This window comes from Anomaloglossus baeobatrachus, chromosome 9, assembly GCF_048569485.1.
Source record: "Anomaloglossus baeobatrachus isolate aAnoBae1 chromosome 9, aAnoBae1.hap1, whole genome shotgun sequence".
In the NCBI taxonomy this organism is placed as follows: Eukaryota; Metazoa; Chordata; class Amphibia; order Anura; family Aromobatidae; genus Anomaloglossus; species Anomaloglossus baeobatrachus.
The window spans coordinates 227683837-227755925 of record NC_134361.1 but is presented as its reverse complement, the minus strand read 5'-3'; the positions used below and the strand labels follow the sequence as shown (position 1 = coordinate 227755925).

At 49.4% G+C, this 72089-nt stretch overlaps 1 protein-coding gene across 1 annotated transcript; it reads right to left on the bottom strand.

Moving 5' to 3' along the window:
• Positions 1-21946: 21946 nt before the first annotated feature.
• Positions 21947-62067, bottom strand: ZER1 (zyg-11 related cell cycle regulator). The gene is made up of 16 exons (XM_075324689.1): positions 61875-62067; positions 53936-54196; positions 52244-52394; positions 49132-49571; positions 41762-41938; positions 41543-41657; positions 41174-41320; positions 39310-39483; positions 38140-38355; positions 38016-38057; positions 28097-28216; positions 27902-28017; positions 25936-26124; positions 24498-24595; positions 24291-24393; positions 21947-22779 (listed from the first exon to the last, which is right to left on the bottom strand). The coding sequence occupies exons 2-16, from the start codon at positions 54091-54093 to the stop codon at positions 22722-22724; spliced, it is 2304 nt and encodes a 767-aa protein (XP_075180804.1). The 5' UTR covers positions 54094-54196; positions 61875-62067; the 3' UTR covers positions 21947-22721.
• Positions 62068-72089: the final 10022 nt, after the last annotated feature.

Genomic DNA, 72089 nt, shown 5'->3' with positions numbered 1-72089 from the left:
CACTGCTGCAGAACCTCATAATACAAACCTCTGCTGCTGCAGAACCTCATAATACAAACCTCAGCTGCTGCAGAACCTTATAATGTAGACCTCAGCTGCTGCTGATCCTCATAATTCAAACCTCAGCTGCTGCAGAACCTCATAATACACACCTCAGCTGCTGCAGAACCTTATAATGTAGACCTCAGCTTCTGCAGAACTTTATAATACAAACCTCAGCTGCTGCAGAACCTCATAATACAAACCTCAGTTGCTGCAGAACTTTATAATACAAACCTCAGCTGCTGCAGAACCTTATAATGTAGACCTCAGCTGCTGCAGAACCTCATAATACAAACCTCAGCTGCTGCAGAACTTTATAATACAAACCTCAGCTGCTGCAGAACCTTATAATGTAGACCTCAGCTGCTGCAGAACCTTATAATGTAGACCTCAGCTGCTGCAGAACCTTATAATGTAGACCTCAGCTGCTGCAGAACCTCATCATACAAACCTCAGCTGCTGCAGAACCTTATAATGTAAACCTCAGCTGCTGCAGAACCTCATAATACAAACCTCCGCTGCTGCAGAACCTTATAACACACCTCAGCTGCTGCAGAACATCATAATACAAACCTCAGCTGCTGCAGAACCTCATAATACACACCTCAGCTGCTGCAGAACATCATAATACACACCTCAGCTGCTGCAGAACCTCATAATACAAACCTCAGCTGCTGCAGAACCTTATAATGTAGACCTCAGCTGCTGCAGAACCTCATAATTCAAACCTCAGCTGCTGCAGAACCTCATAATACAAACCTCAGCTGCTGCAGAACCTTATAATGTAGACCTCAGCTGCTGCAGAACCTCATAATACACACCTCAGCTGCTGTAGAACCTCATAATACACACCTCAGCTGCTGCAGAACCTCATAATACACACCTCAGCTGCTGCAGAACCTCATAATACAAACCTCAGCTGCTGCAGAACTTTATAATACAAACCTCAGCTGCTGAAGAACCTTATGTAGACCTCAGCTGCTGCAGAACCTCATAATACAAACCTCAGCTGCTGCAGAACCTCATAATACAAACCTCAGCTGCTGCAGAAGCTTATAATGTAGACCTCAGCTGCTGCAGAACCTCATAATACACACCTCAGCTGCTGCAGAGCCTCATAATACACACCTCAGCTGCTGCAGAAGCTTATAATGTAGACCTCAGCTGCTGCAGAGCCTCATAATACACACCTCAGCTGCTGCAGAACCTCATAATACACACCTCAGCTGCTGCAGAACCTCATAATACAAACCTCAGCTGCTGCAGAACCTCATAATACAGACCTCAGCTGCTGCAGAACTTTATAATAGAAACCTCAGCTGCTGCAGAACCTCATAATATACACCTCAGCTGCTGCAGAACCTCATAATTCAAACCTCAGCTGCTGCAGAACATCATAATATACACCTCAGCTGCTGCAGAACCTTATAATGTAAACCTCAGCTGCTGCAGAACCTCATAATACAAACCTCAGCTGCTGCAGAACTTTATAATACAAACCTCAGCTGCTGCAGAACCTTATGTAGACCTCAGCTGCTGCAGAGCCTCATAATACACACCTCAGCTGCTGCAGAACCTCATAATACACACCTCAGCTGCTGCAGAACCTCATAATACACACCTCAGCTGCTACAGAACCTCATAATACAAACCTCAGCTGCTGCAGAACCTCATAATACAAACCTCAGCTGCTGCAGAAGCTTATAATGTAGACCTCAGCTGCTGCAGAACCTCATAATACACACCTCAGCTGCTGCAGAGCCTCATAATACACACCTCAGCTGCTGCAGAACCTCATAATACACACCTCAGCTGCTGCAGAACCTCATAATACAGACCTCAGCTGCTGCAGAACTTTATAATACAAACCTCAGCTGCTGCAGAACCTCATAATACACACCTCAGCTGCTGCAGAAGCTTATAATGTAGACCTCAGCTGCTGCAGAACCTCATAATTCAAACCTCAGCTGCTGCAGAACATCATAATATACACCTCAGCTGCTGCAGAACCTTATAATGTAAACCTCAGCTGCTGCAGAACCTCATAATACAAACCTCAGCTGCTGCAGGACTTTATAATACAAACCTCAGCTGCTGCAGAACCTTATGTAGACCTCAGCTGCTGCAGAGCCTCATAATACACACCTCAGCTGCTGCAGAACCTCATAATACACACCTCAGCTGCTGCAGAACCTCATAATACAAACCTCAGCTGCTGCAGAACTTTATAATACAAACCTCAGCTGCTGCAGAACCTCATAATACACACCTCAGCTGCTGCAGAACCTCATAATACAAACCTCAGCTGCTGCAGAACTTTATAATACAAACCTCAGCTGCTGCAGAACCTCATAATACAAACCTCAGCTGCTGCAGAACCTCATAATACACACCTCAGCTGCTGCAGAACCTCATAATACAAACCTCAGCTGCTGCAGAACTTTATAATACAAACCTCAGCTGCTGCAGAACCTCATAATACAAACCTCAGCTGCTGCAGAACCTTATAATACAAACCTCAGCTGCTGCAGAACCTCATAATACAAACCTCAGCTGCTGCAGAACCTCATCATACACACCTCAGCTGCTGCAGAACCTCATAATGTAGACCTCAGCTGCTGCAGAACCTCATAATACAAACCTCAGCTGCTGCAGAACCTCACCATACACACTTCTGTGGCCTTGGTGTCTTGGAATACACAGATCATTCTGGTTCGGGGCTGGGGTGATCTGGAAGACGTGGTGCAATGTGGAGAATATTGGGCTCTCCTATGGGGCCGGTACCGGGCGGTGCGCTCTCCTATGGGGCCGGTACCGGGCGGTGCGCTCTCCTATGGGGCCGGTACCGGGCGGTGCGCTCTCCTATGGGGCTGGTACCGGGCGGTGCGCTCTCCTATGGGGCCGGTACTGGGCGGTGCGCTCTCCTATGGGGCCGGTACCGGGCGGTGCGCTCTCCTATGGGGCCGGTACCGGGCGGTGCGCTCTCCTATGGGGCCGGTACCGGGCGGTGCGCTCTCCTATGGGGCTGGTACCGGGCGGTGCGCTCTCCTATGGGGCCGGTACTGGGCGGTGCGCTCTCCTATGGGGCCGGTACCGGGCGGTGCGCTCTCCTATGGGGCCGGTACCGGGCGGTGCGCTCTCCGCACTAGGAATTTGTGGAATCCCGGACCGTGGTGAGGATGGAAGAGGAGGGGAGACGTCTCTAACCTCCCTTCGATGTGGGGAATGAAGACGTCGATCCCCTCCCTGTGGACTATACGAGAAGTGACCAAATACAGATCCAGAACAGCCGCCGACGGACCCCCGTTGTCATTGCAGGGCACAACGCGCGGTCACCTCTTCCACAATGTGCCCGGTCATGAGCGAGACGTCACGTAAGGGACATGGGGCACATCGGAGGGATCCCACAGCGAATTAAGGTCATTGTCCCCTTTCCAAAATCCTTTGGCCATAAAATGTGCTCAGCAGTGATTGGCTGCAGCGCTGCTGACGTGACTGGGACAGTGGCTGTGACTAAGCTTTTGAGCTAGGGAGTAGAAGTAACTAAGCCAATGGGAGCCAACCCCTTTTTAAATATAGGTAACAGATACTCCATTCCCCCACAGGCGCTGTTCCAGCGGTGGCACCACCGGTCTCCCGGGGCTCTCGTGACACTCTTATGCCAAGTGAGAGCTGCAGCCAATCAGAGGGAACTATCAGGCAGTGGCGCAGTCACTTCCCTCGGATGCTGACTGGCTGCAGGGCTCACGTGGCATAACACTTCAATGAGCCCTGTGAAACTTTCTGCTGACAATCACTGGATCAGACGATCCTCCCCCCCCCCCCCCCCCCGGTATTGGACAACCCCTCAATAATATCCCTTTGTAAAAATAAAAAAAAACACCAAAAAATCATTCCTCATTTCTTCCTTAAGTTTCTCATAACAGAAAGCACAAGAGAGAGGTGTTCAATGCCGCGCCAATAGATCACTTCAGAAGATGTTCAGATCAGTGTCACTTTATTGTCATTCAGGTCGACGCGTTTCTGGAGCATCTGCCCCCTTCATCAGGACCACCAGAAATAGAAATAACATCCAATCTGTCCAGGTTAGACAGTGCATACAATATATAGACATAGTGACGTCATAGGAACATCCCTCAAAAAGAAAAAATCGAGCGGGAAAAGGACGCCACGTTGCAAGTTGTGACGTCCTATATACCCTTGACATAAAAATACACAAAATCACCTATGTGAAACATATATTAGTTGATAATTGACACATATTCCCTTATAAAAAAGACAAAACTATTTTTTATTTATACAAAAAGACGAAAAAGAAAACCTAGACAGTGTGTAAAACCATTTCCCTCTATATATAATGATCACATTCTTGTAAGTGTAAACCAGCGAGTACCATACTGGTTTCATGTGCTGGACAGTATGGAATTTATCTCTAAAAATAACTATTTCATGTTCCAGGACAACATGTACCATCAGCGGTGTGGCGTTGCTATGGGTTCCAAGGCAGCACCAACCTTTGCAAATTAATCTCACCATCTCACATGCGGAGGGCTCTCTCCTCACGAAAACCTTTTTTAAAAAAGTTGACAGTAACGGGTATATCAACTTTAATAGTAACCATTACGATAAGTGGTTACTTAATGTCCCTAAAAATCAATATCAAAGGGTAAGGAGGAATTGTACGCTAGACAATGACTTTAAGGACCAAGCGAAGATCTTAAAAGAGAGGTTCTTGGACAAGAAGTATCCGCTTACGGTGGTGAAGAAGGCATATCAAGATGCTAGACTTCAGGGGCGAAATGTGAGCTCTAGTGTGGCTAATAATGGGTCTGATAGAACGGGGTCCACCACCACTAGTCGGAGTTTTTCATCCAACTTTTTAACCACTTTTAGCTGTGATGGAGAGGCCATCAAAGGGATTTTAACCCCTTCAGCCCCCGGGCACTTTCCGTTTTTGTTTTTTGCTCCCCTTCTTCCGAGAGGCGTAACTTTTTTATTTTTCCATCAATCTTGCCATATGAGGGCTTGTTTTTTGCGGGACGAGTTGTACTTTTAAATGAAACCATAAGTTTTACCATATAGTGTACTGGAAAACGGCAAAAAAATTCCAAGTGCGGAAAAATTGCAAAAAAAGTGGGATTGTACAATAGTTTTTGGGATATTTTATTCACCGTGTTCGCTATATGGTAAAACTGATGTGTGGGTATGATGCCTCAGGTCGGTGCGAGTTTATAGACACCAAACATGTATAGGTTTACTTGTATCTAAGGGGTTAAAAAAAATTCACAAGCTTGTCCGAAAAACGTGGCGCACGTTTTGCGCCATTTTCCAAAACCCGTAGCGTTCTCATTTTTCAGGATCTGAGGCTCAGTGATGGCTTAGTTTTTGCGTCTTGACCTGACGTTCTTAACGGTACCATTTTTGCGCAGATGCTACATTTTGATCGCCTGTTATTGCATTTTGCGCAAAATTTGCGGCGACCAAAAAACGTAATTTTGGCGTTTGGAATTTTTTTGCCACTACGCCATTTACTGATCAGATTCATTGATTTTATATTTTGATAGATCGGGCATTTCTGAACGCGGCGATACCAAATATGTGTGTATTTTTTATTTTTTTAACCCTTTAATTTTCAATGGAGTGAAAGGGGGGTGATTTGAACTTTTAGGTTTTTTTATTTTTTTTTAATTTTTTAAAACTTTTTTTTTTACTTTTTTTTTTTATTTTACTAGTCCCCCTAGGGGGCTATTGCGATCAGCAATCCGATCGCTTTGCACAATCTGCAGATCTCAGCTACAGAGCTGAGAACTGCAGATTTGCTGCTTCACTTTCAATCCCGGCTGTATTCTGGCATTGAGAGGAAGTGACTCATGTTAGCCACAGGCGTCATCACATGACCCTGTGCTACCATGGCAACCGCCGAAAGTCACGTGATCATGTCACGTGACTTCCGGCGGGGGCGGGGTAAGTCACTGTGATGGCGGCGCCCATATACATATCGCTGCCAAGACTTTGGCAGCGAAATGTAAGGGGTTAATGGCCGCGGGTGGAAGCGATTCCACCCGCGGCTAGCAGGCACACATATCAGCTGTTGATAACAGCTGATATGTGCGCGTCTCGCCGCCGCCTGCCGGCGGCAGGGGGCGGGGCTTACCGGAAAACGATCCATGACGTATCTAGTACGTCATGGGTCGTTAAGGGGTTAAGGAAACATTGGCCAATACTATGTAATGACCCGTACCTTAAGGGAGTGCTGCCATCCCGTCCGGGGGTCACCTTTCGCAGGGCCTTGACTATAAAAAACCAGCTGGCCCCTAGCAGGTTAAGGGGTCCACCGAGCTGTGTAGGGACCAATAAACCCATGGGGTCCTATAAGTGTTTCACCAAAAATTGCCTGTGCTGCAGGTCGATCCAGCATGGGCGGGTCAGCTTTGGAGGTAGCCCTGGAAGTATGGAATTTGTTATACGAGGTCACCTTACGTGTCAATCAGATTATGTCATCTATCTGATTGAATGTGACTGCAACAAACGGTATGTAGGGAGGACCACACAAGCCCTTCATAATCGTATTAATTCTCATAGGCACAACATTAAAGTAGGGTACATGCTCCATGGTTTGTCCCGACACACTACTATTTGTCATGATAAGAAAATCGCCTTGAAGGTTACTCCGATTGAGCATATACCTTTGTTCGTCACGAATAGGATGGAGACCCTAAACAAAAAAGAAACATACTGGATTTATAAACTTAATACTTTAAAACCCCATGGCCTTAATGAGGTCACTGACTTGTTCCACTGATATTTTTATTTTTAATTTTTAATGTATATTTATATATATATATATTTTTATTTATATTTATATATATTGGTTTTATACAATTTCGTTGTTTTATTGTTGAAATGTTTTATTTATATGTTATAATTTTATGGCTATATGCATTGGGAGTTTTAATAAGGTCACCATACCCGTACTGTATATATGTGTGTATATATATATTTTTTACATGATGGATTTTGTCCGGTCTGACAGAATTACAATATAACATGGGCTTCATGGTCTATATTTATATATTTTTGCTGGAGTTGGTGCCGTTTGTGGGGACCGATCTTTCATTATACTGGTGTGAAATGAGTTTCCCCGGTTGGTGAAATAGCGTTTTTCGCTGTTATATACTACTGATCGTCCCTTTATACCCCTGGTCTTTCCTGATTATATACACTACTTAGCGTCCCCTTTATACCCCTGGTCTTCCCCGATTATGGAATTGTCGGGTGGAGTTCAGCGGTGGTACAATTTGCTGTCTTGTTTCCTTTCTTGGTTCTGGGTTTGGGACTATTTTGACTGGGTTATTCTAATTCCTTGGTGTTTTCACTGTTTTCTTATGCACTTCTATTTGTGCATGTACTGTCCACGTGTTCACACTTAGGCTATGTTCACACTAGAAAAATGATTTTTCTTAAGAAATTTCTTAAGAAATTTCTTAAGAGTGAAGGATTAGTGCACCTGCGTTTTTGCCGCGTTTTCGGTGCGTTTTTGGTGCGTTTTTACCGCTGGTTGCTCCCTGCGTTATTGTGCCAATTATCTATGGCAAAAAACGCAGTTAGCTGCAGAAAAGAAGTGACTGCTCATTCTTTTTCTTAAGAAAATCTACTGAAAGAATTTTCTTAAGAAAAAAACGCAGTGTGCGCACAGCTATTTTTTTTTGCCATAGGTTTTGCTGGGGAATGTCTGCAGAAAGGTTACAAGAATTTCTCAAGAAATTTCTGCAGCAAAAACGGACCCAAAACGCAGGTAAAAAACGCAGTGTGTGAACATAGCCTTAGAGTCCTGAGTAGGTGTGTGGGCAATGCTCCTTTTATTTATATATAAATTTTATTTATATTTAAATACTAGGTTTGAAGTTTATACTTCTGTCCCGGTTTTTATCACACGGGTGGCCCTGAGATATGTCTTGGCTTCGGTGTGTGTCCAATCACTATTGGAATCTGCGGCTGTGATCATGACTTTACTCTGATCATTGCGTGATCAGGATTATATTCACGGTTTGTCCAAATGGTTAGGGTCATATGGGTGTATTCTGTTGGTGCTGTGTCACAGAGACTCATAGGGGCTAAGCATGCGCAGTGGGTTTGGTTCCCACGCTCTTGCCCTCCCGTGAACTTTTGCCGGCTCCTTATCTTGACTGGGTTCGGGCGCATGCTCCTTTCTCTTTTTTCCCACGGTCTTGCCCTTGGTTGAACTGCGGTCTGAGTTCACTGATCAGAAGCGGTTCTTCAAAATGTTCCAATTCTTCTTTCTTGCACATCACCTGCACTTTCATTTGTCGGGTGAAAGATAATCACTGGTGGCGGCAGGTTATAAGCCGTGTCTTCGTTCTATATGATGTGACATAAACATATAAGGTCTAGGGTTCTTCTCCCTTCTCTGGGAGATCGCTTACTTCTCCAGCACATGAAACCAGTATGGTACTCACTGGTTTACACTTACAAGAATGTGATCATTATATATAGAGGGAAATGTTTTTACACACTGTCTAGGTTTTCTTTTTCGTCTTTTTGTATAAATAAAAAATAGTTTTGTCTTTTTTATAAGGGAATATGTGTCAATTATCAACTAATATATGTTTCACATAGGTGATTTTGTGTATTTTTATGTCAAGGGTATATAGGACGTCACAACTTGCAACGTGGCATCCTTTTCCCGCTCGATTTTTTCTTTTTGAGGGATGTTCCTATGACGTCACTATGTCTATATATTGTATGCACTGTCTAACCTGGACAGATTGCATGTTATTTCTTCTTCTGGTGGTCCTGATGAAGGGGGCAGATGCTCCAGAAACGCGTCGACCTGAATGACAATAAAGTGACACTGATCTGAACATCTTCTGAAGTGATCTATTGGCGCGGCATTGAACACCTCTCTCTTGTGCTTTCTGTTATCTTCCGTTTTGGTGGCTGCAGCCCTGGATCTTTTGATATATGCGATTATAGTAGTTGTGGCTTCTCACAACTACAATTGGTGAGTAGATTTACTCCCCTATCCCCACCCCTTACATATTGGGGTAAGACCCTATTGCGCTTGTTTTTCCACAGCTGTTTTCTCTGTTAAGTTTCTCATAGACGTCTATGGATTTCATTGATGTCAAAAGGAGCCTCAAAAATATCAATCTAAGAATACGCAGAAACAAGAAGATAATATGCAGGGTATAGGGGGCCATAGGGAGCAGGCTAAGAGATGTAGGGGGCCATAGGGAGCAGGCTAAGAGATGTAGGGGGCCATAGGGAGCAGGCTAAGAGATGTAGGGGGCCATCGGGAGCAGGCTATGAGATGTAGGGGGCCATAGGGAGCAGGCTATGAGATGTAGGGGGCCATAGGGAGCAGGCTATGAGATGTAGGGGGCCATAGGGAGCAGGCTATGAGATGTAGGGGGCCATAGGGAGCAGGCTATGAGATGTAGGGGGCCATAGGGAGCAGGCTATGAGATGTAGGGGGCCATAGGGAGCAGGCTATGAGATGTAGGGGGCCATAGGGAGCAGGCTATAAGATGTAGGGGGCCATAGGGAGCAGGCTATAAGATGTAGGGGGCCATAGGGAGCAGGCTATAAGATGTAGGGGGCCATAGGGAGCAGGCTAAGAGATGTAGGGGCCATAGGGAGCAGGCTATAAGATGTAGGGGCCATAGGGAGCAGGCTATAAGATGTAGGGGGCCATAGGGAGCAGGCTATGAGATGTAGGGGGCCATAGGGAGCAGGCTATGAGATGTAGGGGGCCATAGGGAGCAGGCTATGAGATGTAGGGGGCCATAGGGAGCAGGCTATGAGATGTAGGGGGCCATAGGGAGCAGGCTATGAGATGTAGGGGGCCATAGGGAGCAGGCTATGAGATGTAGGGGGCCATAGGGAGCAGGCTGAGATGTAGGGGGCCATAGGGAGCAGGCTATGAGATGTAGGGGGCCATAGGGAGCAGGCTATGAGATGTAGGGGGCCATGGAGAGCAGTATATGAGAGGTGGGAGCCAAGTGGATCAGTCTGAGTGGTGGGGACCATTGGGAGCATTCTTTGAGAAGTGGGGATCATCGGGAGCATTCTTTGAGAAGTGGGGATCATCAGGAGCAGTCTGTGAGAGGTGGGAACCATGGGGAGCAGTCTATGAACGGTGGGGGCCATGGGGAGCAGGCTATGAAATGTAGGAGGCCATGGGGAGCAGTGTGTAAGTGGTGGGGAGCAGTGTGTGACTGGTGGGGACCATGGGGAGCAGTCTGTGAGTGGTGGGGACCATGGGGAGCAGTCTGTGAGTGGTGGGGACCATGGGGAGCAGTCTGAGTGGTGGGGGCCATGGGGAGCAGTCTGTGAGTGGTGGGGGCCATGGGGAGCAGTCTGTGAGTGGTGGGGGCCATGGGGAGCAGTCTGTGAGTGGTGGGGGCCATGGGGAGCAGTCTGTGAGTGGTGGGGGCCATGGGGAGCAGTCTGTGAGTGGTGGGGGCCATGGGGAGCAGTCTGTGAGTGGTGGGGACCATGGGGAGCAGTCTGTGAGTGGTGGGGACCATGGGGAGCAGTCTGTGAGAGGTGGGGACCATGGGGAGCAGTCTATGAGAGGTGGGGACCATGGGGAGCAGTCTATGAGAGGTGGGGGCCATGGGGAGCAGTCTATGAGAGGTGGGGGCCATGGGGAGCAGTCTATGAGAGGTGGGGGCCATGGGGAGCAGTCTATGAGAGGTGGGGGCCATGGGGAGCAGTCTGTGAGAGGTGGGGGCCATGGGGAGCAGTCTATGAGAGGTGGGGACCATGGGGAGCAGTCTATGGGATGTGGGGACAATGGGGAGCAGTCTATGAGAGGTGGGGACCATGGGGAGCAGTCTATGGGATGTGGAGACCATGGGGAGCAGTCTATGGGATGTGGAGACCATGGGGAGCAGTCTATGGGATGTGGGGACCATGGGGAGCAGTCTATGGGATGTGGGGACCATGGGGAGCAGTCTATGAGATGTGGGGACCATGGGGAGCAGTCTATGGGATGTGGGGACCATGGGGAGCAGTCTATGAGAGGTGGGGACCATGGGGAGCAGTCTATGGGATGTGGAGACCATGGGGAGCAGTCTATGGGATGTGGGGACCATGGGGAGCAGTCTATGGGATGTGGGGACCATGGGGAGCAGTCTATGGGATGTGGGGACCATGGGGAGCAGTCTATGGGATGTGGGGACCATGGGGAGCAGTCTATGGGATGTGGGGACCATGGGGAGCAGTCTATGGGATGTGGGGACCATGGGGAGCAGTCTATGGGATGTGGGGACCATGGGGAGCAGTCTATGGGATGTGGGGACCATGGGGAGCAGTCTATGGGATGTGGGGACCATGGGGAGCAGTCTATGGGATGTGGGGACCATGGGGAGCAGTCTGTGAGTGGTGGGGACTATGGGGAGCAGTCTATGGGATGTGGGGACCATGGAGAGCAGTCTATGGGATGTGGGGGCCATGGGGAGCAGTCTGTGAGAGGTGGGGGCCATGGGGAGCAGTCTATGGGATGTGGGGGCCATGGGGAGCAGTCTGTGAGAGGTGGGGACCATGGGGAGCAGTCTATGAGAGGTGGGGACCATGGGGAGCAGTCTATGAGAGGTGGGGACCATGGGGAGCAGTCTATGGGATGTGGGGGCCATGGGGAGCAGTCTGTGAGAGGTGGGGGCAATGGGGAGCAGTCTGTGAGTGGTGGGGGCCATGGGGAGCAGTCTGTGAGTGGTGGGGGCCATGGGGAGCAGTCTGTGAGAGGTGGGGACCATGGGGAGCAGTCTATGAGAGGTGGGGACCATGGGGAGCAGTCTATGAGAGGTGGGGACCATGGGGAGCAGTCTATGAGAGGTGGGGACCATGGGGAGCAGTCTATGAGAGGTGGGGACCATGGGGAGCAGTCTGTGAGAGGTGGGGACCATGGGGAGCAGTCTGTGAGAGGTGGGGACAATGGGGAGCAGTCTATGGGACGTGGGGACCATGGGGAGCAGTCCAATGAATGCTGCCACTTATTGGATAAGGGATAAGTTACGGCAGGAGGGACACCCAGTATCTTGGGGCCCGGAGTCTGCGGAGCCCCGAATGCGTGGCGCGGAGGTTGCGCATACACCACACAGGGGCCGTTCCTTTTCACATGGGACTTTTATTAATTCAGTTCATCAGTTGAGGCTTTTACAAAACACGCTGTGCAGTATCGCTGCACCCCCCTAACTTACCCCGGGCTGCACTGACCCCCATGGATCACCGAGACCCCCGCAGGAGGGGACAGCACCTAATCCAGATCGAACACCTACATAAATTACCACCACTAAGTTAATGCTCTGCTGACGAGAAACGGGGACAAGTCATCGGAATTAATGAAGAAGCTACGGAGCGGATCTGGAGCAAAAACAACAATATGGCGGAGGGATTCCCAAACCTGTCCAGACCGCCAGGAATAAGCACCGGATATCAATGGCTAAAAAAAGGCCATTAGGAATTGGTAACACAAGAGCAGGGGTGGTCCTGCCCCGCCCCCGCGGATCTGCCCCGCCCCCGCGGATCTGCCCTCGGGCCCAATAGAAAGCTGAGCGGTTTCCACATGTCCTTGGTCAGTTCTGCCGGGCGACTGCCAGTCCTCGTAGGGAAGACACAAATGTGGACTCTCTAAGGAACACTAGAGAAGATCTACAAAATAAAAAACATGGGGGAGAAGTGTTCAAAAGAGGAATTGCACCAGTATATATATTATATACTATACATTAGTATAGCACCACTTTTTCCCCTACAGGCTATTTCAGGTATCACAGCTCCGGCCCATAACCTTGACTGCTGCAATACCACACACTACCTATGGACGGAAGTGGCGCTGTTTCTCAGAGGGGATCGGTAAAGATCCAATAACATGCATTTAAAGGGACGGTACACCTCAAGACCCCAGCAGCTGGAATCTCAAGACATGATTGGTTTGGAGAGGAGATCTTGGATCATTATTGCTCTTTAAAAAACAAATTGCTACCAAATTTTTACACCCAGGAAGCTGAGATATGGGGAGCTGTTTGCAAGGATCTGCTAATGCAACACCCTGGGACACGACTGTGGTCTCTAATTTAGGGTTTTATACGCTGACCCTCCCACTTACACAAGCACGCTCCATTTGGCCGAGTGTGCATAGAAAGGCAAAAGCTGCTGCCAGAGGTCTCTGGCGGAGGCTCATCTCCCCTAACAACAAAAGGATTGGGCATCAAAATTCAATATGCCTGATCTTATCTTATCCCATAATCTGGCTGCGGGGTGGGGGTGGGGGGGGGGTCAGGACTCTTAAATAACCATCTAATTTTGGTCGCGGGGGGCAGATCGCACCCTGATATAGGAAAGAAGAAGGGAATTTTGTTTACTTACCGTAAATTCCTTTTCTTCTAGCTCCAATTGGGAGACCCAGACAATTGGGTGTATAGGCTATGCCTCCGGAGGCCACACAAAGTATTACACTTAAAAGTGTAAAGCCCCTCCCCTTCTGCCTATACACCCCCCGTGCTCCCACGGGCTCCTCAGTTTTGGTGCAAAAGCAAGAAGGAGGAAAAAAATTATAAACTGGTTTAAAGTAAATTCAATCCGAAGGAATATCGGAGAACTGAAACCATTCAACATGAACAACATGTGTACACAAAAAACAGGGGCGGGTGCTGGGTCTCCCAATTGGAGCTAGAAGAAAAGGAATTTACGGTAAGTAAACAAAATTCCCTTCTTCTTTGTCGCTCCATTGGGAGACCCAGACAATTGGGACGTCCAAAAGCAGTCCCTGGGTGGGTAAATAATACCTCATAATAGAGCCGTAACGGCTCCGTCCTACAGGTGAGCAACCGCCGCCTGAAGGACTCGCCTACCTAGGCTGGCATCCGCCGAAGCATAGGTATGCACCTGATAGTGTTTCGTGAAAGTGTGCAGGCTCGACCAGGTAGCCGCCTGACACACCTGCTGAGCCGTAGCCTGGTGCCTCAAAGCCCAGGACACACCCACGGCTCTGGTAGAATGGGCCTTCAGCCCTGAGGGAACTGGAAGCCCAGCCGAACGGTAAGCTTCGAGAATTGGTTCCTTGATCCACCGAGCCAGGGTTGATTTGGAAGCCTGTGACCCTTTACGCTGGCCAGCGACAAGGACAAAGAGTGCATCCGAGCGGCGCAGGGGCGCCGTACGAGAAATGTAAAGTCTGAGTGCTCTCACCAGATCTAACAAGTGCAAATCCTTTTCACATTGGTGAATTGGATGAGGGCAAAAAGAGGGTAAGGAGATATCCTGATTGAGATGAAAGGGGGATACCACCTTAGGGAGAAATTCCGGAACCGGACGCAGAACCACCTTGTCCTGGTGAAACACCAGGAAAGGGGCTTTGCATGACAGAGCCGCCAGCTCAGACACTCTCCGAAGGGAAGTGACTGCTACTAGGAAAACCACTTTCTGCGAAAGGCGTGCGAGAGAAATATCCCTCATTGGCTCGAACGGTGGTTTCTGAAGAACCATCAGCACCCTGTTCAGATCCCAGGGTTCCAACGGACGTTTGTAAGGAGGAACGATGTGACAAACCCCCTGCAGGAACGTGCGTACCTGTGGAAGTCTGGCCAGGCGCTTCTGAAAAAACACAGAGAGCGCAGAGACTTGTCCCTTAAGGGAGCCGAGTGACAAACCCTTTTCCAGTCCGGACTGAAGGAAGGACAGAAAAGTGGGCAAGGCAAATGGCCAGGGAGAAAAACCCCCAGCAGAGCACCACGACAGGAATATTTTCCACGTCCTGTGGTAGATCTTGGCGGACGTTGGTTTCCTAGCCTGTCTCATAGTGGCAATGACCTCTTGAGATAATCCTGAAGACGCTAGGATCCAGGACTCAATGGCCACACAGTCAGGTTGAGGGCCGCAGAATTCAGATGGAAAAACGGCCCTTGAGACAGCAAGTCTGGTCGGTCTGGCAGTGCCCACGGTTGGCCGACCGTGAGATGCCACAGATCCGGGTACCACGACCTCCTCGGCCAGTCTGGAGCAACGAGGATGGCGCGGCGGCAGTCGGACCTGATCTTGCGTAACACTCTGGGCAACAGCGCCAGAGGAGGAAACACATAAGGGAGCTGAAACTGCGACCAATCTTGAACTAAGGCGTCTGCCGCCAGAGCTCTGTGATCGTGAGAACGTGCCATGAATGCCGTGACCTTGTTGTTGTGCCGGGACGCCATTAGGTCGACGTCCGGCAACCCCCAGCGGCAACAGATCTCCTGAAACACGTCCGGGTGAAGGGACCATTCCCCTGCGTCCATGCCCTGGCGACTGAGAAAATCTGCTTCCCAGTTTTCCACGCCTGGGATGTGAACTGCGGAGATGGTGGAGGCCGTGGCTTCCACCCACATCAAAATCCGCCGGACTTCCTGAAAGGCTTGCCGACTGCGTGTCCCTCCTTGGTGGTTGATGTAAGCCACCGCGGTGGAGTTGTCCGACTGAAATCGGATCTGCTTGCCTTCCAGCCACTGCTGGAACGCTTTCAGGGCAAGATACACTGCCCGTATTTCCAGAACATTGATCTGAAGCGAGGACTCTTGCTGGGTCCACGTACCCTGAGCCCTGTGGTGGAGAAAGACTGCTCCCCACCCTGACAGACTCGCGTCCGTCGTGACCACCGCCCAGGATGGGGGTAGGAAGGATTTCCCCTTCGATAATGAAGTGGGAAGAAGCCACCACCGAAGGGAAGCTTTGGTTGCCTGAGAGAGGGAGACGGTCCTGTCGAGGGACGTCGGCTTCCTGTCCCATTTGCGTAGGATGTCCCATTGAAGAGGACGCAGGTGAAACTGCGCGAAAGGGACTGCCTCCATTGCTGCCACCATCTTCCCCAGGAAGTGCATGAGGCGCCTTAAGGGGCGTGACTGACCTTGAAGGAGAGATTGCACCCCTGTCTGTAGTGAACGCTGTTTGTCCAGCGGAAGCTTCACTATCGCTGAGAGGGTATGAAACTCCATGCCAAGATATGTCAGCGATTGTGCCGGTGTCAGATTTGACTTTGGAAAATTGATGATCCACCCGAAACTCTGGAGAGTCTCCAGAGTAGCGGTGAGGCTGTGCTGGCATGCCTCTTGAGAGGGTGCCTTGACAAGCAGATCGTCTAAGTAAGGGATCACCGAGTGACCCTGAGAGTGGAGGACCGCAACTACTGCAGCCATGACCTTGGTGAAAACCCGTGGGGCTGTCGCCAGGCCGAACGGCAGTGCCACGAACTGAAGGTGTTCGTCTCCTATGGCGAAGCGCAGGAAGCGCTGGTGCTCTGGAGCAATCGGTACGTGGAGATAAGCATCTTTGATATCGATCGATGCAAGGAAATCTCCTTGGGACATTGAGGCGATGACGGAGCGGAGGGATTCCATCCGGAACCGCCTGGTCTTTACGTGTTTGTTGAGCAGTTTTAGGTCCAGGACAGGACGGAAAGACCCGTCCTTCTTTGGAACCACAAACAGGTTGGAGTAAAAACCATGACCCTGTTGCTGAAGAGGAACAGGGACCACCACTCCTTCTGCCTTCAGAGTGCCCAGCGCCTGCAGAAGAGCATCGGCTCGCTCGGGAGGCGGAGATGTTCTGAAAAATCGAGTCGGAGGACGAGAGCTGAACTCTATCCTGTAACCGTGAGACAGAATGTCTCTAACCCAACGGTCTTTTACCTGTGGCAGCCAGGTGTCGGAAAAGCGGGAGAGCCTGCCACCGACCGAGGATGCGGTGTGAGGAGGCCGTAAGTCATGAGGAAGCCGCCTTGGTAGCGGCACCTCCGGCGGTCTTTTTAGGGCGTGACTTAGACCGCCATCGATCGGAGTTCCTCTGATCCTTCTGAGGCCTTTTGGACGAGGAGAATTGGGACCTGCCCGCACCCCGAAAGGACCGAAACCTTGACTGTCCCCTCCTCTGTTGGGGTAATTTTGGTTTGGCCTGGGGTAAGGATGTTTCCTCTCCCTTGGATTGTTTGATGATTTCATCCAGCCTCTCACCAAACAAACGGTCGCCAGAAAATGGCAAACCGGTTAAGCGCTTTTTGGAAGCCGAATCTGCCTTCCATTCCCGTAGCCACAAGGCCCTGCGGAGTACCACCGAATTGTCGGCTGCAACCGCCGTATGGCTCGCAGAGTCCAGGACAGCATTAATGGCGTAGGACGCAAACGCCGACGTTTGAGAAGTTATGGACGCCACTTGCGGCGCAGACGTACGTGTGAGTGCGTCAATTTGCGCCTGACCCGCTGAAATAGCTTGGAGTGCCCATACGGCTGCGAATGCTGGAGCAAAAGACGCGCCGATAGCTTCATAGATGGATTTCAACCAGAGCTCCATCTGTCTGTCAGTGGCATCCTTGAGTGAAGCCCCATCTTCAACTGCAACTATGGATCTAGCCGCAAGCCTGGAGATTGGAGGATCCACCTTGGGACACTGAGTCCAGCCCTTGACCACGTCAGGGGGGAAGGGATAACGTGTGTCCTTAAGGCGCTTGGAAAAACGCTTATCTGGACAAACTCGGTGTTTCTGGACTGCCTCTCTGAAATCGGAGTGATCCAGAAACATACTCGTTGTACGCTTGGGGAACTTGAAACGGAATTTCTCCTGCTGAGAGGCGGAGAAATATCCAACATTTGATTTATGGACGCGATAAGATCATTCACTATGGCATCCCCATCAGGAGTATCAAGGTTGAGAGCAGCCTCAGGATCAGAATCCTGATAAGCTACCTCCGCTTCATCATACAGAGAGTCCTCCCTCTGAGACCCTGAACAATGTGATGAGGTCGAGGGGATTTCCCAGCGAGCTCGCTTAGGCGGTCTGGGGCTGCGGTCCGTGTCAGAGACCTCACCCCGGGATCTATGAGACACCCCGGGGGAACATTGTTGTCCCAACTGAGGGGAACCAGGGGGCAATGATTCCACAGTGCCCATGGTCTGAGATACCAGTCTGGACTGCAAAGCTTCTAGTATTTTAGCCATAGTCTCAGAAAGTCTATCAGTAAAAACTGCAAACTCCGTCCCTGTCACCTGGACAGTGTCAGCAGGTGGCTCCCCCTGGGCCCTCCTTAGCAGAGGCTCCGGCTGAGTAAGTGCAGCAGGGGCCGAGCAGTGCACACAATGAGGGTCAGTGGAACCTGCCGGTAGCGAGGTCGTACATGCGGCGCAGGCAGCATAGTAAGCCTGTGTTTTGGCACCCCTGCATCTTGTGGGCGCCATGCTGTTGTCTCCCCTGAGCAACACAATAGAGTATATAGCCAGAAATCAACCGTGCACCATACAGTGTAAAATATATATACCATAAACATATAATCTATAATTACACTTCTGCACAAGTGGGGCCAGCACCTCAGGTGCTGCTTACCGCCCGCTTAAAGCGGTTGTGTGGTCACCAGAATCCCTGCCTGGGTCTCCCAGAGCTTGTCTCCCCTCTCCAGCGTCCGAGGAGCTGACAGGAATGGCTGCCGGCGTCCTGAGGAGAGGAGGGGGCCGTGGGCGTGACCCAGAAAGTGCGGGAACTGGTGCCCCACTGTGCACAGTGAGGGGGGTGGAGTATGCAAAGCATGCTCCAGCCCTCAGTGCTGCCGTCCTGCACAGCGTCCCGCCCTTCCCCTGACTGGCAGGCCTGGGGGCGGGAAGAAAAAGAGACTAGGCCGCAAAAGCCGGGGACTCGAGTTATAAGCGCGGCCGCCGTATAAGCGCGGTCGGCGCGGAAGTCCCCGGCGCACTAACAGTCCCAGCCGCGCCACAGTAAAAACAATGGTAGCGGCGGTCCGCGCGGTAGTCCCCATACACTAACACACTCAGCGACGCTGCAGTGTGTAATGGCACAAACGCGGTCAGCGCCGCGGTCCTCGGTGCACTAGCACACCCAGCAATGCTGGAGTGTTGCTGTGCGCGGTCCCCACGGGGACACAGAGTACCTCAAAGTAGCAGGGCCATGTCCCTGAACGATACTCGGCTCCTATCCAGCAGAGTCCTCAGGAGCTGTGGATGGAGCACGGTCTCAGAGCCTGGAGACCGATAGGATCCCACTTCACCAGAGCCCTGAGGGGGATGGGGAAGGAAAGCAGCATGTGGGCTCCAGCCTCCGTACCCGCAATGGATACCTCAACCTTAACAACACCGCCGACAAGAGTGGGGTGAGAAGGGAGCATGCTGGGGGCCCTGTTAAGGGCCCTCTTTTCTTCCATCCGACATAGTCAGCAGCTGCTGCTGACCAATCTGTGGAGCTATGCGTGCGTGTCTGCCTCCTTCGCACAAAGCAAAAAAACTGAGGAGCCCGTGGGAGCACGGGGGGTGTATAGGCAGAAGGGGAGGGGCTTTACACTTTTAGTGTAATACTTTGTGCGGCCTCCGGAGGCATAGCCTATACACCCAATTGTCTGGGTCTCCCAATGGAGCGACAAAGAAATGCATTTCCGAAATACAAGACCAACCCGTATATATGTCAGGGCATGCTGTTCTATGGGCGACGCATAGATCGGAGGTGTATATGTGTCATGGACGGAAGCAAAACCAAAATGTGAACAGGTCCAGGCAGCGGAGACACCGGAAGCAGCTTTAGGACACAGCAGCCTCCTTCACATATACAGTAAATTTGGACACGATCAGTTTTCAGGGGGCAACGGGCATTAAAAGGGAACCTGTCACTAGATCAGGGACCTATAAGAGGCGGCCACCACCAGTGACCCCTTATATACAGCATGTTAGAATACTATACACTGTGTCCACCCATCTCCTGTATACACCGCACCTATATACAGTGTGTCCACCCATATCCTGTATACACCGTATATATATATATATATATATATATATATATATATATATATATATATATATATATTACGGTGTATACAGGAGATGGGTGGACGCACTGTATATAGGTGCGGCGTATACAGGATACGGGTGGACACACTGTATATAGGTGCGGTGTATACAGGAGATGGGTGGACACACTGTATATAGGTGCGGTGTATACAGGATAGGGGTGGACACACTGTATATAGGTGCGGTGTATACAGGAGATGGGTGGACACACTGTATATAGGTGCGGTGTATACAGGATATGGGTGGACATACTGTATATAGGTGCGGTGTATACAGGATATGGGTGGACACACTGTATATAGGTGCGGTGCATACAGGATATGGGTGGACACACTGTATAGAGGTGCGGTGTATACAGGATAGGGGTGGACACACTATATAGGTGCGGTGTATACAGGATATGGGTGGGCACGCTGTATATAGGTGCGATGTATACAGGATATGGGTGGACACACTGTATATAGGTGCGGTGTATACAGGATATGGGTGGACACTGTATATAAATGCGGTGTATACAGGAGATGGGTGGACACACTGTATATAGGTGCGGTGTATACAGGATATGGGTGGACACACTGTATATAGGTGCGGTGTATACAGGAGATGGGTGGACACACTGTATATAGGTGTGGTGTATACAGGATATGGGTGGACACACTGTATATAGGTGCGGTGTATACAGGATATGGGTGGGCACACTGTATATAGGTGTGGTGTATACAGGAGATGGGTGGACACACTGTATATAGGTGTGGTGTATACAGGAGATGGGTGGACACACTGTATATAGGTGCGGTGTATACAGGATATGGGTGGACACACTGTATATAGGTGCGGTGTATACAGGAGATGGGTGGACACACTGTATATAGGTGTGGTGTATACAGGATATGGGTGGACACACTGTATATAGGTGCGGTGTATACAGGATATGGGTGGGCACACTGTATATAGGTGCGGTGTATACAGGAGATGGGTGGACACACTGTATATAGGTGCGGTGTATACAGGAGATGGGTGGACACACTGTATATAGGTGCGGTGTATACAGGATATGGGTGGGCACACTGTATATAGGTGCGGTGTATACAGGAGATGGGTGGACACACTGTATATAGGTGCGGTGTATACAGGATATGGGTGGACACACTGTATATAGGTGTGGTGTATACAGATATGAGTGGACACTGTATATAGGTGCGGTGTATACAGATATGGGTGGACACTGTATATAGGTGCGGTGTATACAGATATGGGTGGACACTGTATATAGGTGCGGTGTATACAGGAGATGGGTGGACACACTGTATATAGGTGTGGTGTATACAGGATATGGGTGGGCACACTGTATATAGGTGCGGTGTATACAGGAGATGGGTGGACACACTGTATATAGGTGTGGTGTATACAGGAGATGGGTGGACACGCTGTATATAGGTGCGGTGTATACAGGATATGGATGGACACACTGTATATAAGAGCCAAAGCCGCTCTGTATTGCGTAAAAACCTTTATAATACTCACCTAAGGTGCGGTGCGGTCTGATGGGTGTCGCTGCTCTCCGGTCCGGCGCCTCCTCTCTGCGGTGACCTCCGTCCTCCTCTTCTGAGGCCCGTCTGCATGACGCCTCCTACGTCATCCACACAGGCCGACATTGTATCGATCGCTGCAGAGAGCAGGCACCGGACCGGAGAGCAGCGACACCCATCGGACCGCACCGCACCTTAGGTGAGTATTATGAAGGTGTTTTTACGTTCTACACAGAGGTCTGGGCTCCTATATACAGCATTCTGGATTGCTGTATACAGTATAAGAGCCCACTGGTGGTGGCCGCAGCTTATAGTTGCCAAATCTGGTGACAGGTTCCATTTAAAGGGACAGTCCCCAATTAGGAAAAATACCGCCTGTTTTGTCTGTTTTGTGATATTACATCTGAGCATGCAATACCGCACGCAGCCTGCGGACACAAGTGGCGCTGTTTCCCACCCTGGATGTTATGTTTGCACTCATGCTCCATATAGGAGTGGGCGATCCTGATTTTGTCCCCTATAGTCACCACTCCACGCCGAAGATCATGGCAAATATGTAATGAATTAATGGGTAAAATCTCTGCCGTCTGATCACATGATTATGGCAACGTAATTACAGAAATACCGAACGGAGCGCAGCGAATGGTAATGATACAATGAGGCTCGGGCCGGTGCGGGAACGGCGCGTGGTGCCACGCGGAGGAGGCGTTGGCGGTGCCCGTGTACAATTTCTGCTCATTTGTGGTTGTCCTCAGACCTGGCGATTCCCGTGGCGCTTTCGTCACGTGGCACCCACGTGGAAGAGAGGTTCTTCCGTGCCACAAAACAGGTATTTGGCTTTCGGAAGGAAATGATTCTTCTTGAAATGTCAACTACAGAAAGCGGACGACTGAGCCCATTGGGTCCTGTAGTGTGAGCGGTGGTCCAACTCACGCGTGTCCGTGGCAGGGATGTGGTCGCACTCTGCCCGTGGTGACAACTGGAAGTACAAAGGGTGCATCAATCTATCATGTAGTATCATGGAGTGTAGCTGGTGCCGGCTGCCCGTCTTCTTGGGTGGCTTTGCGGTTTGCCCACGTTCCCTGCCCGGTGGCCAGAAGTCGGGGGTCATCCGTGGGCGCTCAGTCTTACTTACCTGGTGGCCACCACACTCCAAAAGGTTACAAATAAAAACACCAACAACAATAGTTTTTCTTGTGCAAAGTAGTTTGGGTCTGGTGGTTGGTGGTGCTGGGGGCTCACGTGGCTCACGTGGCCCTCCCTGTGATAGGGAAGTGTTCTCTGTGGAGGCGGATGCACGTGGCGGCCATCAGCTTCTTTATAGTAACGTGTCCATGCTCTCTTCATTATAACTACTACAATGTTCAATCACTTTCCTGGAAAAAGCCAAAAACAGCGATTAGGAGCTGGACGGACGGATGAGATTTACTGACCACTGCCGCCCTTACTGACAAGCACATGAGCACTTAGTACAGCCCCTCTGGCTGTTATAACCTGCGGCTTTGGGCAGAATTGTAGACCAATCATCATGAGCAATGGCCTCCAGGTCACGAATATTCTTGGTATGACCACTGGTGGCACTATCAGGACGTGACGGGAAGTGGTCACCGGCTGTCACCAGATTCATGTGGAGGCAGGGGGTCAAAAACCCTAGGCTGACTGCAAAAGACCCGCAGCAAGATCTGGTGGTAGCAGGGACGATGAGGTCTACACTGAAGCATGGCTGGGGCTCGGTGTCACCTACAGTGAAGGATGGGAAGAGCTGGGTGATACCTACAGTAAAGGATGGGAAGAGTTGGGTGATGCCAACAGTAAAAAATGGCAAGAGCTGGGTGATGCCAACAGTAAAGGATGGCAAGAGCTGGGTGATGCCAACAGTAAAGGATGGCAAGAGCTGGGTGATGCCAACAGTAAAGGATGGCAAGAGCTGGGTGATGCCAACAGTAAAGGATGGCAAGAGCTGGGTGATGCCAACAGTAAAGGATGGCAAGAGCTGGGTGATGCCAACAGTAAAGGATGGCAAGAGCTGGGTGATGCCAACAGTAAAGGATGGCAAGAGCTGGGTGATGCCAACAGTAAAGGATGGCAAGAGCTGGGTGATGCAAACAGTAAAGGATGGCAAGAGCTGGGTGATGCCAACAGTAAAGGATGGCAAGAGCTGGGTGATGCCAACAGTAAAGGATGGGAAGAGCTGGGTGATGCCAACAGTAAAGGATGGGAAGAGCTGGGTGATGCCAACAGTAAAGGATGGGAAGAGCTGGGTGATGCCTACAGTAAAGGATGGCAATAGCTGGGTGATGCCTACAGTAAAGGATGGCAAGAGCTGGGTGATTCCTACAGTAAAGGATGGCAAGAGCTGGGTGACGCCTACAATAAAGGATGGCAAGAGCTGTGATGCTTATAGTAAAGGATGGCAAGAGCTGGGTGATGCCTACAGTAAAGGATGGAGGGGGCTCAGTGATGCATATAGTGAAGGACGGAGGGGGCTCAGTGATGCATATAGTGAAGGATGGAAGGGGCTCAGTGATGCATATAGTGAAGGATGGCGGGGGCTCAGTGACACCTACAGTGAAGGATGGCTGGGGCTCAGTTATGTCAACAGTGAAGGATGGAGGGGGCTCAGTGATGCCAACAGTGAAGGATGGCTGAGGCTCATTTATTCTTATATCTATATATCTATGTATATGTTTTTTAGGCCGTGATCAAGGTCATACGACTGACACCCCGGCCCACCGTTCTGTACAGGGAAGGTGGCTGCAGTGGCCAAGCCGAGAATATTGGTGGCCTGGAGGCCAGTGTCCGGCTATGCACCATGTGGCCGCCATGCTTTACTAATCCTGAACAAGCCCTTTAAATTGTATACATGTGGAAAGTGTGGGGTCAATACCTGGCCATATCCTTGGTTTCTTGTCTTGTAGTGGTCATCTGGAGCACGTCTAACAGCAGAGGCAGTCCTCCTTCCTTGATCAACAGGGGGCAGTACTTGTCCGCTACAGACAGGGGGGCAATATGTCCCAAACATGAGTGTCTCCTCCTTGTATTACACCAGACATTAGAATAACCCCCGGGGTGAGAAGAGCGATGTGATACTCACGGTATACAGATACAAGATTGTACAGGGCCCACGTCGCCCAGTGCTGGCTAACAGGGGACACGCTTTGGGGCAAAAGCCGGAGAATTGGCTCAAACGACCTTAAAAAAAACAAAACATGCAAGGAGTAAGCTCCCCCTAGTGGTGGCTGCAGGCATATGGAGTAAGCTCCCCCTAGTGGTGGCTGCAGGCATATAGAGTAAGCTCCCCCTAGTGGTGGCTGCAGGGATATGGAGTAAGCTCCCCCTAGTGGTGGCTGCAGGGATATAGAGTAAGCTCCCCCTAGTGGTGGCTGCAGGGATATGGAGTAAGCGCCCCCTAGTGGTGGCTGCAGGCATATGGAGTAAGCGCCCCCTAGTGGTGGCTGCAGGCATATAGAGTAAGCTCCCCCTAGTGGTGGCTGCAGGCATATGGAGTAAGCTCCCCCTAGTGGTGGCTGCAGGCATATGGAGTAAGCTCCCCCTAGTGGTGGCTGCAGGGATATGGAGTAAGCTCCCCCTAGTGGTGGCTGCAGGCATATGGAGTAAGCGCCCCCTAGTGGTGGCTGCAGGCATATGGAGTAAGCTCCCCCTAGTGGTGACTGCAGGCATATGGAGTAAGCTCCCCCTAGTGGTGGCTGCAGGGATATGGAGTAAGCGCCCCCTAGTGGTGGCTGCAGGCATATGGAGTAAGCTCCCCCTAGTGGTGGCTGCAGGCATATAGAGTAAGCTCCCCCTAGTGGTGGCTGCAGGCATATAGAGTAAGCTCCCCCTAGTGGTGACTGCAGGCATATGGAGTAAGCGCCCCCTAGTGGTGGCTGCAGGGATATAGAGTAAGCTCCCCCTAGTGGTGGCTGCAGGCATATAGAGTAAGCTCCCCCTAGTGGTGGCTGCAGGCATATGGAGTAAGCTCCCCCTAGTGGTGGCTGCAGGCATATGGAGTAAGCTCCCCCTAGTGGTGGCTGCAGGCATATGGAGTAAGCTCCCCCTAGTGGTGGCTGCAGGGATATGGAGTAAGCTCCCCCTAGTGGTGGCTGCAGGCATATGGAGTAAGCGCCCCCTAGTGGTGGCTGCAGGCATATGGAGTAAGCTCCCCCTAGTGGTGGCTGCAGGCATATAGAGTAAGCTCCCCCTAGTGGTGACTGCAGGCATATGGAGTAAGCTCCCCCTAGTGGTGGCTGCAGGCATATAGAGTAAGCTCCCCCTAGTGGTGACTGCAGGCATATGGAGTAAGCGCCCCCTAGTGGTGGCTGCAGGGATATAGAGTAAGCTCCCCCTAGTGGTGGCTGCAGGCATATAGAGTAAGCTCCCCCTAGTGGTGGCTGCAGGCATATGGAGTAAGCTCCCCCTAGTGGTGGCTGCAGGCATATGGAGTAAGCTCCCCCTAGTGGTGACTGCAGGGATATGGAGTAAGCGCCCCCTAGTGGTTGCTTCAGGCATGGTACATTAGTGGTGTCTCTGACCGGTAGTTGATGTTTCTTCGGGAGCTGATGTCCCAGCTCTGAATGGCTCCCCACATCCGCTCCTCCACCTCTTGGCGCGTGGGTTCTGCAATGAACCAAGCCTCCGGACCGTCGAACATGATGTGTGACAGCACCCCGCAGGCATTGTAGGAGACCTCAATCCCATCAGCTTTGCTTTCCAGGAGATTGCTAGAGAAAGAGCACAAGGTGATAAGAGATACAACCATAACACAAGAGCGAAGAACCAACCATAACACAAGAGCGAAGAACCAACCATAACACAAGAGCGAAGAACCAACCATAACACAAGAGCGAAGAACCAACCATAACACAAGAGCGAAGAACCAACCATAACCCAAGACCGAAGAACCAACCATAACACAAGACCGAAGAACCAACCATAACACAAGACCGAAAGAAGCAACCATAACACAAGACCGAAAGAAGCAACCATAACACAAGACCGAAAGAAGCAACCATAACACAAGACCGAAGAAGCAACCATAACACAAGACCGAAGAAGCAACCATAACACAAGACCGAAGAAGCAACCATAACACAAGACCGAAGAAGCAACCATAACACAAGACCGAAGAAGCAACCATAACACAAGACCGAAGAAGCAACCATAACACAAGAGCGAAGAACCAACCATAACACAAGAGCGAAGAACCAACCATAACCCAAGACCGAAGAACCAACCATAACCCAAGATCGAAGAACCAACCATAACCCAAGACCGAAGAACCAACCATAACCCAAGACCGAAGAACCAACCATAACACAAGAGCGAAGAACCAACCATAACACAAGAGCGAAGAACCAACCATAACACAAGAGCGAAGAACCAACCATAACCCAAGACCGAAGAACCAACCATAACCCAAGACCGAAGAAGCAACCATAACCCAAGACCGAAGAAGCAACCATAACACAAGACCGAAGAAGCAACCATAACACAAGACCGAAGAAGCAACCATAACACAAGACCGAAGAAGCAACCATAACACAAGACCGAAGAAGCAACCATAACACAAGACCGAAGAAGCAACCATAACACAAGACCGAAGAAGCAACCATAACACAAGACCGAAGAAGCAACCATAACACAAGACCGAAGAAGCAACCATAACACAAGACCGAAGAAGCAACCATAACACAAGACCGAAGAAGCAACCATAACACAAGACCGAAGAAGCAACCATAACACAAGAGCGAAGAACCAACCATAACCCAAGACCGAAGAAGCAACCATAACACAAGACCGAAGAAGCAACCATAACCCAAGACCGAAGAAGCAACCATAACACAAGACCGAAGAAGCAACCATAACACAAGAGCGAAGAACCAACCATAACCCAAGACCGAAGAAGCAACCATAACCCAAGACCGAAGAAGCAACCATAACACAAGACCGAAGAAGCAACCATAACACAAGACCGAAGAACCAACCATAACACAAGAGCGAAGAACCAACCATAACACAAGACCGAAGAAGCAACCATAACACAAGACCGAAGAAGCAACCATAACACAAGACCGAAGAAGCAACCATAACACAAGACCGAAGAACCAACCATAACACAAGACCGAAGAAGCAACCATAACACAAGACCGAAGAAGCAACCATAACACAAGAGCGAAGAACCAACCATAACCCAAGACCGAAGAACCAACCATAACACAAGACCGAAGAAGCAACCATAACACAAGACCGAAGAAGCAACCATAACACAAGAGCGAAGAACCAACCATAACCCAAGACCGAAGAAGCAACCATAACACAAGACCGAAGAAGCAACCATAACACAAGACCGAAGAAGCAACCATAACACAAGACCGAAGAACCAACCATAACACAAGAGCGAAGAACCAACCATAATACAAGACCGAAGAACCAACCATAACACAAGACCGAAGAAGCAACCATAACACAAGACCGAAGAACCAAGGAGAAGGCCCAAACCTGAACACGGTGATGAACTGCGAGGTCATCAGCTGCGGGCGAAGCTCCTGCACCTCCGCCACGTTCCCCAGAAGCCCCAGCATGTTACGGTGCAGCTCCTGCTTCTCCGGGAACTCCTGTAGATGGCAAAGAAAGGCGTGGTGAAGTCTGATCTCAGGTCAGTAATGGCTGCAATGGAGGAAGGGGAAGACTCACTCGCAGACAGTCGAGGAACAGCTTCATGCCCCCGTAATTCAGGAACATCTCGCAATTGTCTGGAGTCTCGTCTGTGATGTTCCATAGAGCGCTCCACGAAAACTCCATCACCTGGTCACACTGCCAACGAAGACGGTAGGGAATGAAGCCGTTCTTACAGCACCAGCACCGCCCCATCCTATGACTCTCTGATGATAAATCTCCAGGACATGCCATCATCTTATGATCGCGAGGGGTTAAAAGTTTTGGGACCACCAACAATCCTAAAAAAGAAGAGGCTGCTCGTCCCCTTCAACCTCTTCATGACTGAGGACCTAACGGTACATCTTAAATCATGAAAGATGCTGCGGCGAGCTGGTGGTGATCCATGCACATGTCTGCTGTGCAAATCAGCTGACGTGTGCCTCGCAGGCGCAGGTGGCGCAATCCACCTGCGCCTGTTTAACCTTAAATCGTGCTGTCAGTGCGATTTAAATACCCACAGCGGGTAACACACACTTACCTGCTGCCATCAGAGGCTAGTGATGGTAGCTCAGGGCCATGTGACGACTCCTGTCGATCATGAGTCACTTCCCGTTAAAGCCGGCAGAGCGCTGCCTGGATCAGAAGACGAGCATTTCTCCTGATCTGAGCTCTGCTGCTCTGATCAACAGAAATTAATCAGCGATCAGACTGCTGATCCTTATAGCCCCCTAGGGGGACTAGTAAAATAATAATAATAAAAAAAAAAAAAAAAGTAAAAAAAAAAAGTTTTAAAAAACCTAAAAGTTGAAATCATCCATTTGCCCATTGAAAATTATTAAGGGCTTAAAACAAAAATACACACATTTGGTATCACCGTGTTCAGAAATGACTGAAATCAATTAACCTGAACGGTAAACGTTGTAGAGGCAAAAAAAATTCCAATCACCAAAATTACGTTTTTTGGTTGTCGTCAATTTTGCGCCATAGCAATAACATGCGATCAAAGCGTAGCATTTGCGCTAAAATGGTACTGTGAAAAATGTGAGCCCGAGACACAAAAAATAAGCTATCACTGAGCCATACATCCCGGAAAATGCCGTAAAAGTGCACCACTTTTTTTTTTTTTTTTTAATAAACTTCTGAATTTTTTTAATTTCTTAGATAAAAGTAAACCTATACATGTTTGGTGTCTACGAACTCGTATCGACCTCAGGCATCATACCCACACATCAGTTTTACCATATAGTGAACACGGTGAATAAAATATCGCCAAAATAATTGTGCAATCGCACTTTGGAATTTTTTTTCCTGTTTTCCAGTATACTATATGGTTTTATTTAAAAGTACAACTCGTCCCGCAAAAAAAAAACAAGCCCTCATATGGCGAGATTGACGGGATAAATTAAAAAAAAGATACGGCTCTCGGAAGAAGGAGAGCGCAAAAAATAAATAAATAAAAACCGGTAAATTGCATGGGGTGAAGGGGTTAATGATAGTCAATTTTTGTTGTTTTTTTTTTTCCCATCTTCTTTCAAAAACTACTTTTTTTTATTTTTCTGTCTATATTGCCGTATGAGGAGTTTGGTGTTTTTTGCAGGCCAAGTTGTGGTTTGGAATAATACCATTCATTTTACTATATAAAAGCACTAAAAAAACAAGTACAAAAGTGAAATTAAAAAAAAAAAAAAGAAAGAAAAAAAAACCAGCAATTTCCGCGTTGATTTTTAGGTTTTGCTTTTTTGCTCCCCTTCTTCCGACAGGCGTAACTTTTTTATTTTTCCGTCAATCTTGCCATATGAGGGCTTGTTATTTGCGTAACGAGTTGTACTTTTAAATGAAACCATAAGTTTTACCATATAATGTACTGGAAAACAGCAAAAAAATTCCAAGTGTGGAAAAACTGCAAAAAGAAGGGAATTTTGTTACTTACCGTAAATTCCTTTTCTTCTAGCTCCTATTGGGAGACCCAGACGATTGGGTGTATAGCACTGCCTCCGGAGGCCACACAAAGCATTACACTAAAAAGTGTAAGGCCCCTCCCCTTCTGGCTATACACCCTCCGTGGGATCACTGGCTCACCAGTTTTAGTGCAAAAGCAAGAAGGAGGAAAGCCAAGAACTGGTTTAAACAAATTCACTCCGAAGTAACATCGGAGAACTGAAAACCATTCAACATGAACAACATGTGTACCCGAAAAACCACCAAAAATCCCGAAGGACAACAGGGCGGGTGCTGGGTCTCCCAATAGGAGCTAGAAGAAAAGGAATTTACGGTAAGTAACAAAATTCCCTTCTTCTTCGGCGCTCTATTGGGAGACCCAGACGATTGGGACGTCCAAAAGCTGTCCCTGGGTGGGTAAAGAAATACCTCATGTTAGAGCTGCAAAGACAGCCCTCCCCTACGGGGAGGCAACTGCCGCCTGCAGGACTCTTCTACCTAGGCTGGCGTCCGCCGAAGGATAGGTATGCACCTGATAATGTTTGGTGAAAGTGTGCAGACTCGACCAGGTGGCTGCCTGGCACACCTGTTGAGCCGTAGCCTGGTGTCGTAATGCCCAGGACGCACCCACGGCTCTGGTAGAATGGGCCTTCAGCCCTGATGGAACCGGAAGCCCAGCAGAACGGTAGGCTTCAAGAATTGGTTCTTTGATCCATCGAGCCAGGGTGGCTTTGGAAGCCTGCGACCCTTTGCGCTGACCAGCGACAAGGACAAAGAGTGCATCCGAGCGGCGCAGGGGCGCCGTGCGGGAAATGTAGATTCTGAGTGCTCTCACCAGATCCAACAAATGTAAATCCTTTTCATACCGATGAACTGCATGAGGACAAAACGAAGGCAAAGAGATATCCTGATTAAGATGAAAAGAGGATACCACCTTAGGGAGAAACTCCTGAATGGGACGCAGCACTACCTTGTCCTGGTGGAACACCAGGAAAGGAGTCTTGGATGACAGCGCTGCTAGTTCAGACACTCTCCGAAGAGACGTGACCGCTACCAGAAAGGCCACTTTCTGTGAGAGTCGAGAAAGTGACACATCCCTCAGAGGCTCGAAGGGCGGCTTCTGGAGAGTAACAAGGACCTTGTTTAGATCCTACGGATCTAACGGCCGCCTGTACGGAGGTACGATATGACAAACCCCCTGCAGGAACGTGCGCACCTGAGAAAGTCGTGCTAGACGCTTCTGAAAAAAACACGGATAGTGCCGAGACTTGCCCTTTAAGGGAGCCGAGCGACAAGCCCTTTTCCAACCCAGATTGTAGGAAGGAAAGAAAGACAGGTAACGCGAATGGCCAGGGAGATACTCCTTGTGCAGAGCACCAGGATAAGAAAATCTTCCACGTTCTGTGGTAGATCTTAGCAGAAGTGGACTTCCTAGCCTGTCTCATGGTGGCAACGACCCCTTGGGATAATCCTGAAGACGCTAGGATCCAGGACTCAATGGCCACACAGTCAGGTTCAGGGCCGCAGAATTCCGATGGAAAAACGGCCCTTGGGACAGTAAGTCTGGACGGTCTGGTAGTGCCCACGGTTGGCCGACCGTGAGATGCCACAGATCCGGGTACCACGACCTCCTCGGCCAGTCTGGGGCGACTAGTATGACGCGGCCGCAATCGGATCTGATCTTGCGTAACACTCTGGGCAAGAGTGCCAGAGGTGGAAACACATAAGGGAGCCGGAACTGCGACCAATCTTGCACTAAGGCGTCTGCCGCCAGAGCTCTTTGATCGCGAGACCGCGCTATGAAGGTCGGGACCTTGTTGTTGTGCCGAGACGCCATTAGGTCGACGTCCGGCACCCCCCAGCGGCGGCAGATTTCCTGAAACACGTCCGGGTGAAGGGACCATTCCCCTGCGTCCATGCCCTGGCGACTGAGGAAGTCTGCTTCCCAGTTTTCTACGCCCGGGATGTGAACTGCTGATATGGTGGAAGCTCTTTCCTCTACCCACATGAGAATTCGCCTGACTTCCTGGAAGGCTTGCCGACTGCGTGTCCCTCCTTGGTGGTTGATGTATGCCACCGCTGTGGAGTTGTCCGACTGAATTCGGATCTGCTTTCCTTCCAGCCACTGCTGGAAGGCTAATAGGGCAAGATACACTGCCCTGATTTCCAGAACATTGATCTGAAGGGTGGACTCCTGCTGAGTCCACGTCCCTTGAGCCCTGTGGTGGAGAAAAACTGCTCCCCACCCTGACAGACTCGCGTCTGTCGTGACCACTGCCCAGGATGGGGGCAGGAATGATCTTCCCTGTGATAATGAGGTGGGAAGAAGCCACCACTGCAGAGAGTCCTTGGCCGTCTGAGAAAGGGAGACTGTCCTGTCTAGGGAAGTTGTCTTCCCGTCCCACTGGCGGAGAATGTCCCATTGAAGTGGACGCAGATGAAACTGCGCGAACGGGACTGCCTCCATTGCTGCCACCATCTTCCCTAGGAAGTGCATGAGGCGCCTTAAGGGGTGCGACTGACCCTGAAGGAGAGACTGCACCCCTGTCCGTAGAGACCGCTGCTTGTCCAGCGGAAGCTTCACTATCGCTGAGAGAGTATGAAACTCCATGCCAAGATACGTTAGTGATTGAGTCGGTGCCAGGTTTGACTTTGAAAAGTTGATGATCCACCCGAAAGTCTGGAGAGTCTCCAGCGCAACATTCAGGCTGTGTTGGCATGCCTCTTGAGAGGGTGCTTTGACAAGTAGATCGTCTAAGTAAGGGATCACCGAATGACCCTGAGAATGCAAGACTGCTACCACTGCCGCCATGACCTTGGTGAAAACCCGTGGGGCTGTCGCCAGACCAAATGGCAGAGCTACGAACTGGAGATGGTCGTCTCCTATCACGAAACGTAGGAAACGTTGGTGCTCTGTAGCAATCGGCACGTGGAGATAAGCATCTTTGATGTCTATTGATGCAAGGAAATCTCCTTGAGACATTGAGGCAATGACAGAGCGGAGGGATTCCATCCGGAACCGCCTGGCGTTCACATGCTTGTTGAGCAGCTTTAGGTCCAGAACAGGACGGAACGAGCCGTCCTTTTTTGGAACCACGAAGAGATTGGAGTAAAAACCTTGCCCTTGTTCCTGCAGAGGAACAGGGATCACCACTCCTTCTGCTTTTAGTGAGCACACCGCCTGCAGAAGGGCATCTGCTCGGTCGGGATGTGGGGAGGTTCTGAAGAACCGAGGCGGAGGACGAGAACTGAATTCTATCCTGTACCCGTGAGACAAAATGTCTGCTACCCACCGGTCTTTGACCTGTGGCAGCCAAATGTCGCAAAAGCGGGAGAGCCTGCCACCGACCGAGGATGCGGAGGGCTGAGGCCGAAAGTCATGAGGTAGCCGCCTTGGAAGCGGTTCCTCCGGTTGCTTTCTTGGGGCGTGAGTGAGCCCGCCAGGAATCTGAGCTCCTTTGCTCCTTCTGAGTCCCTTTGGACGAGGAGAATTGGGTCTTGCCGGAGCCTCGAAAGGACCGAAACCTCGACTGCCACTTCCTCTGTTGAGGTTTGCTTGATCTGGGCTGGGGTAAGGAGGAGTCCTTACCCTTGGATTGCTTAATGATTTCAGCCAATTGCTCACCAAACAGTCTGTCTACAGATAGTGGCAAGCTGGTTAAACATTTTTTGGAAGCAGAATCCGCTTTCCATTCCTTTAACCACAAGGCTCTGCGCAAGACAACAGAGTTGGCAGACGCCATTGAGGTACGGCTCGTAGAGTCCAGGACAGCGTTGATAGCGTAAGTCGCAAACGCAGACATTTGCGAGGTTAGGGACGCTACTCGCGGCACTGCTGGACATATGATAGAGTCCACCTGTGCCAGGCCAGCTGAAATAGCTTGGAGTGCCCACACGGCCGCGAATGCTGGAGCAAACGACGCGCCAATAGCTTCATAGACAGACTTTAACCAAAGGTCCATCTGTCTGTCATTGGCATCTTTAAGCGAAGCCCCATCTTCCACTGCAACTATGGATCTAGCTGCAAGCCTGGAGATTGGGGGATCCACCTTTGGACACTGGGTCCAGCGTTTGACCACGTCAGGGGGAAAGGGATAACGTGTATCCTTAAGACGTTTGGAGAAACGCTTGTCTGGGTAAGCATGGTGTTTCTGGACTGATTCTCTGAAGTCAGCGTGGTCCAGAAAAGTACTCAGTTTACGCTTGGGATACCTGAAATGGAACTTCTCCTGCTGTGCAGCTGCCTCCTCTGCAGAAGGGGCTGGGGGAGAAATTTCCAATAGACTATTGATGGCCGCTATAAGGTCATTTACCATGGCGTCACCATCAGGAGTATCCAGATTGAGAGCGGTTTCAGGATTAGACTCCTGATCCCCCTCCTCTGTCTCATCATGTAGAGACTCTTCTCGCTGAGACCCTGACCCGCGTGATGACGTGGGGGGTCTCTCCCAGCGAGCACGCTTAGGCTGCCTGGGACTGTCATCTGAATCAGAGCCGTCAGGCTGAGATGCCTGGGACCCCCTTGAAGCACTGATTAACTCCAACTGAGGGGGACCGGGGAACGTTGCCGCAGCAGTGTCCATGGACTGAGTAACTGCCCTGGCCTGCAAGGTCTCTAGGATTTTTGTCATAGTGACAGACATCCTGTCAGCGAAAACAGCAAACTCTGTCCCCGTCACCGGGGCAGGGTTCACAGGCGTCTCTGCCTGGGCCACTACCACCATAGGCTCCGGCTGACGAAGTGGCACAGGGACCGAACATTGCACACAATGGGGGTCATTGTAACCTGCCGGTAGATTAGCCCCACAAGCGGCACAAGCAGCGTTCACGGCCTGTGTCTTGGCACCCTTGCGTTTTGCAGATGACATGTTGTCGTCTCCTCAGAGCAATAGGGGTATACAGCCAAGAAGCGACCTTACAGTGCAAAATATATAGATATATCTGGTGCAGGAAAAAGTACACCAATACACACTGTGGCACTAGTGGGGCCAGCACGAATGTGCTGCTTACCGCCCGCTTAACGCGGGTGTGTGGTCGCCAGAAATCCCTTGTCTGGGTCTCCCAGAGCCTGTGTCCGTTCCCCAGCCAGACTGCATGCAGGAATGGCTGCCGGCGTCTCTGTGGAGGGGGGGCGGGCCCTGGGTGTGCTCAGACCAAAAGCGGGAAACCTGCGTCCCACTGTGCCCAGTGAGAGGGCTGGAGCATGTAAATAAGGCTCCAGCCCTCGGCGCTGACGATTGCACGCCTGTCCCCTTCCCTGAGTGACAGGGAGGGGGCGGGAACGAAGCGGAGCTAGGCCGCAAAAGCCGGGGACTAGATTTATAAGCGCCGCCGTCGTAAAAGCACGGTCGGCGCTAAGTCCCCGGCGCACTACAAGTCCCAGCCGCGCCGCCGCTCCCGGAGCGGCCGGCGCGGTAGTTCCCAACACATAAAGTCACTCAGCCAAGCTGCAGTGACTCAAACCCCAGCGCGCAGCGCTACTGTCCCCGGCGCACTAGCACACCCAGCAAGTCTGGAGTGTGCGCGGCCAGTCCATAGGGGGACACAGTGTACCTGAATGTTGCAGGGCCTTGTCCCTGAACGGTACCCCGGCTCCTTATCCAGCAGGTTCAATGGGTCTGTGGACGGAGCCCGGCCTCAGGGCTTGGAGGCCGGTAAGATCCCACTTCCTCAGAGCCCCTCAGGGGGATGGGGAAGGAAAACAGCATGTGGGCTCCAGCCTCCGTACCCGCAATGGGTACCTCAACCTTACAAACCACAAGTGGGGTGAGAAGGGAGCATGCTGGGGGCCCTAGTATGGGCCCTCTTTTCTTCCATCCGACATAGTCAGCAGCTGCTGCTGACTAAACAGTGGAGCTATGCGTGGATGTCTGACCTCCTTCGCACAAAGCAGAAAACTGGTGAGCCAGTGATCCCACTGGGGGTGTATAGCCAGAAGGGGAGGGGCCTTACACTTTTTAGTGTAATGCTTTGTGTGGCCTCCGGAGGCAGTGCTATACACCCAATCGTCTGGGTCTCCCAATGGAGCGCCGAAGAAAAAGTGTGATGGCACAATAGTTGTTGGGATATTTTATTCCCCGTGTTCACTATATGGTAAAACCGATGTATCTATGTGATGCCTGAGGTCGGTGCGAGTTTGTAGGCACCAAACATGTGTAGGTTTACTTGTATCTAAGGGGATAAAAAAAAATCACAAGCTTGTCCAATAAAAGTGGCGCACGTTTTTGCGCCATTCTCCGAAACCCGTAGCGTTCTCATTTTTCGGGATCTATGGCTCAGTGACGGCTTATTTTTTGCGTCTTGCGCTGACGTTTCTAACCGTACCGTTTTTGCGCAGATGCTACGTTTTGATCGCCTGTTATTGCATTTTGCGTAAAACTTGCAGCGAACAAAAAACGTAATTTTGGCATTTGGAATTTTTTTGCCACTACGCCGTTTACCGATCAGATTAATTGATTTTATATTTTGATAGATCGGGCATTTCTCTAAGCGGCGATACCAAATATGTGTATATTTATTTTTTTTAACCCTTTCATTTTCAATGGGGGGAAAGGGGGGTGATTTGAACTTTTAGTTTGTTTTTTTTTTAAACTTTTTTTTTTTATTTTACTAGTCCCCCTAGGGGGCTATAGCGATCAGCAATCCGATCGCTCTGCCCTATCTGCTGATCACAGCTACAGAGCTGTAAACAGCAGATACAGTCACTTCCTGCTTCACTGGCCTCCGGGCCGGGTGAAAACAAAAGTGAAACGTCATAGCTGCAGGCGTCATCACATGACCCTATGCTACGATGGCAACCACCGAAAGTCACGTGACCACTCACGTGACTTCCGGTGGGGGCGGCGGTAAGTGAAAATCTTCACCGCGCGTATATGCAGCGAGATGTAAGGGGTTAATGTTACGGGTGGAATGCGATTCCACTCATAACATGCAGGCACACATGTCAGCTGCTGAAAACAGCTGATATGTGCGCAGATCGCCGCCACCTGCCCGCGGCAGGGGGCAGGGCTTAACGGGACACGCTCCATGACGGATAAATCCGTCCATGGTCGTGAAGGGGTTAAAAAAAATTTTGAAACTTTGCAAAAACAAAAATTGAGGTGAGTGAAGTTATTTTTCCAAGACACGTAACTTTGTATGCAGTGGTGCGAAGGCCAAGCTCTAAAGATATTATTGATCTCCTTTTGGGGTGCATATAATATTTTGATTGCTTTTTAAGGTATTTTTAGAAGGATTTGTGAAGACAGAAAAAACAGAAATTCTAGCTTTTCGATTTTATTTGATTTTCAACTAGCAGTAATCAGAGCTAGGTCTGGTTGCTGCTATAAGAGGCAGGTGCTGGCTGTATAACACAGACGCCGAGCCACCCCAATACACCCATACCCTCTTCATGACATAATAGTAGGTCACGACGTGAGAACATGTTAACCCCTTCCTATGGGATGTGATCATATGTTACTGTATATAGCAAAAATCACAGTCTCCTTTGATTCCCGGCCTCAGGCAGGTTGCAAAGGAGCTCTACTATGACAAGCATGGAGGTCTTCAGCAGACCCCTGCTGTCGTAACAACTCATCAGTGACCCGCGATCATGTCACGAATACGCCGATGGGCGCTAAAAATGGTGTGTTCCCCCCTATGCTGGAGAGTGTTAAATCCCACTGTCAAGAGTTTAACAATGGCATTACCCGTGATTGCTAGCGGCAGATCCTGGCTGTAATACACAGCCCTTACCCGCTGGGTATAGGGTGAGCGCACCCCGTGAGCCGGCTCCATCCATATACGGCAGATGTCATGAAGGGGTTAAAGCCGTATAGTTCCCTATACAGCGGGGCAAAACGTAAAGCGGGCGCGATGCAAAACTGGCATTGGGGTCCACTTTTGACTATGGGCTCACTCCAGTATGGCAGCTCAGCCCTATAACTGTATACAGGGCTAGAAATGGGCTGCCATACCAGACAGAACCTATGGGCACAAGAGGTGCAATTTTTGGGGTAGCCGGAGCCATGCTACTCACTGTTCTGTCCTGCAGCTTCTTCTGAATCAGCTTCAGCATCGTCTATAAAAAGAAAGGAACCCGTAAAATGTGGAAAGCATAGAAAATTTAAAGGGGGAGTCCATTTTCAATGCTCCTCACTTACCATGACAAAGCCCATCTTGCCCACCGCCTCCTTGTGGTCATTGTCCACCTGGCAGACCAGGGCATTGCAGAGGTGGACTGCGATCCTCTGGATGGACTCGTCTTGCCGGGTGGGGATGAGGATGTTCAGCAGCAGCTCATTCACTCTCTGGTACTGGAACTCCAGCTCCTCGGGGATGCCGAAGTTACACAGCGTCAGGCAGCAGTTCCTCTGGACCTGGGGAAGCCATTAATACGATTAGCGGGAGGGTTTCCATAAACCGGCCGGATGTGAACACAGCCTGTACTCCGCGGCTTAGGCTGTGTTCACACAGCGCGGCAAGAAAGTGGAAGAACAAGACCTCAGCGGCCACAACAAGGAGGAGGTTTGATTTCTAAATGTGTATAGAAGGGTTGTTTGTGTCCTTCACATTTTACCCCTTGGATATGATCATTGTCACGAATATGTTTACGAGGCGCAGGTCAACGACACGAAAGGCCGGTTACGCCGCATTTTTCTGCAGTCGTTTCTGATGTAAATTTCCCCCGCGTACAACTCCGGACACAAACAAGCACTATTTATATATTTTTTATTTTTTTTAAAGGGGTTTTCCAGGATTTTATAACACTCAAGAAAACAGAGAAATAGCCACCACATATCCACTGAATCAATTCTATAGGCGATGAATGCCCCCTCCCCGGCTCCGGTGGTCCCTGCTGGTCCCGCAGTAAAGATAGACTCCATTGAATATATGTATCCAGCTGACATTACGTGTCTCCAAGGTAACAGACTACAAACAAACCCTGGGTGTAGTCCGAGTCTCTACTACAAACAAACCCTGTGTATAGTCTGAGTCTCCATGGTAACAGACTACAAACAAACCCTGGGTGTAGTCCGAGTCTCCATGGTAACAGACTACAAACAAATTCTGGGTGTAGTCTGAGTCTCCATGGTAACAGACTACAAACAAACCCTGTGTATAGTCCGAGTCTCCAAGGTAACAGATTACAAACAAACCCTGGGTGTAGTCCGAGTCTCCATGGTAACAGACTACAAACAAACCCTGGCTGTAGTCTGAGTCTCCAAGGTAACAGACTACAAACAAACCCTGGGTGTGGTCTGATCTTGAATTTTTGTTTTATACTATGTAAAATTAGACAAAAAAGCTTGCTAATAATGGAGATGACTTACTGTGACCTCCTGGTAGGACTCCATGCCGTTCAGCACCACCTGGATCACCTGCCGCCGGAGCCGGACGCTCTGCTCGCTACGGTAGTCTGCGCTGGTCAAGTAGAAGAGGGCCGCACTCCCCGTAACCTGAATGGTCTTATCGTACTTGTGACACTTCAGAGCTGCAATCACCAACTATGGAAGAAAAGACGAATAAGGCTTCAGCATATCAGTCCATATAGAATATATACATACAATACACACCAAAAGTTTGGACACACCTTCTCATTCAAAGAGTTTTCTTTATTTTCAGGACTCTGAAAATTGTAGATTCACATTGAAGGCATCAAAACTATGAATTACCACATGTGGAATGAAATACTTAACAAAAAAGTGTGACACAACTGAAAATCTGTCTTATATTCTAGGTTCTTCACAGTCGCCACCTTTTGCTTTGATTACTGCTTTGCACACTCTTGGCATTCTCTTGATGAGCTTCAAGAGGTAGTCACCGGAAATGGTCTTAAACAGTCTTGAAGGAGTTCCCAGAGATGCTTAGCACTTGTTGGTCCTTTTGCCTTCACTCTGCGATCACCACAAACCATCTCGATTGGGTTCAGGTCTGGTGACTGTGGAGACCAGGTTATCTGGCGTAGCCCCCATCACTCTCCTTCTTAGTCAAATAGCCCTTACACAGCCTGGAGGTGTGTTTAGGGTCATTGTCCTGTTGAAAAATAAATGATAGTCCAACTAAACACAAACCGGATGGAATAGCACGCCGCTGCAAGATGCTGTGGTAGCCATGCTGGTTCAGTATGCCTTCAATTTTTAATAAATCCCCAACAGTGTCACCAGCAAAGCCCCCCCCCCCCCCATCACACCTCCTCCTCCATGCTTCACGGTGGGAACCAGCCATGTAGAGTCCATCCATTCACCTTTTCTACAAAGACACGGTGGTTGGGTCCAAAGATCTCAAATTTGGACTCATCAGAGCAAAGCACAGATTTCCACTGGTCTAATGTCCATTCCTTGTGGTCTCTTCTGCTTGTTGCCTGTCCTTAGCAGTGGTTTCCTAGCGGCTATTTTATTATGAAGGCTGCTGCACAAAGTCTCCTCTTAACAGTTGTTCTAGAGATGTGTCTGCTGCTAGACCTCTGTGTGGCATTGACCTGGTCTCTAATCTGAGCTGCTGTTAACCTGCGATTTCTGAGGCTGGTGACTCAGATAAACTTATCCTCTGCAGCAGAGGTGGCTCTTGGTCTTCCTTTCCTGGGGCGGTCCTCATGTGAGCCAGTTTCTTTGTAGCGTTTCATGGTTTTTGCCACTGCACTTGGGGACACTTTCAAAGTCTTCCCAGTTTTTCGGACTGACTGACCTTCCTTTCTTAAAGTAATGATGGCCACTTGTTTTTCTTTACTTAGAATTCGTATTATGGCAAGAAAAAAGCAGCTAACAGTCTATTCAGTAGGACTATCAGCTGTGTACCCACCAGACGTCTGCACAACACAACTGATGGTCCCAACCCCATTTATAAGGCAAGAAATCCCACTTATTAACCCTGACAGGGCACACCTGTGAAGTGAAGACCATTTCCGGTGACAAGAGAATGCCAAGAGTGTGCAAAGCAGTAATCAAAGCAAAAGGCGGCGACTGTGAAGAACCTAGAATATAAGACAGATTATCAGTTGTGTCACACTTTTTTGTTAAGTATTTCATTCCTCATAGTTTTGATGCCTTCAATGAGAATCTACAGTTTTCAGAGTCCTGAAAATAAAGAAAACTCTTTGAATGAGAAGGTGTGTCCATACTTTTGGTGTGTACTGTACACACACACAGGTTACATGTGATAACAATGTATGGATGGCGGCTGGGCTCGCTGTGTTACCTGCAGGGCTCGTAAGTGTTGGTTGCACCTCTCTATCCGGGCAATGTCGAACAGCAGGTTGATGGCGCGGGAGGTGATCTCCGGCCGATGCTCGGTGTACGCTTCAATGGCGTTCAGCACTTGCTCCTCGTTCTTGTCTCCGCTCACCTGTAACAGACATCATCAGGCATTTCCTGGGTCAGGCAGTCATATTGAGAATTACAGGGGATGCTTTATGATGAGGATACGGCTGATTAGGGGGCTGTGAATATTCTCCGCCGCTCATAGAGCCTCGGATAAGCACCATGTAATACCTCATTTGTCCTGCAGAGGCCGCTGCAGGAGACACGTATGTTCACCAGGGTCGGATACATGTGATATGGTCCTCACCTTATAGGCCGGAACGTGCGTCAGGCGGCACAGAGACGTTTCAAACAGACCCAGGAACTGTAACTGCCTCTTCAGAGATCGGAAGGGCATGACGCTGCTCTTACTGGGGTCGCTGCTGTAAGGAGAGAATCCGGAGAGATGAGCGGCAATAAGGGATAATCCGGCGCCTGTCACATCCGCCTGTGATGATTGGCAGCAGCAGCGTCGTCCACGTCTTACCTGGGGGGACCCAGCTCATCATCCATCTTGGACACGGCGCAGTTCTCCAGCATCACGTGCCCAGAGATGTCCAGAGAGACCAGCTCCTCCAGGTGCCGCACAAATAAGCTCAGCACCTTGCGGGTCAGCTTGAACTTGTAGTAATTGGAAAGTCTGTCCCGAGAAATATCCAGGTGCCTAAAGGAGAGGAAGGTACAACCGCACGTGACCACGAGAGGGACAGCACGAGTAATGGCGGCAACCACAGGGTGACAGGATCTAGTATCAGAGCAGCGCTCAATGACTCATGTTGTCTAACGATAAATGATGTAGGTACGAATAGTACTGCTTCCCTGTCTCTAATTGTAACCCATGAAGGCACAGCTAGTCCTGCTTCCCTGTCTCTAATTGTAACCCATGAAGGCACAGCTAGTCCTGCTTCCCTGTCTCTAATTGTAACCCATGAAGGCACAGCTAGTACTGCTTCCCTGTCTCTAATTGTAACCCATGAAGGCACAGCTAGTACTGCTTCCCTGTCTCTAATTGTAACCCATGAAGGCACAGCTAGTACTGCTTCCCTGTCTCTAATTGTAACCCATGAAGGTACAGCTAGTACTGCTTCCCTGTCTCTAATTATAACCCATGAAGGTACAGCTAGTACTGCTTCCCTGTCTCTAATTGTAACCCATGAAGGTACAGCTAGTACTGCTTCCCTTTCTCTAATTGTAACCCATGAAGGTACAGCTAGTACTGCTTCCCTGTCTCTAATTGTAAGCCATGAAGGTACAGCTAGTACTGCTTCCCTGTCTCTAATTGTAAGCCATATAGGTACAGATAGTACTGACTCACTGTCTCGAATTGTAAATTACGTAACTATAGATTATACTCCTTTCCTGTCTCAAATTATAAACAATGTAAGCACAGATTGTTTACAAATAGAAACAGGGAAGAAGTACAATCTGTGCTTACATTGTTTATAATTTGAGACAGGAAAGGAGTACAATCTATATTTACGTAATTTACAATTCAAGACAGTGAGTCAGTACCTATATGGCTTACAATTAGAGACAGGGAAGCAGTACTATCTGTGCCTACATTGTTTCCTAATACAGACAAGGAAGCAGTACAATGTGTAATTACGTACTTTACAGTTCAAGACAGTGAGGCAGTAAAAATAAATAAATCTTTATTTTTATATAGTGCTAACATATTCCGCAGCGCTTTACATAAATCAGGAACACTGTCCCCAATGGGACTCACAATCTAAATTACCTATCTGTAGGTCTTTGGAGTGTGGGAGGAAACCAGAGAACCCGGAGGAAACCCACGCAGACACGAGGAGAACATACAAACTCCTTGAAGATGATGTCCTTGGTGGGATTCGAACCCAGGACCTCAGCGCTACAAGACTGCAATGTTAACCACTGAGCCACCACAAGACTACAGTGCTAACCACTGAGCCACCACAATACTGCAGTGCTAACCACTGAGCCACCGTGCTGCCCATCTGTACCTACATAATTTACAATTAGAAACAGGAAAGCAGTACTATCTGTGCCTACATTGTTTCCTAATAGAGACAAGGAAGCAGTACAATGTGTAATTATGTACTTTACAGTTTGAGACAGTGAGGCAGTACCATCTGTACCTACATAATTTACAATTAGAGACAGGAAAGCAGTACTATCTGTGCCTATATTGTTTGCAATTTGAGACATGGAGTTAGTACTACCTGTGCTTACATCATTTATAATTTGAGACAGAGAGGCAATACTATCTGTTTACATTTTTTACAATTTGAGACAGGGAAGCAGTACTATCTGTGCCTACATTGCACTGCTTACCTGTCTGTATTTGGAAACAATATAGGCACATATAGTGCTGCCTACATGTCTTGAATTGTAAAAAATATTAGAAGATCGAGAAAGAGAAGCAATTCTATCTTCTAACATTGTTTAAATTCGAAACATGTAGGCAGCACTATCTGTGCCTGTATAGTTTCCAATTCGTGACAGGGAAGCAGTACAATTTGTAATAATGTAATTTACAATTCAAGAAAATGAGAAAGTACTATCTGTACCTACTACATAGTTTACAGTTTGAGAGAGGGGGGCTACAGCCTACTATGTAGGTACAGATAGTACTGCCTCACGGTCTTGAATTGTAAATTACATTATTACAAATTGTACTGCTTCCCTCTCTCTAATTGGAAACAATACAGGCACAGATAATACTGCCTCCCTGCCTCGAAATGTAAACGATTTAAGCACAGATTGTACTTCTTCCCTGTCTCTAATTGGAAATAATATTTGCACAGATAGTATGGCCTCCCAGTTTCGAATTGTAAAGCATGTTTGTACAGGTAGTACTGCCTGCCTCGAATTGTAAATTACATAATTAAAGATTGTACTGCTTCCTTGTCTCTTATTGGATACAATGTAGCCAGAGATAATAGTGCCTTCCTGTATTGAATTGTAAACGATGTAAGCACAGATTGTACTGCTTCCCTGTTTCTAATTTGAAACAGTGTAGGCACAGATAGTGCTGCCTACATCTCTCAAATTGTAAACAGTGTCAGAACATAGAATTGCTTCTCTTTTTTGAACTGTAAACGATGTAAGAACAGATAGTACTGCCTCCCTGTCTCAAATTGTAATGGATATAGCCACAGATAATACTACTTCCCTGTATTTAATTGTAAACAAAGTATGCATAGATAGTACAGCTTTCCTGTCTCTAATTGCAAATCACGTAGGCACAGATAGTAATACATTATTTACAATTTGAGAGAGTGAGGTAAGAACAGACAGTACTGCTTCCCTGTCTTTAACTGTGAACAAATTATGCACAGATAATACTGTTTTCCTACCTCTAATTGTAAACCATGTATGCACAGATAGTACTACTTCACTGTATAGCGTTGTAAATTATGTAGGCACAGATTGTACTGCTTACCTGTCTGTAACTGTAAATAATATAGGCACATTTTATTCAGGTGGATATAACGGAGCACAAAATAAATCTGTTTGTGGACGACATCATTCTAACGATAACAAACCCCAAAGAGTCATTACCGGTAGTAATGCAAATAACTGATTCGTTCTCTAACATACAGTGCCTTGCAAAAGTATTCAGCCCCCTTGAATTTTTCAACCTTTTCCCACATTTCAGGCTTCAAACATAAGATGTGAATGTTCTGGTGAAGAATCTACAACAAGTGACACAATTGTGAAGAGGAAGGAAATTTATTGCTTATTTTAAACTTTTGTAAGAAAGAATAAACTGAAAATTGGTGCGTGCAATATTATTCATCCCCTTTACTTTCAGTGCAGTAAACTCCCTCCAGAAGTTGATTGAGGATCTGTGAATGATCCAATGTTGTCCTAAATGACTGATGATGATAAATATAAGCCCCTGTGTATAATAAGTCTCCGTATAATGCCCCTGCTCTGTGATAGGCTCATGTTCTGTGTAAAGCGCAGAGAGCATCATGAAGACCAAGGAACACAACAGCCAGGTCCGTGATACTGTTGTGGAGAAGTTTAAAGCCGGATTTGGTTACAAAAAGATTTCCACAACTTTACACATCCCAAGGAGCCCTGTGCAAGCGATCATATTGAGATGGAAGGAGCATCATACCACTGCAAATCTACCAAGACCCGGCCGTCCATCCAAACTATCATCTCACACAAGGAGAAGACTGATCAGAGACGCAGCCAAGAGGCCCATGATCCCTCTGGATGACCTGCAGAGATCTACAGCTGAGGGGGGAGAGTCTGTCCATAGCACAACAATCAGTCTACACTGCACAAATCTGGCCTTTATGGAAGAGTGGCAAGAAGAAAGCCATTTCTCACAGATATCCATAAAAAGTGTTGTTTAAAGTTTGCCACAAGCTACCGGGAGACACCAAACATGTGGAAGAAGGTGCTCTGCTCAGAGGAAACCAAAATCACACTATTTGGCCACAATGCCAAACGATAAAAGCAACACAGCTCATCACCCTGAACACACCATCCCCACTGTCAGACATGGTGGAGGCAGCATCATGGTTTGGACCTGCTTTTCTTCAGCAGGGACAGGGAAGATGGTTAAAATTGATGGGAAGATGGATGGAGCCAAATACAGGACCATTCTTGAAGAAAACCTGTTGGAGTCTGCAAAACACCTGAGACTGGGACGGAGATTTGTCTTCCAACAAGACAATGATCCCGAACATAAAGCAAAATCTACAATGGAATGGATCACAAATAACGTATCCAGGTGTTAGAATGGCCAAGTCACAGTCCAGACCTGAACCCAATCGAGAACCTGTGGAAAGAGCTGAAAACTGCTGTTCACAAACGCCTCCATCCAACCTCACTCAGCTCCAGCTGTTTACAAAGGAAGAATGGGTGAGAATTTCAGCCTCTCCATGTGCAAAACTGATAGACACATACCCCAAGAGACTGCCGCTGTAATCGCAGCAAAAGGGGGCGCTACAAAGTATCAACTTACAGAGGATGAATAATATTGCACGCCCCAATTTTCAGTTTATTATTTTTTATAAAAGTTTAAAATAAGCAATAAATTTAATTAAATAAATAATAATAAATAATAAAATAAAAAATAAATAATAATAAAATAAAAAATAAATAATAATAAATTAAATACATTTCCTTCATACAAATTGTGTCACTTGTTGTTGATTCTTCACCAGAACATTAACATTTTATCTTTATGTTTGACGCCTGAAATGAGGGAAAAGGTTGAAAAATTCAAGGGGGCTGAATACTTTTGCAAGGCACTGTAGGAGGTATCTCACTCCCTATAGACTATATAAAATGTTCTGCAGTTCCCCGGTCACGTGCTGGAGATGTGGAGACCCCGGCGCAGAAATGTTACATGTATGGTGGAATAGTAGCATCAGACGTCTTGGGGAAGCCATAAATCATTTAATATTTCACATTTGTAATGCAGCAATAATCCTGACCACAGCAGGGGCTGCTCACCACTGATCCGGACCCATTCCCTATGAGATCCGCACAGTGATTGTATCAACAAGAATCAAAATCACAAGTTATCGGAAAAACCCCAAATGCCCTACAATGTCCGAAATCATCTCCCTGACTAATGAGAACTGCCCATAAGAGAAAATAGCTGCTTCATCTGTTTACCATCCACATTGCGTGCAGCAGCCTCCACAGCCTCCAGACTCCACAGCCTCCAGACTCCACAGCCTCCAGACACTGCTCCCAGAGGGGGACTGTTTTCCCTCCCTGTAGATCTCACATTTTATGAGGGACCACAGGTTCTCTATGGGGTTCAGATCAGGGGAACAAGGGGGCCATGTCATTATTTTGTCATCTTTTAGCCCTTTACTGGCCAGCCACACTGTGGAGTAGTTGGATGCATGTGATGGAGCATTGTCCTGCATGAAAATCATGTTTTTCTTGAACGATAGCGACTTCTTCCTGTAGCACTGCTTGAAGAAGTTGTCTTCCAGAAACTGGCAGTAGGTCTGGGAGTTGAGCTTCCTCCATCCTCAACCTGAAGAGGTCCCACAAGTTTCTCTTTGCTGATCCCAGCCCATACCAGTGCCCACCTCCACCTTGCTGGCGTCTGAGTCGGAGTGGAGCTCTCTGCCCTTTACTGATCCAGCCTCGGCCCATCCATCTGCCCATCAAGAGTCACTCTCATTTGATCAGTCCATAAAACCTGTGAAGAATCAGTCTTCAGATATTTCTTGGCCCAGTCTTGAGGTTTTATCTTCTGTTTCTTGGTCAGAGGTGGTGGTTTTCGGCCTTCCTTACCTTGGCCATGTCCCTGAGTATGGCACACCTTGTGCTTTCTGATACTCCAGTAACGTTGCAGCTCTGAAATAGGCCAAACTGGTGGCAAATGGCCTCTTGGCAGCTTCACGCTTGATTTTCCTCAATTCATGGGCAGTTATTTTGCGGCTTTTTTGCCCAGCACGCTTCTTGCGACTCTGTTGGGTATTTTCCATGAAACGCTTGATTGTTCGGTGATCACACTTCAAAAGTTTGGCAATTTCCAGACTGCTGCGTCCCTCTGCAAGACAGCTCACAATTGTGGACTTTTCAGAGCCCGTCCAATCTCTCTTCTGACCCATTTTGCCAAAGGAAAGGAAGTTGCCTAATAATTGCGCCCCCCTTATATAGGGTGTTGTGTCATTACACCGCACCCCTCCTCATTACAGAGAGGCACAGCACCTGAGTTACTTCATTGGTAGTTGGCGCTCAGCCTATACAGACTGGAGTAGGACGACATGTATAAAAAGTATCATGTGATCACAATACGCATCTGCCTAATAATTCTGCACACGGTGTATAGAATGTGATCTGAAAATAAATGGAATGTCGCCATTTCCCCTCCCCCCATAATAATGCGCTGATCGTTAAGAATTTATTGTCAATATGATGTAATATTTGACACATTTTGCAAATAACAATCTTGTGGTGTAAATAAGGTTTATAGGCTCATGGTGTCACAGTTAGTGCTGCCTCCTAGTCTCTATATATTATGTAGCTACAGATAGTACTACCATCAGTTTCTCTCTGTGAATAAGGTAGGCTCATGGTGTCGCAGTTAGTGCTGCCTCCTAGTCTCTATATATTATGTAGCTACAGATAGTACTACCATCAGTTTCTCTCTGTGAATAAGCTAGGCTCATAGTGTCGCAGTTAGTGCTGCTTCCTGGTCTCTATAAATTATGTAGCCACAGATAGTACTACCATCAGTTTCTCTCTGTGAGTAAGGTAAACTCGTGGTGTCGCAGGTAGTGCTGCCTCCTGGTTTCTATAAATTATGTAGCCACAGATAGTACTAACATCAGTTTCTCTCTGTGAATAAGGTTTATAGGCTCATGGTATCGCAGTTAGTGCTGCCTCCTGGTCTCTATAAATTATGTAGCCACAGATAGTACTACCATCAGTTTCTCTCTGTGAATAAGCTAGGCTCATAGTGTCGCAGTTAGTGCTGCTTCCTGGTCTCTATAAATTATGTAGCCACAGATAGTACTACCATCAGTTTCTCTCTGTGAGTAAGGTAAACTCGTGGTGTCGCAGGTAGTGCTGCCTCCTGGTCTCTATAAATTATGTAGCCACAGATAGTACTAACATCAGTTTCTCTCTGTGAATAAGGTTTATAGGCTCATGGTATCGCAGTTAGTGCTGCCTCCTGGTCTCTATAAATTATGTAGCCACAGATAGTACTACCATCAGTTTCTCTCTGTGAATAAGGTAGGCTCATGGTGTCGCAGTTAGTGCTGCCTCCTGGTCTCTCCCTGTATGAGAAGTCATACTGAAACTTCTTTAATATATTCGCACAGCAGCAGGTAATGAAAGCAGGAACGTTCTGACGTTCTACGATGAGTCCGGCCCCCGACTCACCTGAGTTTCTGCAGCTGCACGAGGACTTGGATGTGATCATCGGACAGGTCCATGTTGTAGACAATTAGAGACACCAGTGTGTCCTTCCACTGAGTCAGGAAGCTGATGTCATTCATCTGAATGCCTGACAGATTGAGGGCTTTCAGGCACGCTAGGGGGCGCAGCATCGTCTCCACATCCACGCCTTTGGTGATGGAGCCGAGGTTTAAGAAGCGTAAGTGTTGGAACCCCTGGAAGGTGAAGTCCCGAGACAGGATCTGGCGGCTGGGGTTCACCAGGCAGTCCGAGTCATCGTAACGTCCCAAGTGTTCCTCCTCAAAGAAGATACTGCTGCAGCCGAACAAGCTCAGGGACACCAGGGTGCTCCTAAAACTCACCAGGGTCTGGAGGCTCCGGGCCGTCAGACGCTCACAGTTAGTAAGATACAGTTCAACCAGGTCCTGAGGAAATGAAGGAAAACATTAATCACCGGGGTACACAGCACCCGAGCTCACAGAGCACGCTCACGGCACCCGAGCTCACAGAGCACGCTCACAGCACCGAGCTCACAGAGCACGCTCACGACACCCGAGCTCACAGAGCACGCTCATGACACCCAGACTCACAGAGCACGCTCACAGCACCGAGCTCACAGAGCACACTCACAGCACCGAGCTCACAGAGCACACTCACGGCACCCGAGCTCACAGAGCACGCTCACGACACACGGTCTCACAGAGCACGCTCACGGCACCCGAGCTCACAGAGCACGTTCACGGCACCCGAGCTCACAGAGCACGCTCACGGCGCCCGAGCTCACAGAGCACGCTCACGGCGCCCGAGCTCACAGAGCACGCTCACGGCGCCCGAGCTCACAGAGCACGCTCACGACACCCGAGCTCACAGAGCACGCTCACGACACCCAGACTCACAGAGCACGCTCACAGCACCGAGCTCACAGAGCACGCTCACAGCACCGAGCTCACAGAGCACGCTCACAGCACCGAGCTCACAGAGCACGCTCACAGCACCCGGACTCACAGAGCACGCTCACAGCACCGAGCTCACAGAGCACGCTCACGACACCCGAGCTCACAGAGCACGCTCACAGAGCACGCTCACGGCGCCCGAGCTCACAGAGCACGCTCACAGAGCACGCTCACGGCAACCGAGCTCACAGGGCACGCTCACGGCACCCGAGCTCACAGGGCACGCTCACGGCACCAGAGCTCACATGGCACGCTCACGGCACCGAGCTCACAGAGCACGCTCACGACACCCGAGCTCACAGAGCACGCTCACAGAGCACGCTCACGGCAACCGAGCTCACAGGGCACGCTCACGGCACCCGAGCTCACAGGGCACGCTCACGACACCCGAGCTCACAGAGCACGCTCACAACACCCGGACTCACAGAGTGCGCTCACAGCACCGAGCTCACAGAGCACGCTCACGACACCCGAGCTCACAGAGCACGCTCACAGAGCACGCTCACGGCAACCGAGCTCACAGGGCACGCTCACGGCACCCGAGCTCACAGGGCACGCTCACGGCACCCGAGCTCACAGGGCACGCTCACGACACCCGAGCTCAAAGAGCACGCTCACAGCACCGAGCTCACAGAGCGCGCTCACAGCACCCGGACTCACAGAGTGCGCTCACAACACCGAGCTCACAGAGCACGCTCACGACACCCGAGCTCACAGAGCACGCTCACAGCACCGAGCTCACAGAGCGCGCTCACAGCACCCGGACTCACAGAGTGCGCTCACAACACCGAGCTCACAGAGCACGCTCACGACACCCGAGCTCACAGAGCACGCTCACAGCACCCGGACTACTCACAGAGCACGCTCACAGCACCGAGCTCACAGAGCACGCTCACAGAGCACGCTCACGGCACCCGAGCTCACAGGGCACGCTCACGGCACCCGAGCTCACAGGGCACGCTCACGGCACCCGAGCTCACATGGCACGCTCACGGCACCCGAGCTCACAGGGCACGCTCACGGCACCCGAGCTCACAGGGCACGCTCACGGCACCCGAGCTCACAGGGCACGCTCACGGCACCCGAGCTCACATGGCACGCTCACGGCACCCGAGCTCACATGGCACGCTCACGGCACCCGAGCTCACATGGCACGCTCACGGCACCCGAGCTCACAGAGCACGCTCACGGCACCCGAGCTCACAGAGCACGCTCACGGCACCCGAGCTCACAGAGCACGCTCACGGCACCCGAGCTCACAGAGCACGCTCACGGCACCCGAGCTCACAGAGCACGCTCACGGCACCCGAGCTCACAGAGCACGCTCACGGCACCCGAGCTCACAGAGCACGCTCACGGCACCCGAGCTCACAGAGCACGCTCACGGCACCCGAGCTCACAGAGCACGCTCACGGCACCCGAGCTCACAGAGCACGCTCACGGCACCCGGACTCACAGAGCACTCCCACAGCACCCGGACTCACAGAGCACGCTCACAGCACCCGGACTCACAGAGCACTCCCACAGCACCCGGACTCACAGAGCACGCTCACAGCACCCGGACTCACAGAGCACTCCCACAGCACCCGGACTCACAGAGCACGCTCACAGCACCGGAGCTGATGACACCTGGGCTCATAGAGCGTGCTCACGACACAAAGGTAACAACATCCAGGCCACAGAGCACGCTCAAAACACAAAGAAGTCCATCCTGTGCTATCTTTGGATTTGCCGAGCCTAAAGTCTGTGCCTCACTGATCCTGACAATAGGGGGTGGCCACTCTACAGAATAAGTAGCCTTGTATACCCAGTCATTCCGAGGAAGCACAGAAACAAAACCCCGGCGCCTGCAACCTCACTAACCTAGAGTTACAGCTCTCAATGACAACAGCATTAATATGCAGAGCTACAAGCCAAAGCAACGCGGGTCACACAATACAGGCGCACGGATTACCCCGGATCAAATGATCCCCCTCACAAGAGTAATGGAAACCGATCCGCCGCTATCAGATCACATTGCCAAGCAGTTTCCTGTGTCTGAATCAAGGACATGAAATAAGGACAAATAGACGGGAGATAAGGTCGCCCTCTGTCACCTGCCAATTCCTAAGACACGAGGAGGACACAGATACGGCGCTGCTCACTTGTTTAGCGATGGCCTCCAGATCTTGGTCCTGGACGATGTCCTCCCTTAGGTGTAGACGGGTGAGGCGCGTGCTCTGCGGCTCAGAGAATAAAGTGAAGAAACTCTCGTGAGGCTCAAAACCGCTGTCTGCGTTCACCAGCTCGATGTATCTGTGGAATCACAATGGGTAATGTCACATACTAAGATTTAACATCTTCACAACCCAGGATGTAACGGTGGGTCCTAAATCAGGAAGGAGTAATCACCGCCGGCTGCTGCAGTGTGCCGGCCGTGATCCCCGCACATATCTGCTGATATATCTTTGAACAGCAGACGTGTGCCTCGCAGGTGCCGGTGGATCCGCGATCCACCCGTGCCTGTTAACTCCTTAAATCGCCACAGTGGGGAACGCGCCTTTCCCCACCACCATTGGAGGCTCTGTGACACGATCACGGGGAGCTGATGGTTGTCATGGTAGCGACAGGTTATGTGATGACTCCTGTCGCCATCATGACATAGTTCCTGTTCCAGCGGACATAAGAAGAACGCAGCATTTCTGCTGATCAGAGCTGTGCATGTCTGATCAGCAGAAATGAATGAGCGATCAGACTGCTGATCCTTATAGTCCCCTAGGGTGACTAGTAAAATAAAAAAGTAAAAAAAAAAAAGTTTTACAAAATTTTTAAAAAAATAAAAAAACCCTAAAAGTTCAAATCACCCCTTATTCGCCCCATTGAAAATTAAAGGGTTAAATAAAATATATACATATTTGGTATCGCCGAGCTCAGAAATGCCCGATCTATCAAATTATAAATCGGTAAACGACGTAGCGGCAAAAAAATTCCAAACGCCAAAATTATGTTTTTTTGGTCGTCGCAAATGGTCAGCAAAATGCAATAATAGGCGATCAAAATGTAGCATCGGCGCGAAAATGGTACCGTTAAAAAAGTCAGCTCGAGACGCAAAAAATAAGCCATCAGTGAGCCACAGATCCTGAAAAATGAGAACGCTACGGGTGATGGAAAAATGGGGCAAAAAGTGCGCCACTTTTTTTTGGACAAATTTCGGATTTTTTTTAACCCCTTAGATAAAAGTAAACCTATACAGGTTTGGCGTCTACGAACTCGCACTGACCTGAGGCATCCCACCCACACATCAGTTTTACCATATAGTGATCGCGGTGAATAAAATACCCCAAAAACAATCGTGTAATTGCACTTTTATTGCAATTTTTCCGCACTTGCAATTTTTTTATGGTTTCATTTAAAAGTACAACTCGTCCTGCAAAAAAAAAACAAGCCGTCATATGGCAAGATTGACAGAAAAAATAATAAAGGTATGGCTCTCGGAAGAAGGGGAACAAAAAAACCCAGAAAAATGGAAAATCGCGGGGGTGAAGGGGTTAAAGGGGTTGTCCAGGACTGGGCCATCCGGCCGCTGCTGGAGCCAGAACAACACAGCTTCACCTCTGTATATTGGCATTTTACTGTAACTCCTATTCACTTCAATGGGAGTGGAGCTGCAGTACCAAAGAGCGGCCACAAGAGGTGCTGTTCTGGCTCCATATACTGTGTACAGTAGCAGGAGATGACAAATTTGAGCATCAATATTTACGCCCTGGACAGCCCCTTTAAGGACCGCACCGTCGGCATGGTGGAGGTCATCTGCCCTCTGCCCGTCCTACCCACGTTCAGGCCCATCCGTTACTTACTCGTTCACGAGCCGGTCGCAGATCTCGCTGGGCAGGAAGATATCCGGATGGAGACGGAGGATTTCATTGTCTAAGAGGTAGCAGAGTGTCCCCTTTAAGTTTCGGAGGCAGAAGTCAGTGCAGATGGTCATGAGGGATTCCGGGCTGTCCGTCGCCATCTTGCTGCGTTGCTCCAAGGGACAAGCCTGCTGGACAGAACGGGCACCAGGACGATGATGCCCCCCTCCGAGGTTAACTCTTCTGGGACATGGAGGTGCCGCTCTGTAGGAAGAAAGCAGAACTTTGTTAGGAGTGTCCATTAATACTGCGGGACCTCAGAAGGCCGTACACTGGGCATAGCCCTTGTGGGCTGGTGGTTAGTAACCCAAAAAGACGATTATACACTACAGTTCAAAAGTTTAGGGTCACTTCGATATTTCCTTATTTTTGAAAGAAAAGCACATTTTTTTTTTCAATGAAGCTGACATTAAATTACACAGAAATCCCCTCTATACATTGTAATGTGCTAAATGACTATTCTCGCTGCAAACGTCTGGTTTTTATGCAATATCTACATAGGTGTATAGAGGCCCATTTCCAACAACCACCGCTCCAGTGTCTAATGGTACATTGTGTTTGCTGTGTTAGAAGGCTAATGGATGTTTAGAAATCCCTTGTGCAGGTATGTTAGCCCAGCTGAAAACAGTTTTGCTGATTAGAGAAGCTATAAAACTGCCCTTCCTTTGAGCTAGTTGAGAATCTGGAGCATTACATTTGTTGGTTCCATTAAACTCTCAGAATGGCCAGAAAAAGAGACCTTTCCTGTGAAACGCGACAGTCTATTCTTGTTCTTAGAAATGAAGGATATTCCATGCCAGAAATTGCCATGAAACTGAAGATTTCCTACAACGGTGTGTACTACTCCCTTCAGAGGAGAGCACAAACAAGCTGTAACCAGAGTAGAGAGAAGTGGAGGCCGCGCTGCACAACTGAGGAGAGCACAAACAGGCTGTAACCAGAGTAGAGAGAAGTGGAGGCCGCGCTGCACAACTGAGGAGAGCACAAACAGGCTGTAACCAGAGTAGAGAGAAGTGGAGGCCGCGCTGCACAACTGCGGAGAGCACAAACAGGCTGTAACCAGAGTAGAGAGGAGTGGAGGCCGCGCTGCACAACTGAGGAGAGCACAAACAGGCTGTAACCAGAGTAGAGAGAAGTGGAGGCCGCGCTGCACAACTGGGGAGAGCACAAACAGGCTGTAACCAGAGTAGAGAGAAGTGGAGGCCGTGCTGCACAACTGAGGAGAGAACAAACAGGCTGTAACCAGAGTAGAGAGAAGTGGAGGCCGCGCTGCACAACTGAGGAGAGCACAAACAGGCTGTAACCAGAGTAGAGAGAAGTGGAGGCCGCGCTGCACAACTGAGGAGAGCACAAACAGGCTGTAACCAGAGTAGAGAGAAGTGGAGGCCGCGCTGCACAACTGAGGAGAGCACAAACAGGCTGTAACCAGAGTAGAGGGAAGTGGAGGCCGCGCTGCACAACTGAGGAGAGCACAAACAGGCTGTAACCAGAGTAGAGAGAAGTGGAGGCCGCGCTGCACAACTGAGGAGAGCACAAACAGGCTGTAACCAGAGTAGAGAGAAGTGGAGGCCGCGCTGCACAACTGAGGAGAGCACAAACAGGCTGTAACCAGAGTAGAGAGAAGTGGAGGCCGCGCTGCACAACTGAGGAGAGCACAAACAGGCTGTAACCAGAGTAGAGAGAAGTGGAGGCCGCGCTGCACAACTGAGGAGAGCACAAACAGGCTGTAACCAGAGTAGAGAGAAGTGGAGGCTGCGCTGCACAACTGAGGAGAGCACAAACAGGCTGTAACCAGAGTAGAGAGAAGTGGAGGCTGCGCTGCACAACTGAGGAGAGCACAAACAGGCTGTAACCAGAGTAGAGGGAAGTGGAGGCCGCGCTGCACAACTGAGGAGAGCACAAACAGGCTGTAACCAGAGTAGAGAAAAGTGGAGGCCGCGCTGCACAACTGAGGAGAGCACAAACAGGCTGTAACCAGAGTAGAGAGAAGTGGAGGCCGCGCTGCACAACTGAGGAGAGCACAAACAGGCTGTAACCAGAGTAGAGAGAAGTGGAAGCCGCGCTGCACAACTGAGGAGAGCACAAACAGGCTGTAACTAGAGTAGAGAGAAGTGGAGGCCGCGCTGCACAACTGAGCAACAAGACAAGCACATTACAGTCTCTAGTGTGAGAAATCCACGCCTCACAGGTCCTCACCTGGCAGCTTCATTACATAGCACCCGCAAAACACCAGTGTCACCGTCTACAGTGAAGACTCCGGGATGCCGGCCTTCAGGGCAGAGGGGCAAAGAAAAAGCCATATCTGAGACTGGCTAATAACAGGAAAAGATTAATATGGGCAAAAGAACAGACATTGGACAGAGGAAGATTGGAAAAAAAGTGTTATGGACGGACGAATCCAAGTGTGAGGTGTTTGGATCACACAAACGTAGAACTACTGAAAAGATGCTGGAAGACGCCTGACGCCTTCTGTCAAGCATGGTGGAGGTAATGTGATGGTCTGGGGTTGCTTTGGTGTTGGTAAAGTGGGAGATTTGTACAAGGTAAAAGGGATATTGAATAAGGAAGGCTATCACTCCATTTTACAGCGCCATGCCATACCCTGTGGCCAGCGCTTGATTGGAGACAATTTCATCCTACAACAGGACAATGACCCAAAGCCACCTCCAAATTATGCATAAACTATTTAGGGAAGAAGCCGGCAGCTGGTATCTATCTGTAATGGAGGGGCCCAGTCACCAGACCTCAACCCTATAGAGCTGTTGTGGGATCAGCTTGACCGTATGGTGCCCATCAAGCCAATGCAACTTGTGGAGGGGGGAAGCATGGGGGGGAAATATCTCCAGATACCCTTGCAAATTACCAGCTAGAATGCCAGAGATCTGCAAAGCTGGAATTGTGCAAAGGAGCGATCTGTGCCGAAAGCCAAGTGTGAGGAGAAATCATTATTCCATGTAACAATCCTTATTCCTGACCTCGTCACTGTCTGAGATTCTCTATTCATTATCAGCTCATCTGTAAATAACAGGAGGAGATTCATGGAAAAGACACAATTGTCTGGAGGAGAACAAACGTTTGAACTGTAGTGTGTGTGTGCAGGATACGGCCCGGCCGCTTGTATCATTCCGGACCATAGCGGGGATTGCTGATCCCTCCACAGAGGCTCCGACCAATGACGTTTATCAATTCCACTGATCAGATCAACTGGAAACACAATGACGCGTTATCACAAGTACAGGGAAATCCAGGGGAATGGTCCCTGCACAGGAGAATCGCTTACATAGCAATCCCCCTGTAAATACACAGGGAGGTCCCTGCACAGGAGAATCGCTTACATAGCAATCCCCCTGTAAATACAGAGAGAGGTCCCTGCACAGGAGAATCGCTTACATAGCAATCCCCCTGTAAATACTAAATACACAGGGAGGTCCCTGCACAGGAAAATCGCTTACATAGCAATCCCCCTGTAAATACACAGGGAGGTCCCTGCACAGGAGAATCGCTTACATAGCAATCCCCCTGTAAATACACAGGGAGGTCCCTGCACAGGAGAATCGCTTACATAGCAATCCCCCTGTAAATACACAGGGAGGTCCCTGCATAGGAGAATCGCTTACATAGCAATCCCCCTGTAAATACACAGGGAGGTCCCTGCACAGGAGAATCGCTTACATAGCAATTCCCCTGTAAATACACAGGGAGGTCCCTGCATAGGAGAATCGCTTACATAGCAATTCCCCTGTAAATACACAGGGAGGTCCCTGCATAGGAGAATCGCTTACATAGCAATTCCCCTGTAAATACACAGGGAGGTCCCTGCACAGGAGAATCGCTTACATAGCAATCCCCCTGTAAATACACAGGGAGGTCCCTGCATAGGAGAATCGCTTACATAGCAATTCCCCTGTAAATACAGAGAGAGGTCCCTGCACAGGAGAATCGCTTACATAGCAATTCCCCTGTAAATACACAGGGAGGTCCCTGCACAGGAGAATCGCTTACATAGCAATCCCCCTGTAAATACACAGGGAGGTCCCTGCACAGGAGAATCGCTTACATAGCAATCCCCCTGTAAATACACAGGGAGGTCCCTGCATAGGAGAATCGCTTACATAGCAATTCCCCTGTAAATACACAGGGAGGTCCCTGCATAGGAGAATCGCTTACATAGCAATCCCCCAGTAAATACACAGGGAGGTCCCTGCATAGGAGAATCGCTTACATAGCAATCCCCCTGTAAATACACAGGGAGGTCCCTGCACAGGAGAATCGCTTACATAGCAATTCCCCTGTAAATACACAGGGAGGTCCCTGCATAGGAGAATCGCTTACATAGCAATTCCCCTGTAAATACACAGGGAGGTCCCTGCATAGGAGAATCGCTTACATAGCAATTCCCCTGTAAATACACAGGGAGGTCCCTGCACAGGAGAATCGCTTACATAGCAATCCCCCTGTAAATACACAGGGAGGTCCCTGCATAGGAGAATCGCTTACATAGCAATTCCCCTGTAAATACAGAGAGAGGTCCCTGCACAGGAGAATCGCTTACATAGCAATTCCCCTGTAAATACACAGGGAGGTCCCTGCACAGGAGAATCGCTTACATAGCAATCCCCCTGTAAATACACAGGGAGGTCCCTGCACAGGAGAATCGCTTACATAGCAATCCCCCTGTAAATACACAGGGAGGTCCCTGCATAGGAGAATCACTTACATAGCAATCCCCCTGTAAATACACAGGGAGGTCCCTGCACAGGAGAATCGCTTACATAGCAATCCCCCTGTAAATACACAGGGAGGTATGCACAATATCCGTACAGAGCAGAAACCAGCCGGAGGACTCAGGTGACAACGCAGATCTCTATCAGCCGCTCAGAAGGCTCCCATATCACTGCAGGACTAGGGGTATGGAAAAGCTGGGTGAGAACCCCTCTGGAAGCTGTTATCATGCCCATACTGGTTGGCACCCAACTTTTCCAGACTCCTGAACAGCAACATATGGAAGTAAGGGACGTATCAGTGCTCCTCAAGCAGATTTGCCATTGAAGTGATTGGGAAGTTAACTCACAACCTCCATGGCACTGGTAACGATGACCACGTGGGAGGTCAGTCACCCAGCTTTCCCAGATTCCTGAGTGTCAAATCTGTCTATTTATACAGTGATATGAGAGTGGATGACACATCCATCCAGCAGTCCAGGAAAACTGGGTGACAACCAAAAGCTTCCACTGATGTAATCACCCAGCTTTCCCACACTCCTGAATGGTAAACCTGCCTCTACTCGTTGTCACTCACCTTTTCTTAGGTTCCTGAATGGCATATACACAGGCTATGACTGTGCAAACTGCATCATTTACGAGTCAGGAGACAGGTAAAGCTGGGTGAGACCCTCTATGGCACTGGTGATAGAGACTATTCTGGTTGTCACTCAGCTTTCCCGGACTTCTAAATGGCAAATTTGTCTTCTTCGATTAGTAAACCTTCAGGCAGATTTGCCATTTAGGTGGTGACAGCCGCGGGACAACCTCCGCAGCTTTATTACTGGTGACTCATCTTTCCCAGACTTCTGAATATCTGTCACGGGGTAACCTGACGTCTCTTGCCGATTTGCCATTCAGGTGATTGGGAGAGATGAATCACACTCTATGGCACAGGGATACCCGGTTGCCAGGAAAGCTATCTGCCAACCTCTGCATGAGCGTTAATCAAAGCCATATTGGTTGTCACCCAGCTTTCCCTGACTCCTGAATGGCAGCTCCACCTACTTATACAGTAATATGAGAGTGAAATAAGCATCCATTATTTACTGTACAGACATCAGGGGTGACAACACCTACAGCACTGGTAATTATGACTATCCTAGTTAACACCCAGCTTTCCCAGACTCTTGAAGGGCACATCCACCTATTTATATAGTAATATGAGTGAAAGATGCACCATTTATTTACTATACAGGAGTCGGGAGTGACAACCTTGCACTGGTAATTATGACTATACTGGTTGTCACCCAGCTTTTCCAGACTGCTGAAGGGCACATCCACCTATTTATAAAGTAATATGAAAATGAAAGATGCATCCATTGATTACTGTACAGGAGTCAGGGGTGACAACTTCTAGGCAGTGGTAATTATTACTATACAAGTTGGTACCCAGCTTTCCCAAACTCTTGAATGGCAGATCCACTTACTAATGTGGAGATATGAGAGTAGGAGATGCATCAGTGCACTTACTGGCAGAGGATTCACTCAGGAGGAGGGGAGGGATGGCTGACAACCTCAGCAGGAGCGGTAATAGAGGCCATATTGGTTGTCACCCAGCTTTCCCAGACTCCTGAATGGCAGATCCACTTACTAATGTGGAGATATGAGAGCAGGGGATGCATCAGTGCACTGACTGGCAGAGGAATCACGCAGGAGGGAGGGATGGCTGACAACCTCAGCAGGAGTAGTAATAGGGGCCATATTGGTTGTCACCCAGCTTTCCCAAGTTCCTGAATGGCAGATCCACTTACTAATGTGGAGATATGAGAGCAGGAGATGCATCAGTGCACTTACTGGCAGAGGAATCACTCAGGAGGAGGGAGGGATGGCTGACAACCTCAGCAGGAGTAGTAATAGGGGCCATATTGGTTGTCACCCAGCTTTCCCAAGTTCCTGAATGGCAGATCCACTTACTAATGTGGAGATATGAGAGCAGGAGATGCATCAGTACACTTACTGGCAGAGGAATCACTCAGGAGGGAGGGATGGATGACAACCTCAGCAGGAGTGGTAATAGGGGCCATATTGGTTGTCACCCAGCTTTCCCAGACTCCTGAATGGCAGATTCACTTACTAATGTGGAGATATGAGAGCAGGGGATGCATCAGTGCACTTACTGGCAGAGGAATCACTCAGGAGGGAGGGATGGCTGACAACCTCAGCAGGAGTGGTAATAGGGGCCACATTGGTTGTCACCCAGCTTTCCCAGACTCCTGAATGGTAGATTCACTTACTAATGTGGAGATATGAGAGCAGGGGACGCATCAGTGCTTACTGGCAGAGGAATCACTCAGGAGGGAGGGATGGCTGACAATCTCAATCAGGAGCGGTAATAGGGGCCATATTGGTTGTCACCCAGCTTTCCCAGACTCCTGAATGGCAGATTCACTTACTAATGTGGAGATATGAGAGCAGGGGATGCATCAGTGCTTACTGGCAGAGGAATCACTCAGGAGGAGGGGAGGGATGGCTGACAATCTCATCAGGAGCGGTAATAGGGGCCATATTGGTTGTCACCCAGCTTTCCCAGACTCCTGAATGGCAGATTCACTTACTAATGTAGAGATATGAGAGCAGGGGATGCATCAGTGCTTACTGGCAGAGGAATCACTCAGGAGGAGGGAGGGATGGCTGACAACCTCAGCAGGAGTGGTAATAGGGGCCATATTGGTTGTCACCCAGCTTTCCCAGACTCCTGAATGGCAGATTCACTTACTAATGTGGAGATATGAGAGCAGGGGACGCATCAGTGCTTACTGGCAGAGGAATCACTCAGGAGGGAGGGATGGCTGACAACCTCATCAGGAGGGATAATAGGGGCCATATTGGTTGTCACCCAGCTTTCCCAGACTCCTGAATGGCAGATTCACTTACTAATGTGGAGATATGAGAGCAGGAGATACATCAGTGCTTACTGGCAGAGGAATCACTCAGGAGGAGGGAGGATGGCTGACAATCTCAGCAGGAGCGGTAATAGGGGCCATATTGGTTGTCACCCAGCTTTCCTAGGGGCAGGAGTGCCCTCTCCCTTAGCATGCAGCGTGCTGCCCTGTAATGCCCCAGGCTGTGAGCGCTGCAGCCCTGCCAGGGGATGAGAATGGTACAGGACATGTCCTCACCTTTATATAGCAGCGCAGTGTGCCGCCGCTTCCTGTCCTCCTCCGGGCCCGGATCCCGCACCGAGCCTGCTGCAGACCCCCCGGGGCTTCGTGCTCCTCAGCTCCGGAGCCTCCCTCTCCGTTCCGTCCTCACAGCCGATCCTCCTCCTCCTGCTCACAGGGCATCCTTCGGGCTCCGCTGTCAACAAATTCTGACGTCACTTCCGTTCTGCCCCCATAGCAACCGGACCGCTTGTGCCATTCCATTCATTCCCCGGAAACTTAAAACCCAGCACTTGAGTTCCGCCTGAAAAAAAAAATCTTTAGTGGGGTGGGGGGGGGTCATAAAGGGGGTCCCTAATTTATTATCTCTGCCCACCAGTACGTACAAAGGCTTACTCCAATACTACATGTCAATACAAGCACCTTTTTAATTTACTGCACATTAAACGTTTCAGCCATTTTTGAGAGATTACCATTTTTATTTACAGCTTGTTGTCATAGAGACCGACCACCACTGCTAGACAAGCACAAGTTGTTTTCTACTGAGCTGTTATGAAGCTGGCCAGGATCGCTGGAGCGCGCTGTTACCTCCCAGCTGCCCAGCTTCAGCAGTGGTGGTCGGTCTCCTAGGCAACGTCAGCCATTTTTAAGATATTACCATTATTATTTATAGATCACTGTCATAGAGACCGACCACCACTGCTAGACAGCAGAATATGCACAAGCTGTTTTCTACTGAGCTGTTATGAAGTCGGCAGGATCGCTGGAGCGCGCTGTTACCTCCTAATTGGCCAGTTTCAGCAGTGGTGGTCGGTCTCCTAGGCAACGTGTTGTAAACGGACAAGTATTAACATGGAAATAACCATTTAAATTCCATTGTTACAACTGACAGCGGCATCGAAGAGATTTTCGCAATGAAATGGGGTTCTTCTTCACCTCTCTCACCAAGGCTCTTCTCCCACGATTGCTCAGTTTGGCTGGATGGCCGGGTCTAGGGAGGGTTCTGCTGGTCCCAAACTTCTTCCATTTAAGGATTATGGAGGCCACTGTGCTCTTAGGAACCTTGTGTACTATAAAAATTCTTTTGTAAACTTGGCCAGATCTCTGCCTTGCCACAATTCTGTCTCTGAGCTCCTTGGACAGTTCCTTTGACCTCATGATTCTCATATGATGTGACATGCACTAGACAGGTGTGCGCCTTTCCGAATCAAGTCCTATCAGTTTAATTACACACAGCTGGACTCCAATGAAGGAGCAGAACCATCTCAAGGAGGATCACAAGGAAATGGACACCATGTGACTTAAATATGAGTGTCTGAGCAAAGGGGCTGAATACTTATGACCATGTGATATACTGAGCAAAGGGCCTGAATGCTTATGACCATGTGATATTTCAGTTTTTCTTGTTTAATAAATTTGCAAAAATTTCTACATTTCTGTTTTTTTTCTGACAAGATGGGGGATGGGGGCAGAGTGCACATTCATAAGAAAAAAATTGACTTTTTTGAAATTACCAAATGGCTGCAATGAAACAAAGAGTGAAAAATTGAAAGGGGTTTGAATACTTTCCATACCCACTGTACATTAAATACTAGAAGGTGGAACAATGTTTGTTGCTATTCATTCCTCGGGGTCACTTCTACACCCAGCTCCGTTTCTTGAAGCCCTTCCTTAACTGACCCCTCCAACAACTCTCGTTCAGTTCACTACACAGCAGGACTAATCTGTCCATGTCAACTAACAGGCCTAATGGCAGCCAATCATCCTGCTACACACTGGACACCAACCCCTGCTGACGGGCTGCAGACCCTTCTCAAAGCCGGCCGTACACCCAGGCCCTGCCATCTGCCCTTTCTGAAAGCTAGGATTATCTTGAATTACTACTGTACTACTACTTGTGATGACAAGCTCCTTCTGCATCCGGCCCACCGACACCCCCTGATCAAGAAGATGCAACAGCATCCGGCCCACCGACACCCCCTGATCAAGAAGATGCAACAGCATCCGGCCCACCGACACCCCCTGATCAAGAAGATGCAACAGCATCCGGCCCACCGACACCCCCTGATCAAGAAGATGCAACAGCATCCGGCCCACGACACCCCCTGATCAAGAAGATGCAACAGCATCCGGCCCACCGACACCCCCTGATCAAGAAGATGCAACAGCATCCGGCCCACCGACACCCCCTGATCAAGAAGACGCAACAGCATCCGGCCCACCGACACCCCCTGATCAAGAAGATGCAACAGCATCCGGCCCACCGACACCCCCTGATCAAGAAGATGCAACAGCATCCGGCCCACGACACCCCCTGATCAAGAAGATGCAACAGCATCCGGCCCACCGACACCCCCTGATCAAGAAGATGCAACAGCATCCGGCCCACCGACACCCCCTGATCAAGAAGACGTAACAGCATCCGGCCCACCGACACCCCCTGATCAAGAAGATGCAACAGCATCCGGCCCACCGACACCCCCTGATCAAGAGGATGCAACAGCATCCGGCCCACCGACACCCCCTGATCAAGAAGATGCAACAGCATCCGGCCCACCGACACCCCCTGATCAAGAAGATGCAACAGCATCCAGCCCACCGACACCCCCTGATCAAGAAGATGCAACAGAATCCGGCCCACCGACACCCCCTGATCAAGAAGATGCAACAGCATCCGGCCCACCGACACCCCCTGATCAAGAAGATACAACAGCATCCGGCCCACCGACACCCCCTGATCAAGAAGATGCAACAGCATCCGGCCCACCGACACCCCCTGATCAAGAAGATACAACAGCATCCGGCCCACCGACACCCCCTGATCAAGAAGATGCAACAGCATCTGGCCCACCGACACCCCCTGATCAAGAAGATGCAACAGCATCCAGCCACCAACCCTTCTGCCAAAGAAGTCGGTACATTATCACGCCCATCAACCCACTGAGCTTCCTGATTAAAAAGCTATTACATTCTCCAGCCCACCGACACCCCCTGATAACGAAAATGCAACAGCATCCGGCCCAACGACAACGCTTAATGAAGAAGACGCAACCGCATCCAGCCACCAACCCTTCTGCTGAAGAAGCCGCTACATTCTCCAGCCCACCGACCCTCCTGATGAAAAAGCCACTAAATTCTTCTGCCCACCGACCTGCCTGACGAAGAAGCCACTACAGTCTACAGCCTATCAACCCTCCTGATGAAAAAGCCACTACATTCTCCAGCCCAAATGACCCTCTGGACGAAGAAGCCACTACATTCTCCAGCCCAATGACCCTCTTGATTGAAAAGCCACTACATTCTCCAGCCCAACTACCCTCCTGACAAAGAAGCCGCTACATTCTCCAGCCCAACAACCCTCCTGATGAAAAAGCCACTACATTCTCCAGCCCAACAACCCTCGTGATGAAAAAGCCACTACATTCTCCAGCCCAACGACCCTCCTGATGAAAAAGCCACTACATTCTCCAGCCCAACAACCCTCGTGATGAAAAAGCCACTACATTCTCCAGCCCAACGACCCTCCTGACAAAGAAGCCGCTACATTCTCCAGCCCAACGACCCTCCTGATGAAAAAGCCACTACATTCTCCAGCCCAACGACCCTCCTGACAAAGAAGCCGCTACATTCTCCAGCCTAATGACCCTCCTGATGAAAAAGCCACTACATTCTCCAGCCCAAGGACCCTCCTGATGAAAAAGCCACTACATTCTCCAGCCCAAGGACCCTCCTGATGAAAAAGCCACTACATTCTCCAGCCCAACGACCCACCTGATGAAAAAGCCACTACATTCTCCAGCCCAACAACCCTCGTGATGAAAAAGCCACTACATTCTCCAGCCCAACGACCCTCCTGATGAAAAAGCCACTACATTCTCCAGCCCAACAACCCTCCTGACAAAGAAGCCGCTACATTCTCCAACCCAACAACTCTCCTGATGAAAAAGCCACTACATTCTCCAACCCAACAACTCTCCTGATGAAAAAGCCACTACATTCTCCAGCCCAAGGACCCTCCTGATTAAAAAGCCACTACATTCTCCAGCCCAACAACCCTCGTGATGAAAAAGCCACTACATTCTCCAGCCCAACGACCCTCCTGATGAAAAAGCCACTACATTCTCCAGCCCAACAACCCTCCTGACAAAGAAGCCGCTACATTCTCCAACCCAACAACTCTCCTGATGAAAAAGCCACTACATTCTCCAGCCCAACGACCCTCCTGATGAAAAAGCCACTACATTCTCCAGCCCAACGACCCTCCTGATGAAAAAGCCACTACATTCTCCAGCCCAACAACCCTCGTGATGAAAAAGCCACTACATTCTCCAGCCCAAGGACCCTCCTGATGAAAAAGCCACTACATTCTCCAGCCCAACGACCCTCCTGATGAAAAAGCCACTACATTCTCCAGCCCAACAACCCTCGTGATGAAAAAGCCACTACATTCTCCAGCCCAACGACCCTCCTGACAAAGAAGCCGCTACATTCTCCAGCCCAACGACCCTCCTGACAAAGAAGCCACTACATTCTCCAGCCCAACAACCCTCCTGACAAAGAAGCCGCTACATTCTCCAGCCCAACCACCCTCCTGACAAAGAAGCCGCTACATTCTCCAACCCAACAACTCTCCTGATGAAAAAGCCACTACATTCTCCAGCCCAAGGACCCTCCTGATTAAAAAGCCACTACATTCTCCAGCCCAACGACCCACCTGATGAAAAAGCCACTACATTCTCCAGCCCAACAACCCTGATGATGAAAAAGCCACTATATTCTCCAGCCCAACGACCCTCCTGATGAAAAAGCCACTACATTCTCCAGCCCAACAACCCTCGTGATGAAAAAGCCACTACATTCTCCAGCCCAACGACCCTCCTGACAAAGAAGCCGCTACATTCTCCAGCCCAACCACCCTCCTGATGAAAAAGCCACTACATTCTCCAGCCCAAGGACCCACCTGATGAAAAAGCCACTACATTCTCCAGCCCAACGACCCTCCTGATGAAAAAGCCACTACATTCTCCAGCCCAACGACCCTCCTGACAAAGAAGCCGCTACATTCTCCAGCCCACCGACCCTCCTGATGAAAAACCACTACAGTCTACAGCCCAACGACCCTCCTGACAAAGAAGTTGCTACATTCTCCAGCCCAACGACCTTTTGATGAAGACGTTATTAGATTCTCCAGATCCTCAACATGTATTGATGAAGAAGAGGCTCTGGCCTCCAGCTCACAGACACACCACCAATGGACAAGCCAATACTTAACTACAACATATGCCAATCGAGGGTCTTCCCGGCACAACAGGGAGATGTCCTTTACCCCTTGGCGTGAAAAATCACATGTTTCTTCAATCGTCTCTCTCCTTCCTCAGTCAGCATAGTGATATAGGGCCCCCCGCATCACAATACACAAATCCTGGGCCCGCACTGATGAAATCTTCCTGGTCTCTGTTGTTTGGCTGCAGCGGTGACCACCTTGACAGTGCTGCTGCCAATCACTGAGCTCAGTGGCTCTTGCTGTCTACATTACTTGCTCACCTCAGTGATTGACTGCAGCGCTGTTGACTGTACATCCTCGCCACAGCCAAACATCAGAGCTTGGTGCAGCAGGGGAGGACACAGCACTGGACAAGGGAAGGTAAGTAAAGGTTGTTTTTGTATACTTAAATTAGCATGCAAGCAGATGTTTCCTGAAAGTGGAAAACCCCTTTAAGTAGCACATCATTCTGCAGTACATAGACATAGCTCAAAGTTATAATTTGTAATTTTTTTTAAGGATTTTTTGGTTGTGTTTTACAAAGATCCAAAGTTTATCATCATAAAACCTTTATTTTGCCCAAAACGTGATGATGATGATGATGATAAGTAGAGAACAGCAATGACTGTAGCACAGAGAAAGATTATAAGACAATTTTCTGCAGGTAACAACAGTCACAATCAGTAGGACGTGTACCGGCCGTCGCTGTGACTGACTTCAGCACACCTGCGGCCACAGGACATCATTAGTCTCTCACACTGCTCTGGTGGGATTTTGGCCCATTCTTCTTCCACAGTTCTTTGACTGTTGTGGGTTTCTTGGCCATAACTTTGTCACTAAGAATTTTCCAGAGGTTTTCTATTGGGTTTAGATCAGGACTCTGGGCTGTGACCATTTCATTCTTTCCAGGAACTACTTTCCCCGTTTTGCTGTGTGGCAGGGGGCATTGTCCTGCATGAAAATTGATGGCTGATTGAGTGATAAATGCAAGGAAGGAACCACGTGTTGTTGAAGCAGGTTCAGATTCACACTTGTATTCACTCTGCCATGTATCTGTATGAGAGGTCCATCTCCTGCTGCAGAAAACATTCCCCAAACCTTGACACTTCCTCCACCGCCTCTCACTGACTTCTTATCACACTTTGGCTTCAGTCTTTCCCTAGTTTGTTGATGAACATAATGTTTCCCATCAGACCCAAAAAACAAATTAAACTTGCTTTCATCACTAAAATGACCTGTGGCCACTTCTCTTCTGTCCACAAAAATTTGCTCCTCACCAAAGGGGAGTCTAGCCTTGTGATTCTTTCTGCTACTGAGGGTGTGATTTCAGTCCAAATGCTCTTACACGTCGTGACACTGTATGATGACAAAGATCCTTACCCGCTTTAGTGCTGAACTAGCGAGCAATTTCAGCTGCAGCGTTGAAACGATATTCTCCACATTATCCTGTCCTCTGTTGTATTTGTCTTTCGAGGGCGACTAGCCTTCTTGGGGAACTTGAAGGAGTTTGTGATGTTGTAAAGATGCAATATTCTCGAAATAATAGATCTGGAACTGTACCGCCTCACGCTCGGCTGCAGCCGAGCCGCTCGGATCCGGGCTCGTTGGTGGATGGCTCGAGTGCCGCCGTACCCGAGGTCACTTCGCTCTGAAAGGGGTGCTGGCGCTTTAGGAGGGTGGTAGGTAGGTGCACGGCCGGGGCCGTGTTTGAGTTTGTGACGCCACCCACGGGTTGTGGTGAAGTTGGACACCACCGCTGCGATTACTGGGCACCCGGGGGAGATGGTAGTGCAGCAAGATGTTAACCCCTCCGTGGGTAGGGATGATGGCCCCGGGACCCGTTGGGGATAGCTGGGAGGTGCAGGGCGGTGCGCGGCTGGATGGCACTGTTATTATCACAGTTATTGACACACACAAGTCTCTGAGAAACCAAGTTGATGGTGGTCGGTGCCCACAGCCGGCTGCGTCTGGTCCCCCACCCGGTTCGGTGGTCTTGGCCTTTCTCCTGCACCGTGTTGTGTACTTGGGCTGCCTGCGCTTCAGCGTCAGGAGTCCGCTCCCCGGCTTGGTAGATGTCGGGAGAGCCCTTTTGCCTGCAGACGCTGGCCTGTGGGATCTCTCTACCTGTGCGGTGGCTTTCTATCCCCCTCGGTGGGCTGTTGCCTTCAGGCGGGACCGCAATCAGTTAATTAACTCAGTCCAGTGGATTCTGGACCTCGTTTCAGGGTCTGAGTACCCCCCCTTTATGCTCCGGTTTCCGAGTCGGTTCCCCTGATCGGTACCGGCGGGCCACTACCCTGTCCCGGTCCACCATGGTTCCACCGAGCCGTCTTCTCGGCTCCTGCAGGCTAAGGCCACCGCTTGCCTCCTAGCCAAGGTACCAGGGCTCCGACCCCGGCACCAGTCAGACTCCTTCACTCCACTCCTCTCTACTCAACTCTCCAACTACTACTTGTTTTCCCGCCTCCGGCTCTCTGAACTCCTCGATGGGCATGGCCAACCGCCTGGCTCCGCCCCCTGGTGTGTCCATCAAGTCCTGAGAGGAGTGACTAGGGTTTAAAGTTTGACTGATGACACCTTATTGGGGGACAGGTGTAATGCGGGAGCTATCTGTGACTACCTGGCTAGTCCAGGGCGTCACAAAACCACCAACTTCTCTTACTATGGCTGATAAGGTCACGCCTTTGGCCTTCATCTGGATAACCTGCTACCGGAGGGTTTCAGTCACTTTTTGCAAATTCAATGCAAACGGGAAAGTTCAGCTGCCAATTACATAGGGTTTGTCAGATAATTAAGGACATTAGCACCAGATGCCAGATTAACACCAATAACTTGCACGGACCTAAAAGTGTTCTCTAATTTTGATCCCCGGTGTATTAGAATGTGTGCGCAGGGTGTATGGGTCGCCCCCATGAGCCTTAAGGCTCAGTAAATTGCTGTTGATGCCATTGTCAGATTCCTGCTTTCCGCCGTACGGAGGAATGATAATTGCCGATTGGTCAGTAGGAGCCATATATGTTCATGAATGGCTCGTCTGTGCGTCCTGTCATCTGTACTATGAGGAAAATGTGAGGAATGTGTTAGGTATATAAGAGCCGTGCCATGAGGGTACCTTATATGACGCGACCCCTGAGATTGGGGGGTATAGGGACGCAATATCTGGAAAATAAGTGACTGCACTGACCGTCCACTGTGATTTCAGCTGTTCGGCAGTGGACAGAGCAGTTGTCTCGTGAAGACAGCCCTTCTCCATATGCCCGGTCATACATGGCAAGGGCATAACTCAAAGCTCGAGGGCCCCAATGCGAAATCTCTAACAAAGCCCCCAGCTATCACTGGTCTTTAATAGTTCTGCTCTTCTCATGTGGGCTCAAGGAAGGGACATTTTTGGTGATTCCATGACACCCCCTGCACCTACTACAGTTATACCCCAGATAAATTGAATAAATGTGACTGTAGACTTCTGAATCCTGCGTGTGATATGCTCACTATCAGGATTCTCCAGAGTTGCCTTAAAGGGGTTGTCCGGATAAATTGGATAAATGTGACTGTAGACTTCTGAATCCTGCGTGTGGTATGCTCACTGTCAGGATTCTCCAGAGTTGCCTTAAAGGGGTTGTCCAGATAAATTGGATACATGTGGCTGCAGACTTCTGAATCCTGACTGCGTGTGGTGTGCTCGCTGTCAGGACTCTCTGGAGTTGTCTTAAAGTGGTTGTCCAGATAAATTGGATAAATGTGACTGTAGACTTCTGAAACCTGACTGTGTGTGGTGTGCTCACTGCCAAGATTCTCCAGAGTTGCCTTAATGGGATTGTCCAGATAAACTGGATACATGTGACTGTAGACTTCTGAAACCTGACTGCATGTAGTGTGCTCACTGTCAGGATTCTCCAGAGTTGCCTTAATGGGATTGTCCAGATAAACTGGATACATGTGACTGTAGACTTCTGAATCCTGACTGCGTGTGGTGTGCTCACTGTCAAGATTCTCCAGAGTTGCCTTAAAGGGATTGTCCAGATAAACTGGATACATGTGACTGTAGACTTCTGAATCCTGACTGCATGTGGTGTGCTCACTGTCAGGATTCTCCAGAGTTGCCTTAATGGGATTGTCCAGATAAACTGGATACATGTGACTGTAGACTTCTGAATCCTGACTGCGTGTGGTGTGCTCACTGTCAAGATTCTCCAGAGTTGCCTTAAAGGGATTGTCCAGATAAACTGGATACATGTGACTGTAGACTTCTGAATCCTGACTGCATGTGGTGTTCTCACTGTCAGGATTCTCTGAAGTTGCCTTAAAGTGGTTGTCTGTAAATTGGATACATGTGACTGCCAACTTCTGAATCCTGACTGCATATGGTGTGCTCACTGTGAGTATTCTCTGGAGTTGCCTTAAAGGGCTTGACCAGATAAATTGGATACATGCGACTGTAGACTTCTGAATCCTGACTGCGTGTGGTATGCTCACTGTCAGGATTCTCTTGCTACCCATAAATGTGGGTGGTCACATGACCTCAAGTATATGATCTGTATACTTCCAGATACATGCCAACTAGACGCGCTCATCCTCTTATTGCACTTCTATTGTCTAGTAGGCATGTGACTGCAAGTGAGCATGTGAAGTCTAACCTCACTGACCAGAGAACCTCTTTAACCTCAATACCCACCATTTCAAGATCAATATGCCCAAGAAGCTAGGAGTTAAGTAACTTTTTTTGGGGTGCATAGCTGCCCCTGTGCCTGCCAGTGATATGTACTAGTGGGGTCCCTGAGAAATTGCACAGTTTGACTCCCCCTAACGCTATCCCTGACTGTAACCAGGGCTTATTTTTGGAAAAACAGTGTAGGAACTTCTGTAATCACTGCTGTGAGGCAAATCCCGGGATATGAAGATGAATTATGACTTCCAGTCATAATCGCTCATCACTCCCTGGCAGTGCCCCCCTCCCTTCTTGTCCTCAATGT

Bases quoted from the DNA above. Each gene is read 5' to 3' on its own strand.
- ZER1 (XM_075324689.1), bottom strand. From the start codon at position 54,093: ATGGCGACGGACAGCCCGGAATCCCTCATGACCATCTGCACTGACTTC. The intron at 28,018-28,096 runs GTGAGTCTTCCC...TGCCATCTACAG, and splicing joins TGTTCCTCGACTGTCTGCGA to GAGTTCCCGGAGAAGCAGGA. The intron at 22,780-24,290 runs GTATTGACCCCA...GGCTTTTTCCAG, and splicing joins GAAACCAAGGATATGGCCAG to GAAAGTGATTGAACATTGTA.